Consider the following 61,389-nt stretch of genomic DNA (forward strand, 5'->3'; position numbering starts at 1 on the left):
TTTTCCTGTAACAGCTTGTACTGACACGAATCTACTTAATATGCGTTATCGGGTATTGTAGCCATGTACGTGTTACACAATCATTGCCTTTTTACAAATTACTAGACTCTTACGCTATAGATCCTTTAAACATTATGTTTCAATGTTGCTGTTTTTTGTTCTCCTGTATTCTTTAAACGTATGTACTTTTTTGATGCATTTATTTCTGCAGAAGTACGATGACAAATATAAACCCCGAGCCAGTAGGGCAATGGATTCAATTATCTTAGGACTTTAACGGATGTTCATGCACGGACGTAAATGCATTAGCGCTATTCTTTTCTTTATACGGCAAAGCCGTTTGTTTGGGTTTGTTAGGATTTTTTGTTGTTGTAAGGTCGTTACCCTTTCATAACTCACCAAACCTGTTCATTTAAAGCATTACATTACTATATTGAAATACTCGTAGTATATTAAAAGTGTTGTTTGTTTTCTAAATTATCTATGATCAGGTTGTTTCCACAGTTGATACTCTTCATACCGCATGCTTTAACGTTAGATTATAGTTGTACTTTTAAAGAAAATGTTTTGCTTCACTAGATCTATATTTGAATTTGATCCTCATTGAAAGGGAGACACGGGCAAAATTTTCATTTCTTCGTTTTGACTTTTTCATTCATTACTCTGTAAATGTCATGAAAAAAACACACTAGGCAGTCATAGAAACAAACTTTTCTCCTTATAAAGAATAAAATGGTGGTTTCCTAACTTGACCCACGTGGGTCAGGTTAGAGCGTTAAGATTTCACAATAGTTGCCACAGTGAACTCTGGACACGTTAAAGAACATGTGAAATGAATGACTTAGACTTGTTTCAATCATACAATATTCACGATATCTGTTATTGTAAATTCCAGGGTTTGTTCAAGTCACATGGCTTGTTTTAAAACTACTCGGTGATTTTGTCGGCGTCTAAATTTCGTTCAATATATCTAGATATATTTACGCTTCAAACCCAAAATATATAGAATTTATACAGAAATCCATGATGGGACTTTAAAAAATGTCATTTTAGCGTGATTTGAGTACATTAAATCATTTTAATATTTTTGTCATTTATTTGCCTGAGTAAATATCGATCTCTCCATGTAAATCATCCTATTTCTTGTATGGATAATATATTTAAAGTTTCTTCTTTTGCTAAATATTTCCAGCTTGTTCAAAAAATGACGGATTAGGGATACGGCGAAGCAATTCGGTCGAGAATTAGCGATACGGAAACATTCGACCCGTCGTATTACGATAGTGAGTTGTTTGGTGTGTCAGGAAGCGGTAGCATGGGCACGTCACATATTTCAGTCCTAGGTCCAAATGGCGATGCTGTGTCGATAACGAGTACAGTTAATCTGTTGTATGTGGTTTATGTGTTTAACTGTTAACATTTCCTTTGCTTTAAAAGAAAATATATCTATTAAAAATTTGTCTGCTATGCTAACATAATTAACATATTCTGCTTTGAATTTGGAAATACCATTGCTATTTCGAAGGGTTTCAATATCAAAGTACTGAAATGGAGCGGCGAAATGTATAGCGTTTGTTCATAGTTGCACAATTGTCTGTCCGTTTATCTGTGACTTACGTCCATGAACAGGCTCAATCAAACCGAGCTTGCAACATTTTCAATTTTGTCGCGTTGGGCTTTCTTTAGGGATTTTATTTCACTCTATTTATTTAACATTCAAACAGTTGGTCATCAAAACATTATATTTTTATCCGGCGATGTGATTATTTTTGTTTTACATGATAAAAGTTTGAATATTATAATATCTGCAATTGTTGAAGAATACAAAAGTAAGATTTTCTTATGTACCAATATATTAAAGGATTGGATTCTTTTACATCATTTTTGTTGTAAAGACTAGAAGACTAAAATACTAGAAGATTAATCATAAGATTTCAAAAATATATATATATTGCCGATGATAATAATAAAACTTAATTTTGAATGTCTGACCAGTTCAGTATTCACGCGCTATTTTTGTGTTCCTTTTAAAATGTCGATGATACGAAAGATATAAAAATAATTTTAACCAAATAAATTTATTTTTAAAAGATTTAGGTATTGATTAGGGTTGCTAATATATGGATTCACTTATCTTGGACTCATCTACAAAAACATGTCAAAGATACTTTAAGTTATTTCTTTTTGTCAAAGATACTTATTTCTTTTTATGTATAACCAGTTTTGGCTCGAAGGTAATTGGTTCCAGGACAGGTATCTTATATAACAACGAAATGGATGATTTTTCAACGCCAGGAACCGTCAATTTCTTCGGTGTTCCAGCATCGCCTGCGAATTTCATATTACCGGGAAAGCGCCCTCTGTCGTCCATGTGCCCGAGTATAGTAATAGATAGGTGGGGAGATGTAAAACTGGTTATTGGCGCTGCAGGTGGAACAAGGATTATAACATCTACCGCTCTGGTGTGTTCTAGATTTTAAATAGTTTTTAATTGAATTTTGTATTTTCATTTACAATATGGTTACTCTACTATTACTATACGATGAGGGTATTATGCATTGTTTAGTACAATGCCGAATTCCATTGGTCGGGTACACAGCTATCAAACCTTCTTCAAACCGTCTTAGTACGAGGCGCTAGCCGAATCTGATATAGGCATTGCAGCTGTGTACGAATCCAATAAAACCAGTATTGTACTCAACAATATGCAAAGACCTCTCTATTTTACACATGACAGGACAAGTCCAATAAGGAATTAAATGCATTTTTGGACCCTGAAAATAAAGACTTAGCTAGATGGAGTATGATATGTATTTGAGATAGATATTTTGAACTCTAAAATTATAAATAAGGCTTATGGGGCACAATATGAATTTGATGTCAGAAAAGGAAAACAAGGCCATATAGGGTGCAATATTCATTCGGTAAGGATTGTTTGGACTCAGAAAATAGTCATATTTTAAATAAAATCAACCGAAAGACGTCAATCAATGAGAATCGACTTAACAAAACTAAAGTATTATTATGCGACTAGCAAGTTCCCATTTTCGCGATTGTTCGAGAGATGGTCGCAAGACAGTCTAATAGAAAGTGACATTGGCTTCGATTGTAGGTTAACGTCATAATGCATGACGCTAGATTTAGAAACTAATCGTTAATTACTTAAAGGAACTCCGCTGAGGTTCAAACATCTAAAATCTAAAATCATTATTTTTTTTTACACAGATCAGCTGGTCACGTATATAATGCAGGAAGACATGCAAACAATAATTCAGAAATACACTCAAAAATTAACTGAAAAGCGTATTTTTGTGTTATTTTGATACGATTTGAGTTAAAAGCGTTTAAACGCTTTTCCATTTTGGGTCATTTTTCACAATTTTAATAATTATCCTGGATAAACCGCAAAAGAGAATTATCTAAAATTTTGCACACAAGTTACTGATCTAGACCTACATCAAACTGAGCATTAATCTCGAAAAATTATTTCCAGTTTCGTCATGTCAAAAAACCTCAGTGGAGTCCCTTTAAGATATAGGGTACTAGTGTACCAATAAAAAATAACGTTAAATAACCATTCTTTGTAAGTTACGGTAGCTTCCGACATCATTTCTGTCAACCCAAAACAATGATGAAAATACAAAGCGTTTTGTTTCGCATCTAATGAACATTTAAAAGAGGATACACATGGCGAAATCAGGAAAATCAACTGCAATTTCACAAATCTGCAATTTGCTGTGTTTTTCCGTTTGCTAGTTATGCCAGTCCCTTTTGCGCTGCAAATTGAAAATCGGACAACTTTACCCGATGAAGAATTTTATTTTAGACATGTAATAAAATAGTCATTATATGAAGATTTTGGTGTATTTTCAAGTAAAAGGACGTAGTTAACGTGATATTAAACTTGTTATCTAAACAATCATTGTATGTCATAATGGCAATTTAACAACTTGATGCATAGATATATTTAAAGAAAAAAAACGCCGCAGGACCGAGTGGCTAATTCAAACGCATTTCAGAGGTTAACAGATGTTGAATGACCTTAGTACACGGCGTAAAATTATATTATCTTGATTTAAATACAACGAAAAAGATAAATAAGGGAGACAACTGATTAGTGAACGATCATTTTCAAGCGGGATTAAGTTACTTCCGCTGGAAGTAAACATATCTGATTGAACTTTCCCGTTTTCTTTTAGATGTTCCCGCAAATCATAGAAGACATTGCATGAAAAGACTTCTTCTGCTTAATTTTGATTGAATTGCCAAGTACTTTTATTAATGGAGTTTTTAAACTTACATCCTGACAAGCTAAGTTGTGAAAGCAAATACTGACGAGTTTTGAAAAGAAACTAGTTTTAATCGACACTCGCAAACCAAAGAATGCTAAAATTATTTTCAGACATTATTACGATACGCTCAGTTGTCTATGTATTTAATATATGAGCCGCGCCATGACAAAACCAACTTATTGCGTTTGCTACCAGCATGGATCCAGACCAGCCTACGCATCCGCGCATTCTGATCAGGATCCATTCTGTTCGCTTATAAACCATATAACAAGTAGAGAAACTGATAGCGAACAGCATGGATCCTGATCAGACTGCGCGGATGGCCTGGATCCATTATAGTCGTAAACGCACTATATTGGTTTTGTCATGGCGCGGCTCAAATCATCAAAATTTATCTTCTTGTAGGTCACCATTGAAACTCTATTGTTTAACTGGGGTCTAAAGGAAGCTATAGATTATCCGCGACTACACCATCAACTTTTCCCACCAACACTTGGTGTCCAGAAAGAGTTTCCGCAGGTGAATATTATATAGTTTACTCTACATTATATTTAACTTTATTTTGTGTCCCATCTCGCTTTTGGTTAAAATGTTGTGACTTCTGATTATTTCATGTGAATAATTCAGCCAACGAGCTAACGGAAGGTTAGTGGTTATATTCAGGGGCCCGCATGGGCCACAAATAGTTTAAACACGAACGTCTTGAGTCTTCTTACCCAGTAAATACCGTGCACTTGTTACTGGTTTGAGACCCGACAAAGTAACTAAATGTTATCATTGTTTGCCTTAAAATATAAACTTCGCATTTTGTTGATGTATGTAATTACTGAAATGAAATGTTTTGAAAACTATGTAAAAGGCATTACTGGTGAAGGCAAAACTCCAAGATAAGTGCCAATTTGTTTAGTTTAAACGCAATAATGTAAGGCTGTTTTAATCATTTTTAGTCAACCTCCTTCCACTTGTCCGGTGCTGATGTCATATTAGGAAACAATATGGCGACGCGGGTAGGGTTCTAACTCACGATCCCTGCGTCGAGAGGGCAGACATCTTGCTGAACTTTGCTACAGCACCATATAGTTCAGGTTCAATAATTATGTCAATCTATAGCATAATAGTAATGTAATGGAGACAATCCAAAGGAGTCAAGATATATATTGCTTTAGTTTTGGGGCAGCCTTATTGAATTGGAAATTGTTCAACATTGCTCAGAAATGCTCCTTTTTAATTGTTTTTCTTCAGATTTTGAAAGATGGTTTGCAAAGTTTTGGTCACAATATAACTGTTGATACATCATTGTCGATTGTTCAAGCTGTTTTAGTTAGGAACCAGGTAATAGCGAATAGTGACTTCCGGAAAGGAGGGGAACCGGACGGATTTTAGTACACCAAAACGAGACTATGTAGAAAATTTGCCATTGAGTAGTCATGAGAACAAGGTCAAGGTGTATTTATAGAAAAACTTCGGGCCTTTGGAAACTATTTAAAATTAAGTGACTTGTGATGATTTACTACATTATTAATTTATGTTAAGTGAGTTGATGCACTATCTGTTCCTCTATGCTATGGGCTGTTTTAAAAGCTATAAAATGCAACAGATATCCCTTTGATTGTCTAATGTTTTTTTCATTGTTTCTTTGATTAATTATTTGACTGATTATTTTATTGATTATTTGATTAATTATTTGACTGATTATTGATTGTTGTTATTTTATGATTATATTAATGATTATGTAAGTATGAAATTCTGAAGTACTGTTTACTTGATCTGAAAGGAATTTGGGTTTCATCGTATTTGTCAAAGAATGATGTTTGATTAGATATTATTGTTAGTTAAAGGAAAAAATTAAATGTCCGTCACTGTGTTTTATATTTAAAGCCCATTATGCCTTAGAAATGCTATCGATCCAACTTTTTGTACCTTGTTACAGTTTCCAAAACTATACTAATTTTCCATAAACATGAACTGTCTTCTCCCAATTTTGCCCTGTCAACAATTTGTATAATTATAATGAATAAATATTTTGTATGGAAGTCAAAATACTACTTTTTTACATTTTTGTACCTGTAAGACACATAACTGCATGTTCGGCGCTATTTCCTTCAGTATTTAACATGTAACATACTTTAAATGTATTATTGAAACATTATTAAACACATGTATGTTTGACAATTTTCAAGAATCGAAACGCAGAAATAAGGTGTCTGTAAAGGTTTATATATTATATATTATTTATATAAATTTATAATAACAACACGTTCAGTTTTGTTTTGTTTGTTTTTTGTTGTTTTTTTTGCTTTTTTTTTTAACATAAAAATTGATACATGAAAATGCAACAGGCATGTGTAAAGATTTTGAAAAGTACTCCATCTTTGTTCAATGAGATGAAATTAAGATTTCAAAACTGCATAGCCTAACAGTGCCATAAAACAAGTCTTTATATTTGTTTAATCTTGTGATAATAAAATGAAAAAAAATAGCTTAAACATGTGTTACATCAGTTGTGTTCCTATGTGTCTAATTCTTTTATGCAAATAAAATACGAAAATTTATGTATTTACGAGGTTTGCTTGTTTGTTTTCTTAAAAGCCGGAAACCTTCGAAAAAAGCATGTCAATTGTAAACAAGTATTTAAACCTTTGTTTAAGCTAGATTAGTGTGTGTATGTACATGTTATTCTACATTTGTAGCGAATTTAATGATTTTCAGGACCCTTTTATTTCGAAATGTCCGTATTGAAAAGCTTTAAAAGCCCATTAAGTCACAAAAACATTAAAGCTATTAAATGCATTTATTTTTTCCAAACGTTTTTTTTTTTACTTTCGTTGCTTATTACAGTTTCAAAAACGTTACTAACTCATTGACCATATATGTGAGCCATCTTGGCTTCTTTTGCATATTAACAATTAGTACACTTAATAAGTAATTTATATTGAAGTCGAAATATCACTTTGTTTACAATTTAGAATTTGAATCGTAAATTATTTCACATTCAACGTTATTTCCTACAAATGTTAAGCATCTCACATGTTTTAAATATAATTATCATTGCCACATTATAAATTACATGTTTGCCCTTTCTACAGAAAAACAAAACTATGTATTTAACCTTTTCCCTTATATAGACCGTTTTGACGGTTTTTTGCCCCCCCCCCCCACCCCACTTTAACAGTGAAAAAACGCCCTATTTAGGCCCCAAACACTGTTTTTCATTTGAGAAATGTTGTTAAAAAAGTGACCACTTTTTCCGCGCTGCCCCCCCCCCCCCCCTATCAAAGTGGCACATGAGGGGTTGCCAGAAGGGGGATGTGCCCCCTTCTGTTTGGGGGGTTTGAAGGGGGCGGTAGTCCCCCTCATCGCCAAGAAAATTTTGGACATGTGACAGGCTAAAAATGGCCTCAGGTCGATCCTAGGGTAACTAGTAACTGACGCTGAAAAGCCTTTTACTCTATCTTAATTCATTGAGAAGTTGCAGCACTTTGAAATCAGTTTTGATGGAAAAAAAAAAACAATGCAAAATAGTGATTTTTCGCAATTTTGAGACGTCCCCCCGTTGCCATGGTAACAGAAAATTTACGATTGAGCATGCTGTTACAGAGGCTATGGTCCAGTCAACATTTGTGCCAAGTTTCATCAGTATTGAAGCATTTTTCATAGTTTCATAGCAGTTTGAACTTGTAACAGGAGGCTTTTCAATGAAAACGGCCATTTTTCACAATATGCTCATGGGGTAAAAGGTTTATGGGCATAAAGTGTCTTTTATATAGTTTCTTTTGTTCTTTTGGGACAACCTATTTTATATTTAATACACCCAAATTCTGAAGCGTCAGAAGATTCTATTGGTTTATCTATTCAGTCAGATATTCTATCTATATTTTTGTACCGGGGTCTCTTCCGCAAGTAAGTAACAACTTCTTCTTGTAGAAACTTTAACCCAGACTCGTTTTCGTCAATAAAATCGCCAGAGTAATTTATCTGCCTATCCCAGGACGTGCATTCGCGAATCAGAGGGTAAAGACTAGTTTTGAAACCCGTGGTGGTGTTGGTAGTTTTCACTCCGGATCAAGGCATTAAGCCACAATAAAATTAACCAGAGCACAGTTCAGCTAACGCATCGCTTCTGGACAGGCTGTCAAACTGTTTACCAGTACTAATTGCCTTCACTTTCGCAAGGACCTGATAACTTCTGTACATGCTAATGCAGAGGTACAATGCGAATGACAGTTGAAAGGATTTCATGATCAATCACAACGAACGTGAACCCGGATCGCCCAATTCACAGTCCAACGGTCTACCTATTGAGCTAACCGAACACCCGCCCCTTACTCTTCCCCTATTAAGCTGATGGGGTTGTAGCATGGTTCCAGAATATCAAATTATAAAAAAAGATGTAATTACAAGAATTATGCAGATTGCGCATGCGCGAGAAAATAGTACTTCCGGTAAATTTTACATAGGAATGGACAAGGTCGTAAAAAGGTCTAATAATCATGATAGATAATAATGAAGTTCGACTTTTATGATTTTATTCTGCAAACAAGGCTTTTCAAATACACATTTCCTACTTTTATACAACCCTTTTTAAAACATCAAGAAATTTGTGCAAGGGAAATAAACTGCCTTGTGAAACGTACTATTCCGTGTATTTCCTGTTCAGGCGTATCTGTGGGCGCGTCGCTTTTATTTTAAATTAAAATTGTGGTATCACCTTTATTTGCAATTATGATAAGGTTTGATTGTCGTTATCTTAAACTGGCAAATTATCGTACGAACGCCTAGCATTTTATATCACGGATTTATATTACAATGTAATATAAACCCGTGTTTATATTAATACCCGACTTGCACGTTACTTTCTTGTTTATAAATGATATGATTTAAAATCAAATATTTATTTACAACCAAGATTTACCTCTAAAAATTAATTATGTCGGACTCACTTTCATATTTTTGGAATACTACGGGTATTGCTCGAAATGGCTGTTCGTTAGTGCAGTTATTTAAAAATAGGTTAATAGTAACAATGCTCTGTACAATACAATAATGTAAATAAAATGTATGGACACGTATCCGAATGAATACGATTTAAATAACGTATACTCTAAGCCTATTTTTGTCGGGTACATGTATTTATATAAATCATTAAACACTGTTTCTTTAATATCAATTCATCATAATAGTCTGGACGTAATATTTTTTTATTTTTTTTCAAATTTCAAATTCTTTATTTCTCTCAGTGCATCATACATGATACAAACATAAGGTATATAACAATTAACATTTGTAAAAACGGCAATACATACATGGCAAGTCATTCATTGTTGCATGTAGAGATTTTTCTTAATTGGGTTTCATGTCGCACCAAAACTATATAGGTCATATGGCGCCTTTCCAGCTTTACTAGCAGAGGAAACCCAGGGTGCCCCTCTGTACATTATTTCAAGCACAAATGGGCACCTGAGTAGAACCTCCGACGTTCCGGTAGAGAGTGTCCAATCAAGTTTGGTTTCCTTGTTAATGTGTTACTTTCGTACTTTATCTTAAGGCTGAATTGTACATTAATATTCGACGTCCATATGCACGTGCGTGCACGTATTGAAATATAGTCATACGAAGGCATTTTGTACAGAAGCATTTTGATTGGTTAAATATTATAATAAAAAGGTATTATATTTTATATTGAGATTTCGCTAAAATAGAAAAAAATACATAACAAAAGTTATGAAGATCTACTTCTTCATCTAAAAGTCGAAGCTCAGTATGATGTGTTGATTCTGAGGAGGAAAATAATGAAGAATTGTTATTTATATTTCAAAAACAACAATAACGAAAGAACAACAATCCGTTATCGTTTTACTATAATTACGTCTGCCTCTAAGATGACGTCACTGAGCGTTCCCCGTGGTTTCATTTATTTCCTGCTTTTTCCTGTTCCTTTGTAACTGTTGATGACTTCGGTGGTTCAACTTTCCTGGTATGTTGTCCTCATTTCAAGCCACTATTATTATATACGCACAATAATAGTTTATTTATAAATCCACATTTTTCATAAATCACGATTTTTTTTTCTCAGTACATACCAGTATATAATTTGACAAATTTCATTAACCTTTCACCGAAGAAGTTACTATAAAAACGTATGTATTAACTGTTCTGTACAGTGTACTTCATGTTGTGGAGATAGTGTAACGTGGGTGAGAAAACCTTTTGGTTTTTAATTAAACTATATAATACTAAAGTTGATCGACCATCATTCATTCCTTTATCGCACATTGATTTAAACGCTTTACCGAAATGACAATTTCTTTAAATAGTGTAACCGATGACTACGGATTTTGAAACAAATTGGCAAGAAAGTAAGTATAAGATTTTTAGTATTATTATTATTAATGAGCATCATCATTCATGGACTGAGAGGTTCAGATTAAGTATTATATTGTAATTTTATTATTTATGAGTCAGGTTAAGCATATTAGATGGACTAAGAAGTATAAAAAATACACATTATAATTATTTGATATAATTCAATTCATTACATATAACATACCGAAGTCAATGCATCAGTGTCAGTCGAAGAATATATGAAATGTATTGCTAACATTTTGCTAACTTAAGAATTTTCACATTATTATTTTTCAAACTTAATTAAATTTTAATCGTTCATCTAGTTAGATAAACAGTTTTTTAAAAAAAAATGTTTTTTAGCATGATAGTTAGCATTTTGCAAATCAAAAGGAGGCAATTATATATATCCTGGGGAATATTATGGATATACAACTAAACAAAACTATGCTATTTTTCATTAAAAGTGTATTGTGCACTTGCCTTCTTTTTACATCCCTAGATAGAGATAGCCGTTGATCGACTTTAATATGTTTACTCTTTGACATAACGCACATCCATTAAATAATCTTATTTCATTCATTTAAAAAGTTATAAGATTCTCATTGCTGAACCATCATTTAACATTTTTTCTCGATAGTTTTAAAAAAGAAGAACGTTTGCAGTCATTAATTGGGACAGAATTAAAAAAATTGTCTTGCAAAGTTGAAGGAAAGAAAGGGATCATGGGAAAAGGACGGTAAGTGTGTTTTACTTTCTTGTAGATTGATTTTTATGATACGCCTTGTCATTGTTTTACAACCTTGCACAAGTTTTACAAATTTTTGTGTTGTTATAATTTTATTGCTATTATCACTAATCATCGAAAATCTTGACAGGAAGGCCTTCTTTTTTACGTTTTTTTACACATGTACTTAAAGTAAAAATACTCCTTATCTCGGAAAGTATGATTTGAAAGTGTCCGTTATGCATTATTACGAACAATTTATATCACGAACTCGTCTTATTACGAACTCGTTATTTATGAATATATCTTTTTAACGATTTTCGAGACGTCGACATAGAGAGAAAATGTAATAATTTTTGTTGTGAATGCGTGGTACATTTTTTTTGTCATATAAGATGAATAAAAAAAGATTGTGTCACATTTTTTTAAAATTAAACATCATCAAAAAGGATTTTTATACTACATTTAAACCCTTTTATAAATATGTTTACTTTTTACTTCTCCTGGGTGTCTTAATAATAATAATAATGCGTGTCTATGATGCTAGATAATAAAAAAGACATATTTCAGACGTGTTTTAACACTTTCTTTTAAGAAAAATGGTATACATAAATTTGGACACATCTTTGACCTGGTCAAATAATAAAAGTGTTTATATATACTTGTAGGTTGCGGTAGATAATAAAAGAGACACTTTAGACGTGTTTTAACACTTTCTATTAAGAAATGGTCTACATAAGTTTGCAATTTGGACACATCTTTGACCTGGTCAAATAGCACTTGCCTTTTATGTATACGCATTAAATTATAGGTCGATCTGGACGCTTAAGGGATCTTTTTTTTCCTGAGGCTTAAAGAAAATCAGCATGGTTGAAACTGATAAGACTGGAGAAGTGTTTTCGCTTTTGTATAGCACATCTTCGGGCAGGGTTTTAGACGTAAATAATGCCTTTTATTTTTTATCGTTAAAGGGACTCCACTGAAGTTTGTTTATGACGTACGGGACTTGAAATATTGTTTTGATATTATTTTGTTTACTATTTTGTAAAGGTCTGGATCAATTAAAAGTAATGAAATAAGGCACGGAAAGGCATCTGAGATCTTCCTCCACCTGTAAAGCTGGAAAGTCAACATATGACCTGTTCGGTGCTACGTAAAACCAAACCAAAAAATCTCTTTAATGGATAATCGTGTATGCTTAAAGAAACTTTAATCAAAGCTTATATTATTTGTTATTTAAAATGGAAAATAATTCAGGTTTTAACACTTTATATTCATGTATAGAAGGCAACAAGGTTTTATGCAAATACATTTTGTACTAAGTACTACCACGGATTTATATTACATAAATCCGTGGTACTACTATTTGCAATCTTTTATAAATCTGTTTACTTAAAACCCCTTTTTGTTAATATAACCCAACTAAATGGCCAGGCCATCATTTAAAGTAATAAAAATCGCTGACCAAGAAACTGTATGCTGCTGACCTGTTTAAAATCATGTGTGTGAATAAATAGCAATTTCACGGGTATCTAGTTTGCTTTAATGATTTAACATATTCTACTGTCATAATTTGCCCACAGGTTATCTTGTCATGTCAACGCTATATGCTGTTCTTAACAGGTGGGAAAACATGAATTTAAATCGTTGATCAACATATTGAATACAGCACAAGTAGTTATATTGACAAAAACAAAGTTTATAATAGGGAACATGCTGGTCCCAGCTTAAGTGAAAATTTTCTCTTGAAAGAAGTATATGTACACTAGAAGTACACTAGAAGTACGCTAGATGTACCACAGGTTTAATATCCCCCAATAATATAGATAGTATTCCTATTGAAGCGTTAAAAAGCGGTGTGTCTTTTCGTTTCTTCGTGTGTTGTTTAATATTTGGTTTAATTAAGGTGTTGGTCTTTTAATAATGGTCTAAATGTATATCAAAATCGTATATAAATAAATATAAATAGAAGCCGTTTATAAAAGAGCAGAACGATTTTTCCTTAGTGTTGGTATGTATACACAAAATGTTGAGCTTGTTTGGTCTATTTGGCTGAAAACCTCTGATCGTACGTGTATGAAAATACACTGATAAATTTATGGTTAAGGTTAGGAAAAATGAAAGAAGCAAGATATACAAAGCGTACTTCAGTTTGAGCATACAATAAGGCAAATGTGCATGTAAAAGCTGGTTTTGTCATATGATTGAAATCATTTTAGGTAAGGAATAATTTGAATGTGTACTTATCTTCGCTAGAACGTTTGTACAAGTTATTGAATATGTGCCCTTGTGTACTTGTATTGATAAAATTGCAAATAACCTTGCGCAACAACACTGGACCGTCTAGACTGCCACCTGGTCATCGGTCATCTATAAGGGGTTACGCCAAATTGGATCATAACCGACTGTTATTAGGGCTTGAGCGTAAAAGATAGAATATGTCCCTTTTGTGATTAAAATTCGGCTGAGGATGAATTGCATTTATTGTTAAATTGAAGTTTGAAGTGTTTATTATGATTTAAGAGTAGCATTGTACTCATGAAAAACTTGTTCTCTGTCATGCAAGATACTGATAAGTGTGTGTACATGTTTTCCCATATAGATATAAACTTGATCAAATATTGATGCTAAATCTGTAAGAATAATTAAGATAGATGCCGTTTTATTCTTTGTATATAAAATGTTGCAATATAATATATATATGTCAAATAATTAATCAATCCTTTCATAATCTTATAGATTTATCCATTTACATTATGTCAACAAATTTCTTATTAATATAATGATAAATACTTTTCACCCGATGCTGTTAATCAAGCCTTTTTATTATAATTTAGATATTCGTATTTCTAGAAATAAACTTTGTTTTATGTCTTTCCTGTACGACATTTTAACATCAGTTTAATTTATGTAAACATTTCGATTTTAATGAAATTTTCATGACCGTCATGTTTAATTCCATATGTATTGCATCTATTTCTTATATATAAAAAGTTTTTTTAACAATTGTAATATTGCATTTATGTTTATGTAATGCTTAGATGTCATAATGATGGCGACTGTCCACCTTGGTGGTTGAAGACTTCAGATGTCATTCCATGAGTTAGTTCAGGCACGAACGGGCACCTGAGTAGAGTAGTTCCACCGACGCTGCGTAAGCTAGCTGCGAATAGTGTCCTTATATAAAATGAGCCAATGAGTCCATGAGTCTATGGCAGGATTCGAACCCATGCAATGGGAACCAAGTGGTTGGACATCAACGACCGTAACCACTCGGCTACGGACGCCCCTATTATAAAAAATATTTTGTATAAAGATACTAAATATTGTATTTCTAGCGCATCAAAGGGGAGAACGTGGGCAATTGTGACAATTGTGACTGTTGCTTTGATTGTGGCGGTTGGACTTGGTCTAGGTCTTGGTCTGAGAAGAAAAGATGATGACAAATCTAAATCAGACACTGTGTCAGCGACTACAATTAACCCTCCACCAACGACCACACACTCGCCTTTATACAACCCTCCGTCGGAGTCGAAGGAAGGGAAATACAGGTTCGCCGCTGTGGCAGCTGACTCGGAAGAATGCTCCAAAATTGGAAAGTAAGTACATAATGAGAATACTGGAATAGTCAAGAAAAAAATGTATATTTTCATAGTGGAAAAGCCTTAGATGCGTTTATATTAGAAAAATCTCATGATGTGTCCCTATGTTTGTTTACCTGCAAGCGATTGTATGGTCAGTTGAACGTCGCTAAGTCATATAATTTTTAGCTCGAAAATATTTTCTTTCAAATTACCAACTTGACAAATATTTACCTATTTACATCACAATATGAACATGTATATGGATCGGAAAACAAGCATATCACTTCTTTTAAATTTTTTTTTTTAATTATTATTATTAATATTATCATTAATATTATCAGTAGTAGTAGTAGTAGTAGTAGTAGTAGCAGTAGCAGTAGCAGTAGCAGTAGCAGTAGCAGTAGCAGTAGCAGTAGCAGTAGCAGCAGCAGCAGCAGCAGCAGCAGCAGCAGCAGCAGCAGTATAAATGAATGAAAATAACCTCAAAACAAAGACCGCTTGTCTATAAACACCATTTTTGTCTCTCAAATCAAACGAAATCTTATTTAACTTTCTCTGTTTAAATTGCTTCCAAGGGATCAGCCCTTTTCGATATTTTTTACAGCATCTACGGCATTCAAAAGTTGCCTTAGTTATAAATTGAACATAGTACGGGAATATTTAGTAATACCATCTACTTTCCATTCGTACAGATTATAGACTAATTTTTCTCACCCTTAAACGCATGCAAATCTTTTTATGTTTCAAAAAAAATAGTATCGCTTTTATTGCTTTTCTTTTTTAAAGACATAAAATTAGGTCAAAAGGCCTGAAAACATAAAATATAAGACCCTTGCATTGATCAAAAGATGAACTTAAAATGAAAAAAAAATCTGCTTAAGATAATGCAGAAATATACTCAGAGTTAAATTATTTATTGAAAAGCGATTTTTTGCACGATTTTCAGCCCGTATTGAGTAAAAAATGTCTGGTTTGAGTGAAAAGCGTTTGCAACATTTTTTTTCATTTGTTCGATCATTTTGCAAACTAAAAAAAATATAATGTGGAAAAAGAAGTAAGGGAATAGACATGAAATGTTGCACGTCCAGACCTACATTCAATGTTTTACAAGTGTTGTAAAAGCTTTCCAGTTAAAGTTCATGTAAAAGCGCTTTATTGGGTTCACTTCAAAAGATAACAACCGTTTAAACGTTTAAGGAATTTACAAACTTTTACTACAAGAAGTGTGTGTAATAAAATGAGAATAATTTAAGTACCAAGATGCATGTAGGAAAAATATTTATACACACGGAAACTTCCCTTTGATACGATGTAAAAATAAATGTATAAACTTATAATGCGTATAACATTTGCAGTACATATTTAGCATATGCTTGTATGTTTGGAAATTGTTTTAGAAGAATAATTATGTACATATATATAATTTCAATAAAATGTTGTTAAATCCTTTATTACAACATACAAGATCTATAAAACATAAATAACATAGGCCAGAGTGAACAAATATTAATTTATATCAATAAATTAATTTTTTAATCATTTTTATAATCATAAACCATTGTAAAACGTTTTCCGGTAAAACATCTCTAAGTACATCCCTATATACATGTAGTCACTAAGTAGTGTTTCATCTGTACTTTTAATTAATAAGGGCATTAAAAGTTAGCAGTGAGTAAAGTTCCAAGTGTCTTCGGTAATATTAGATGGTCACAGTGACGTTCCTAGTGACGTGAGCAGTAGGCAATGGATTACTTTCCTATAACGGCATTAGCAGTATGTAATGCTCCAAGAGCACACAATAGTATGTAGTGTGTAATGGTGAATGTTCTTAGTGGCGTGAGTATTATGCAGTGGTGATTGTTTTAGCGGCGGGAGTAGAATGCAATGCATGGTAAATGTCCCAAGTGGCGTGAGTAGTATGCAGTGTTGATGTTCCTTGTGGCGTGAGTAGTATGCAATGCATGGTAAATGTTCCTAGTGGCGAGAGTAGTATGTAGTGGTGAATGTTTCTAGTGGTGTGAGTCATTCCATGGTATATGTTTCTAGTGGCGTGAGTAGTATGCACTGGTAAATGTTTCTAGTGGTGTGAGTAGTATGCACTACCTAGTGGCGTGAGTAGTGAATGTTTTTAGTGGCGTATGTTTCTAGTGGCGTGAGTAGTATGCAGTGGTAGATGTTCCTAGTGGTGTGAGTAGTATGCAGTGGTAGATGTTCCTAGTGGTGTGAGTAGTATGTAGTGGTGAATGTTTCTAGTGGTGTAAGTCATTGCATGGTAAATGTTCCTAGTGGCGTGAGTAGTATGCACTGGTAAATGTTCCTAGTGATGTTTCTAGTGGCGTGAGTAGTATGCACTGGTAAATGTACCTAGTGGCGTGAATAGTATGAAGTGGTGAATGTCTCTAGTGGCGTGAGTAGTATGCACTGGTAAATGTTTCTAGTGGTATGAGTAGTATGCACTGGTAAGTGTACCTAGTGGTGTGAATAGTATGAAGTGGTAGATGTTTCTAGTGGCGTGAGAAGTATGCAGTAGTAAATGTGCCCAGTGGTGTAAGTAGTATGTAGTGATTAATGTTTCTAGTGGCGTGAGTAGTATATGCAGTGGTAAATGTTCCTAGTTGTTTGAGTAGTATGCAGTGGTGAATGTTTCTAGTGGCGTGAGTAGTATGCAGTGGTGAATGTTTATAGTGGCGTGAGTAGTTTGCAGTGGTTATTGTTTCTAGTCAGGTGAGTAGTAAATAGGAAAAATATTTAATCGTATTTAATGATTTTAGTGTAATTTTCTGACCGTGCGACCACATACACGCATCAGGGACATAGAAAGTAAGTGATCGTGCGACCATATACACGCCTCACTAGTAACCCTTTTGCGCTAAAAAGGGGTCAAAGTGTGCAATCGTTATAACCCCTTGAACGAAGGGGCATAGACGAAGACATAGTCAACCTGTAACTCTCCTGTACAGCATTTCAGCTATAAGGATAACCATAGTCGACAAATTGTTAGTGACAGATTCCAAAGGCTTTATAAACCATTCATTTATGACAACCGGATGGGAAAGGCAACATATTTGTTTTATAATTTTAACAGGTTCATAAGTCATTCCACTCCAAATACCTTCTCCCTCTTAGTATTGATTTTAAATTATCTATTCTATATTTAATTTAGACGGTTTTAATATTATTTGACATTTTTTGCAACGTTTTTATAACGTATTCTGTGAAGTAACGTTTTTTAACGCGTGACTTAAGTCTTTGCCCGAGGATACGGACTTATCCATGCAAAGCTAATACAATGACACCACAATCGGATCGCGGGGGACTTAATTAAATATGATTTAGCTCTAATCCGACGAAAAAATCGAGGACGTGCATCTGGCGTGCATCTGGCGTAGATAAATTATTTGAAAAGCTGTGCTCAATCATGTTCATTGCTATGATCATTTTGATGACCTACAATGTAGATTGGTGATGTACAAAACCTTCCATTATTCTTTAAAATATTGTCGATTTAATAAATGTTCAGTAACTAGCAGCAACATGATTATCCCAGGAAACAAAATGTCTTGTCAGGGAATGGATGTGAAATTGTAAGGAAATAACAAACTCATTCTCAGTAAACCACGACATTTCATACATTCTAGTTTCAAAAAGTAGATATTCTGTTGGCAAAATTTGAGAAAATCACTGTTTTATAATTTTGTCTGGTCATTTACGGGACACATCAATTTCATTACTTAATACTTTTATCTGATAATTGAACTGCAAAACTCTGTACAGCATGTTTGTTTAAACAGACAAAATATTTAGAAAAAAAATAAAATATATAATATGCAAATGCATAAATAATTATATCCCATTTAACTAAAAATTCTATAAAAAGTTGTAAAGTTTTCAGAATTTATTCATTTAAGTACAAGTACTAGCTACTTTTCCCCATTCGGCTTCAAAGAACCTGCCATCTTACAAAATAATATTATACAATATACTCCAAATTATTGCCTTTTCGCTGAAAGGCGTGGAATCAAACTTAATATTTGCCTTTTACTCGAATGAATATTCCACATTTAATTTTACAATTTATGGGACAGTAAAGCCATATATGGGACAAACCTGTTTTCATGTTTACTTCATTTTTGTGGTTTCATGAAAGTTAACATCCATTGAACGAACTCTATTTTAAAAGTCAAAAAGGTCTAAATATCAATTACAATATCAAAATTATGAATTTTTAGAAACTTTATATAAACATATTTCAAATACATTTTTAAGAACATGGACAGAAAAAGCGGAATAAATCACAAGAAAAGATGAATAGTCCCGTAAAAGATATGCTCGTAAATGTTGTAAATTTATTTTTCAAATTGACAAAGAAATTATATGAGAGTGTTAAATGGTTTAAATAAATTAAATATAAATATAAGCAAGACAAATATCAACACGAAAGATATCAAGTATATAATAACATTGATATTATTGAAAACATATTGTCAAACGCATGGTTTTTAAGAGCCTCGTAAATGATTTTGTTAGTATTACGCTTGTAAATTGCAAATTAACGTGAAACACAAATACCCTTTATCCTTATATTTTATGTTAACTATAAAGTCTATAGGCTTAATATTACTGTTAAATAAACCATTAATTAATACGTAACCATATATGATAAACATTGTTTGGCAATTCGGGGCTCGTAAATAATACTGACTTTCAAGACAAGCAATCAAATTTGAGTTTTGAAAAACTTATGTTTGTAACATTAAAAACAGAATATTGAAGACATGAAATGTCATAGAATGTTAAATACATGGAATGTCGTACTTAAGTGAGAAAGAATGAACTAGGGTTTCATGTTATCACTAAAAAAATGAGTGTTTTACGAAATCCCCGATCCGGCCAGTGATGCCGCGAATTTCTCCGAATCTGCTGGTAAGACACTTCCTCTGTAACCATGTCTTTCTACCAATGCATGAAGGTCACACTGAGTCACATACAACGGCATAATCATTATTTTTCGTCGGGCATTAATTTCCGTGGTTTTCGTTTGTTAGGTCATTCCACGAATTTGAAAATCAACGAAATCTTATTTTGTCTGCTCTGCAATTATTTTTATAATCTTATTTACATTTTACCTTTAATGCACAAAGAAAAAATCCACGAATTAAAGAGTACACAAAAACGTCTTTTCGACAAAAATTACCCATGCATTTAAATGAATTCACAGTCTTTATATCATACACATCGAGAATCACGTGACCCAAATGCATATAAGAAAATAATTTTATTATTTATTATACGATATAGACAGAAACATGTATATCATGGAAATATGACAAATAAACCACTGCACAAGCCTACATATTTTACTATTTTTGTTGTTGTTGTTTATTTTCAGTCACGTGATGGCGGTGCAAGGCGGAAGTGCTGTCGACGCAGCAATCGCCGCAATTTTGTGCGTCGGCGTTATGAATGCCCATAGTTGTGGTATTGGCGGAGGACATTTTCTGACATATTACAACAGGTTGGACTGAATACGCAAAGCTTCGTTTCAGTATTGCACAAGCAATTTTTAATTTTAAAGAACTCATTTACTATCTGTTTGAAAATATGAAAACGAGTGCTGAAGCAATATTGATAATAGTTTTATGTCTTAAAATACAAACACAAATTATTATTATTATTATTATTATTATTATTATTATTATTATTATTATTATTATTATTATTATTATTACTGGTTTTTTTTAATCTATTTTATTAGTCCTATTAAATTAAATGATGTTCATTTCATTTTTGTTTTCATTTTTTTAAATTATTAAAGGGAAAGACAAGGTTAGAATAAAAACTTGATTTCAGAAAAAGAATACTATAAATAATAAGTCTGCAAATTTTCTGCCGCCAAATAATAATATTAAACGAATGATAACAAAATTTAAATCGCTAAATCACCGATTTCTACAAATCAGTAAGCGCGGCCATGTTTGTGTATTGGTCGTATAAAAACAGGTGCGCGTGATGTCATTTCCCCACATCTTTAGATTCATGATAAATCTAGTTGAATCGTAAGGAAATATTGATATAATAAAGTATTGACCAGACAATTTAATTTTCACAGGAGGTGTAGAGGAGATTTTTTATGGTTCAAAATACGTAACAATATCAAAAATAAAAAATAAAGAAACGTACGCTAGCCAAAAGTTCTAGCCGTACGTGAGTCACGAACGACTAGCCAGGACGCACTATACGTATTGTCTAGCCGTACGGCACTTTTCAAAATTATATGGAAGTCGAACGTTATAAAATTGTTGATTTTCATGCTTATCATGTGTTGTTTTATTTGTATGAATTATTAAATCATTTTTGTTAATTTTAAGCACATGAATCGAATAAAAAATGATCGGAGTGGAATAAATAAATAAAAAGAACATTGATGAAAAAAAAAACAAAAAAAAAACGGTGAAATGCAAAAACAATTATATAATTTTCATAACAGTAGATAAATATCGAACATAAAAGCACAGTCAATCAATTAATTGGCCTTAATTAAAACCTATCCAGGGACTGACAATAGAATATTAGAATGCCTTTCACGGAACATGCAAACTTTCCTTGATGGACAATTAAACTTCTATACAGTACCGTCGGTAATTGTCGCAATTATCAAGAGCCTAACAACAATCATTTTCAGTGTTTGTTGTTGTTTTTTTTTCATATAAAAGGTGTCGAAAATTAAACTTAATGAAACAAAAAAGGATTATTATCAAATTTTTGTAAACTATTTCAATTGGTGTTAATGCAAGCAAAGGCTATTTTTCTCGACATCTTGCGATGACAAAGATCGATATATATAGCGATCAAGGCGATTAATCTCTACAAAGTTAACGTCCAAAGACAATTAATGCTGTTTCTTGGTTAAAATCCTCGCTTAAAGTCATAAAATAACATATGCATTTTCGACTTCCATAAAATTTTGAAAAGTGCCGTACGGCTAGCCAATACAGCGTGTCCTTGCTAGTCGTACTTGACTCACGTACGGCTAAAACTTTTGGCTAGCCGAACGGGCTCGTACGCTAGCCACTTCCATTTAAAACGTGTTCTTAATAGTACATATAATTAAATTTTTGCAGTTTGATTCTGACTTTCAAATTTATAGGTGTGAACATATGTTATAATTGATTCAACATTTCAAAAATATAAGCAACTCTTTTGAAAAGTAAATTGTTAACATGTCTGTCAACGTATGATGCTGTGCATCGTAATCGTAGCCTTATATTAACTGCAGGCAAATCATTTTTATTGGCTGCTCAAAAATCTAATTTGCATAATTTATTCACACAATTGCTGGTTCTTACGACTTATGTCTAATACTGCGCATTGTCCATTTTAATTGTTCCTAATTTGCACCAAATGCTCCTGTCACACTGTGTGCTGACGATTTTTATTGCTCCTTGTATGCCTCTGTGCCGCCAGACCTTTTGATCATGCACAATGTTGCCCTGATTGGTTAATCACCCTTGTCTCAAATATTCTAATGACGAAATAGACATCTTTTTTTTTACGCTTCATCAGTGAACTGAATGACCTTAGGGGGAATTAGGTTCCACACCTGTCAAATTGTATCATAGTTTGGGGACCTTTCTGTTAAAAAAGTGTCAGAGTTAAATCGTATACATATACATGCACAGTGCGGTAACTGGAGTGCAGGTATCAGTTACCCGCACTCCAGATAATGCCAGTTGATTGGTTCATTTTTGCTGGGGTTTACATATTGTGACGGCAGAGAAAGAGAAAGGGGCAGGAATGTCATATTCAAATGCTCGTTCATTGGTTCATTTTTTCTGGGGTTTCGTATTTTGAAAACAAGGAACGTGCTGTCATGTTTGACTATGATACAAAAGAGAAAGAACACCAAAACACTCGGCAATCTGATTTATACTCGGGGGCTACGCCCCCTCGTACAAATCAGATAGCCTCGTGTTTCGGTGCTCTTTCTATTACTTATACTATAGTAAATTACAGCACGTCATAAAATAGCAACACATTTTTTTCAGTTATCAATAATCATTTTAAATATTTAGTAGATTAATGATTTTTTATTTTATTGGATTAAATTTACGGTAGTAGAAATGTGTATCTGTTAGGGAAAAGAATTTGGTAAGTAGATAACGTGGAATAAAAGCTTTAGGGAACTGGATTAACCCGAGAATATGCGTAATTATAGGGGAATGGGCAACCTGTTGCTGTTGGTACCAGTTTTGACTGGGTGCCTAAATAACCTAACGGACAGTTTTGTTTTCATACGATATTAGTCTGGCTGCCGATTTTCCTGCGCCGTTCTCATTTTTAGCGTCAATGGCGGAAGATCGCGTCCTCAGCATATTGGATTTAGTTGATATTTTACCTGAAAAAAAAAGATACCTGACCGGCGATGTACCCTATTTGGACAGCTTGTCTAGCGAAAATTATGTACAAAATAAAAGGATATATCGTCAATTTGAAGAAGTTTCTCATAGTACCCAAATTAAATTTATGGTTTATCTTTGAAAATTAAGCAGTCATTGCTTAAATCATGTGGTGGGATCATCAGCAAGCTTGAATATTTTCAATTTGACATAATATCATAGTTAGGTTTTAAAATAGCGTTTTTAAAGCAAAATAACATTTCATCCAAATCGGCTAGTTTAAAACAATGCTGCAGCATACTAAGCTTTTTTATTCTGTAACTTTATGTGCTTTCATATCCGACTTCAGTGGTGAGTTAAAATATTATTAATATAGAAAGAGACAATAGGTTTTTTCATCTTTTATTGCATAAAATATTGTACAATTTCGTTATAACTTACCCTGCTGGAAACAAAAGTCCAACAAATTTGAGTCAGGTTAGCATATAAATCTGTGTATTCTTATTTGGCTCCATACAACTGTCGGACTTATTTTTCTTATCTAGATATCCCCCAAAACGATCGTGGACATTCTTTGCCATTTCATTAAAGAAATTAATCGGGTTTAAGTTTAAACTTTAAGTTTTAATAATTTCAGACAGGAGAGAAAGTCATATACAGTTATTGCACGTGAACAGGCGCCCTCGAATGCCTCGGAGGATATGTTTACCGAGGGCAAAAACACCTCGTCTGAAAGTGGTAAATTTTCAGTTTATGTACAAAAACAACTTATATATATATCGATCCATCGATTAGGGATTAAACGATGATCGAGTATAATCGAAAATTGATCGTTTATAGAACCGATCAGCGATGATCGATTACAAAGTTTAATAATCGATTATCGGTAATTTATTTTCTTGCTGTTACTTAAGTGACTCACTGTATTATAACAACACTAAATTAAAGCCAGTTTTGGTTGAAACAATAATTTTTATTCAATTGAATATGAAAGTACATGTATACTGGTGACCATGGAGTTAATAGTTGACTGTGAGGCATGCTAGTTTAAAGGTATACTATATGCTCAAATTTGACATTACAGAATATTGAAATTTGCTACACAGTCTATTTGTAAATATAAAAATGTTTTGACTTCACACAAAGAAGGAATGTTATGTTATAAATTATTCTACACCACTAAAGGTGGTTGCAAATATCAAGTATAGTGTCATTATAAAAAAAAATGGCAGTTTTTTGTTAAAAGAAAGGAACAAACTTAACTTGTTCCCATACATTATTTGTTCATTGCTTTTGGAAGTGAGACATAATAAATTTCAAATAGATTTTAGCGAATTTATTTGATAAAAATATTTTACTTCAAGGATGAGCATAGTATATTCTTTAAATTAATAAACTAATTTATTTCATGTTGATAAAGTGGGTGGTTACATGAAAAATGGAATTCTTATAAATATTAAAGCATGATATGAACATTGTACATATTTACTTTGTTATAGTAAATGTTTCGATTATATAATCGATGATTGATCGAAAAGGGTGGTTCGATTATTTTCGATGATCGATTATGAGTTTTGTCCAATTATGAAACCCTACCATCGATCCATCCATCCATCCATCTATACATCCATCATGGAAATGTATAGGAAATGTTTATTTAGAAGAATTGATATGTTTTATAAATAGAATTATGAAAATCTAAATTTAATACTGTTATTTTTTCTTTTATTTTAACTGATATATTGTTGTATCTAAAAGTGGATAATACTAGGGCATAATTATTACTTTGTTAAATTTCAAAAATCATATCAAAATGAATTCCATACCATCACGGACTTTAATTGACAATGACAGTTAATCATATATAAATGCTTAAATATCTTGTCGCGCAACCGATATAAGTACATCGATCAACAATTTGCAGGCGCCAACCGTACAAATGCCCGTTCAAAACGGATTCCTATTATTTTTACAACTTTTGTATGGCTTTAACATAGTTATTATCCGATTTTTGGAAATCTAATTAAAGTCCGTGATACCACCAAAAAACCGGAAACACTAAAAATATACTTCTTAAAATTTCTGTTCACAGGCGGCGTGGCTATTGGTATACCGGGTGAGATTCGAGGTCTTTACGAAATCTGGAAAATTGGTGGTCGGTTGCCATGGAAACAGTTATTTCAACCAACAATCAAGCTGTGTAGACATGGAATAACCGTCGGGCCTGCTCTATTTGATGGGGTCTCTAACAAAGAAAAATTCTTCGCTGAATACCCGTCATTCAGGTAAATGAAATGCCAGAAATGTAGTTTTATTCCTCAAGAATTTAATGTTCAATGTTTCAGAATAAGATAATAGTAACACGTGATTAAGGGTCATGAACAGTTTCTTCCCGAAGAATAACTAATTGGGCGCGAAGTCTCAAAATAAGTTCAGTTATGTTTTATTTTTTATATACATGCATATTTATGTACATTTTATTTCTATTTCAATAAAGTTTGATCTTTCAACATAAATGCATTGATGTGACTAAACATTCCATCTTGTTAAAAGAAATAGAGGAAATTGAATGAGTGTAAGTTTAATACTGAATTTATTCAACGAGTTCAATAGATTCAGTAATGAACTTACACGAATTTAATGTTCTATTTATCACATACCTAAAATAAAGACCGTTTTACGTGAAAAAGGGCCATTCTTCTTTGACGCACCCGTAGAATAACGCTTACATTTAGCGAGTCTTAACGCTATGTGTGAATTACGCAAATGACGTCGCGTCAAAATATATGCACGGCATTTTTACGGCACGGGTATATGAAAAATGTAAAAATGTTCTAGAAGTTACAACGCGTATTGAAATATTATAATTATACATGTATAATAACATTTGCAGTTGTATTACAGTCCTCAGTTAAAACATCGATTTATATGACATAAATTCAAAGCAGCAATGAATCCCAATTGTTATAAAGTCTGATACTAGGCTAATCGTTTCTTTACAGAGACTTTATAACCAATCCTAGAACAGGAAAGTTATATCAGATCGGTGACGTCATGTACCGTCCCAAACTGGCCAAAACCCTGGAGATAATCGCCGACGATCCATTCTCCTTCTATAATGGAAGTCTGGCTGAAAATATAACGCAAGATATACAAGATGCTGGTAAGGAATAAAGTGTCTGATTCTATATACGTATGTGATTGTTGTAAAAAAAAGATACTGCAACAAAAAAAAATGAAAATTATGAAAGAAAAATGTGTGCATTTGTTTTTAAGAGCGAATGGCTTATGCACACGGTTAAAACCCTGTTTAACATAGCAGCATAATATTATTGCGTTACGAAACATTTCTGTTAAAGGGTAATATCCATTAATAGTAAATAGCAGAGACATTTTATATTACAACTTATTTTAGAACCGACCATATGATAATGGAAAAACTATAATTTAATACTTGTAAATGTTATTGAAAATATCATCAGATATTGCTTTATATCTTTTAATTTTGTCTATATTTTGTTCGGATATTCACTGTGGAAATTCAGTTAAAGTTAATTATAGTACATATGTATATGAGTCATTTTTATAATTAACATGTCAACTCTTTGAAATTTCGTTTACAAGAACTTCAGTGAGGTCCAAAAGCTTTAAAACATAAAATTGTAATTTCTGATATCTATCAACATGAGTATATGCAAAGGATAATTAAAATATACTTTTTAATTTGAATTTAAAATTGTATATTGATTCTATTTTAGCCAGATACGAGTTAAAAGCATTTCAACGCTTTTTAGTTGACAATTAGAATTATTGTTCAAAAACAAAAATGAACAGATGATCCAAACTTTTCCAAAGGATAGTTTATACAGAACCCTCGGAGGGACGTTAATTAAATCTTTTAAATCCACCCAGGGTTTCCATAATGCCCGATATGAACAAGTTTGATATCTATTTCAGGAGGAATTATAACACGGGAGGATCTGGCCAATTACACCGCGCCTGTCAAAGCACCTCTTGTAATAAAACTGCATGAAAATATGACTGTATACTCCCCACCACCGCCATCTAGCGGAGCCGTTTACCAGTTCATACTGAACATACTTACAGGTAAATAGATTAAATTTTGCTGACGAAATATCATTATGACATTAAATAATAGTTACAGTTTAGCAATGCTTAGCATTCTGGCGGCAACTGAGTGTAAAAATGTGAACAGTGCAGGCCTAGATCAGCCGACACATCTTTGCCGATAGATCATAGTCTGCACTCTTTGCCATTCAATATATTTTCAGAATTTCTGTCACTGTTCAGAACTGTTCACTATTTAGGAGAAATGATGTGTAAGCGGTCGGATAACTCCGTCGGTATATCCGGTGTACGGTATTCCGAGAGTCTCGGGTTTGAGTCCTGGTCAGGCTGCACATTTTTCTCACCCTGTGACATTTTCCTTAAATGATAAATTATAAATGGTTTTGTCCAGACTGAAAGAAAACAAACGAAGAAATGAAAATATTTTTATGTAATTGTTTTTAATTACAGGTTTCGAACTTGATCAATCTAGTGTATCAACTGTAGATAAAGCTCTGGTGACCTGGCACAGGATTGTTGAAGCGTACAAACACGCTTATTCTCTGAGAACTGTGCTGGGAGATGGTGATGTCGGCTCAGATTCATTTAAAGCATTTATCAAAGAGGTTAGAAATTACAGGACTGACACTCCCATTCCCCCTATTTCCAGGCAATGTTTTCGTAGTTTGAACCATTATCCTGTATAAGTAATGTATGGATTTGCCCAGCTTCCAATTTAGATTAAATTTTGGAAATTTCCATCATAATCGAACGTTTTTGAATATAAAGATGAAATATTTTAAATGCCCAATATGCTTCTGATTTTAATTTCTTAATCGACTTTTAATTTTGGTGTCCTGTTATATATAGTTTCTAAAAGGTTACTTATTGGTCATAAACCTGAACCAACATTTGCTCACGTTACCTTTTGATTAAAATGTATGATTCTATTTAAAATTAAGAAAATTAGCACCTTATTATAAAAACAAAGATATTATATAATTTTTAAAATAAGTCTATGGAGTATGTAATGAAAATTATAATTCGTCCCTTGATTTGGTCTGAACATTAGCCCCCAAGTGAAAGTAAATAAAAGAAGTCCAAGATATCCAGCGCAAATAAAGATGAACTTTTTGTCATTGTTAACTATTTTTATAAATATTGTTTAAATGCTTGTATCAGGCAACTGTTTATTTAATAATATGTTTCCTGAAGGCCCATTTTTCATTCTCATTTGAACGTTTATTTTTGTCCTGAATATTTGACTTGACGAAAAGAGTATCTCTGGAGAGAAAAAAACACACATAAAATTTTGACCATTGCAGACTGATTGAGGGACAAATAAAATACTCTTCTCTTTTTGCAGTTGGTTGAGAACATGACGGATACAAGTTTTGGGGAAATGAAACGAGCCCTCATCAATGACACAACTACATTCGGGACGGAATACTATAATCCAATGTTCAGTAATCCATGGGACCATGGTACAGCTCATCTCTCAGTCCTCGGACCAAACGGGGACGCTGTTTCTATAACAAGTACCATAAATTTACAGTACGTTGAGCTATTTTAACCCTTACAAGGCTAAGTATCTTAGATGGTCTTTCAATCTTTCAATATGGACAGAGACATTTGTCAATTTGAGGTGAAAATTATATATACTCACTGAATAGCAAATAGTGTTGTCTATAAGCATGTGCAGGCCGATATTGGTCTGCACTTGTCGCATGGACAGAATCTTTGGTCACTAGCAGACTAAACTTTAATATGTATTCATTAAGAGACATTAACCAAATATAGGGTAGAACATCGCCCTTTATCTGTATATACCAGCAAGAATTCTTCCAATGACCTTGAGGTTTGAATTTATATTCATTTAACTATCCATGCAATTGCAAACAAAATGCGTTTAATATTTATGTACTCCACTAGCCTACCTGGTTGTAGAAAAGAAGATCTTAATTTTTTCTACAATATCATTATTACAAACTATGGTATAATTTCAATACAAGCCAGAACATTTTTTTTTCAAATTCAGTACAATTAATCGGAATTTTTTTCTGCAGTTTCGGGTCAAAGGTTATTGGAAGTCGAACTGGAATAATTTTTAACGATGAAATGGACGACTTTTCTACACCTGGGCTTACGAACTTTTTCGGCGTTCCTCCGTCTGCTGCTAACTTCATATCACCATGGAAACGACCTTTATCATCCATGACCCCAAGTATAGTTGTCGATGGTAACGAAGATGTGAAACTAGTTGTTGGTGCTTCAGGAGGAACTCGCATTACAACTTCAACGGCTCAGGTATTAATACACTGTGTAGACCATAATAGGCTGGCACTTCTTTTCGTTCATTTATGATATTCATGCGCGAAAAACATAGTTCCACTATGCACTTTTTATACTTCAAACGATAATCATTGAGGTCAAAAAGGTGGGAAACGTGAAATTTGAATTTCTTATAGAGATTAACTGCGACACAGATATATGCAAAAGATAATGTTGTTTTTTTTTTGTAGAAATAAATGTCGATGCCATTCGTAAACGTATTCGACTTAAAAGCGTTGAAACGCTTTTTCACAATTATGATAGTTTTCTTTGAAAAACGTAGAGCGAATGATCTGAAATTTTGCGCTCAAGTTATTAATCCAGACCTGCATCAAATAGTACATAAATCTTGAATATTAGTTTTTCCAGTCCCTCGCATCAAAATTTAAAACTTTAAAAAATTTAAAAATATTAATTGAATATGTCGTTTTTATTTTAACATCTTTTTTATTCATACATGTAACCCACGTGAACATTTGATCTAATTACAAAATGGCAAATATAGAAGACAGAGTGAGAAATTGCGAGGGCGCGGAGCGAGAATTAAGAAATAAAACGTATGGGGCGCGGGGCGAAGTTTAATAAAATAAATCTTCGCCCCGCGTCCCCGCTAATTAGCGTGTTTTAAGAAAGAAAGAAAGAAAGAAAGAAAGCAATAATAATAAAACAACAAGAAAAAACTACAAAAAACAACGAAGCAGACAAAAATAAAAACAGATATGCACATGAATAACATATAGTAACATGTATGTTAGTAAGAATTGTATGAAATATCTAAATATTTACTCGTAGGTTACAATGGAATCTTTGTGGTTTAAGTGGGGTATAAAGGAAGCAATAGATTACCCACGTATACATCATCAACTATTTCCTCAAGAAATCAGATTTCAACAGGGATTTCCACAGGTAAGACCTTTTATTTTGTTATTTTTATTGCTGACCACAAATATTATGATACATGTATATTATTAGCAGTGTAATTCAGTAATCATATATAAACATACTTTATTTCAAGATCGGTTACAGTAACAAAGAAATTGTGTACATATATCTTGTCTGAGAGCTTTCGAGTCTGCATTCTGGAATATACAAGAACTGGACCAAAGGTTATAAAGAAATTTCCAAATCCCAGACTCAGGTCTTAGGAATTTGATTGGTCAGAAACAGGCATAGATAATATATATTAACCAATGAAATTCTTACGACTTAAAACTAAGATTAGAACCTCGAGGCCAGGCGTAATTTGTTGACCACACTAAGACGTAAACATGATCCCAGGGATCACATATATCTGAATTAGATGTTTAATTAAATTACTTAAAGTAGTTTTATTTCTTTATTTAAGGTATTGATTAATGGTTTACAAGGCATGGGTCATAACATCTCAATCCATGAAAGTGCTGGTGCCGTTGTTCAAGGAATATTGAAATCCGGGGACCAGATTACAGCCAATTGTGATTATAGAAAACATGGGGCACCAGACGGATATTAATAATCATTCATGAGCACGTTGATACATTAACATCAAATGTTTATTTACCGTTGCAAAATGTACTTCCGCGCATAGCAAATAATCCTTGGATAAAGTTATATAATTAAAAAGTTGTTATATAAAAACAAGATTTCTTTGTGTTACTTTGGCATGTACATTTTGCAACGGTAGGCAAATCTTACCATAGTTAAATATATTGTTTGCAGCTTTAAACTTTAGTTTTGTACTTTTATGAATTCATACATATCATTTTATATTTGGATTGTATATCATGTATATATATATTTTTTTTCTGTGAAATCCAGAATTAAATAAATTTATTTTCATACGCTTTATTCTCTTAGCGTTTTCATTGTTTAAAGTGACACGACGCTCTTTTTTTCATCATCAACTTTAGCTATCCTGATTTGATTGTATTGTTCAAAAGGTTGACAGTAATTGACCAAAAATTAATATTAGAAAATATTAAGGTCTTTCTATAATATAGAAGGACTGCCCCAGTCTTCTTATAAATTGAATGTTACATGTTAATTCTGACGGATAATTACAGAAATTTCCCTCGGTCATGTGAGTTATGTATGGTTCATACAAAGTAAATTATAAAATTGAATTATAGCAAATGTAAACTTATTTTGATATTCACGTGTCAACTTACTACATGTACTATATATACCCTTGGATTGGCATAATATCACTGTAACCACATATTCTTACAGTTACAGCAAAAATTTCTCAAACAATTTTACACTGTTCCTCCACATTAAGCCATTGAATGGCGGTGTTGATAGTTTTAACTCCAGATCACGGCAGTAAGCCACTTTGAATTTAGTAGAGCACATTTCAGCCAACGTGTCGTTCCTGTGGCAGGCTGTCAAACAGTTAACCAGTACTATAGTTGTCTTCACTTTCGAGTTTCCAAAGACAGTGCAGAGGTACGGTGCGAATGATCGTTGAAAGGAATTCATAATCAATTACAACGAAAGTGACATGCACCGTCCGGGAATCGAACCCGGGTCGCCTGATTCCAGTCCAACGCTCTACCTATTGTGCTAACCGGACGGTATCTAAAGCCATTTAGTTAAATCATTCTCAAAATTATGTGTTCCTTTCACGGATTTACATTAAATACATCAATTAAGATCAGTGGCTCTTATAAATAGATACTTATGAATGAAATTTTGAATATTTACTTAAATATCATTTCTTTAATACATACACATCTGTCTGTTATTCTGTTACGACGATTTTAACACACTATTGGTCATATCTTGTCGGTCGGTCCACGAACATGTTACCAGCTTTCCTGGATAACTAACCAGTACTTTTTTTAATTTCTCCTGAATGACCGACTAATAATCCTACATGTTTTATTATTATTATTATTATTATTATTAAATCAGAATGAGCGACAAAATCTATTAGACTCGATGTCAGAGATCACCTATCAGGGAAAATTTCTGCCTTGCCAAAGGATCAAACCAGGATAACTACTATGTGTACCCCCCCCCCCCCCCTATTGAGCTAATCGGGTGTTCTATATCCATAACTGCTAGATACCCCCCTTGTGTCTTTAAGCATTGGAGCTTCAGAAATGTAGCCACCGTCTATACCGGCGTGTTCGTAGCTCAACCAGGTGAGATGGCTTTTACCCTTGGTGTTGCTCAAAGTTTGTAATACCGAGGTTCAGGAAATCCATGTAAAATTATTAAAGGGAGGTAATACACGTATTTATAATTCCTCAAATTGAACATTATAGCCAGACAAGTCTAAAAGATAAGAACTTTAATTACTATATACAATTAACAATGATTCTTTTTACAATATTTTCAATAAGAAATGTGTAAATATTACTCACAATGGACATACGGCCATAAGTTTCAAAATTTATGAGTCAAGTTGCTAATAACTGACAGATTTTTTGCTGGTTAATTTTTCACTGCAGAAAACAACAAATTTGTCACACAATTCGTTAAATGACATTAACTTACAACATATTTTTGTATTACGTACACATTAATCTTAGTGTAAAGGGACAAAATATCCCCTTCGCAAAGTTTGATAGGTATATATTTGAATTCTATATATACACGTGTAGTCTATACTGCAATTGTGTTTTTTTAGTTTTTATATTACGTTTTCTTAACATTATTCAATGGAAATAATATACAGCTTTTCAGATTATTTCTCTTATAATAGCAAAGGTTTATATAGGAATACTTTTAAATGATTAAAAAACTTTATCAACTTCTATAATTAAGTCATAATGTCGCATTTTAGTAGTATTTATTACCTCCCTTTATTGGTAATATTGTCAAAATACATGTACATAATTCAATTTAGCACAAAGTTATGATTTCAATTCATTTCACAGTATATTTTATTTGATTATATCATGCATATCTATTTCTTTAAGTGCCCCAGCTTATATATAAGTATTCAAATTTAATGTTTTTAGGTTTTTGGACCACTGTGGAGTTACTTTAAATATACATACAGTATAATACTTAATCAAAAGCTCAACATGTGAACAAAATATTTCTACTCCACAATATCATATTCTAATATTACCCATATATTTGAAATAAATAACTTAACAATGTAATTTAATTATCAATATATATATTTCATTGTAAAATAATACATATTCAACATTTTAACAAACTATTAATACCTATAGTATATCATGGTAAATCAGTTCAATGAATTTAAATTTATACAAACAACAACAGTATTGCAATAGCAAGACAATATGCAATCAAAACAGACAGATTTAATGAACTTAAACAGTAAAAATAGTATATAAATATTTCAAAAGTATCAAAATATGTATGTCCAGGCACGAGGCTACTTGATGTATATGAGAAAGGTTACAAGAGAAAAAAAATGACCCAAAACATTTAAAATATTAACCAAATATGCAAAATATCTCAAATTAATATTAAATGAGTATCAAAGTGATCACAAACTGGAATGTAGAACATTTTAAAAAAAATTAAAAAAATAAATAATAATAATTATATCAACCTTAAAGCTGCATGCCTCCAAAATATTTGAATTTCATGAAAATTAAAATTAAGAAAAAAGTACTAAGATTTTAAGAAAAATTAAAATATTCACAATTCAAGAAGCAATTTACATGTTATATGCAATCAATGACTGATTTTGCAGTATTATTAAGCATATTTCTACCGCATTAATAATAAAGTAAGGGCTGTTATTGGACATTTGGACCTATTTTTGGTAATTTTCATAGATTTTAAGTGACGTTTTCAATGTTCACTTGACAATATTGAACTGTTCAATTTTTAAAAAAATCATGAAAATTAGCATGAATCTGGAGGCATGCTGCTTTAAACAAATGTGTTCATTTTATTTTATTTTTTTATGACAGGAACATGTGATTTTAGAAAAATATTCTCAATCACAAAAAAACACTTTCAGAAAATAAATTTATGTGTAAAAAGAAAATGATAATTCAAATACAGTTAATTTTTTTAAGAAAAACATCTTTCTTTCCAAAATTACCTTTTTTTTATCTTAAAAAAAAAGAAGAAAATTATGGTTATGAATGTTACATTCTGTTCTGTCCCTTCTCAAAATTTCTAGATGTGTAAGGGACATTCAGTTTTCTTACAGGTTGATTAACTTTCTATATTCAATCATGCAATCAATGCTTGGTGATGGTGGTGGTAGTTTTCACTCCAGATTAAACAGTGTGTGGGTTTAGTTTGTTTACCCTCGCCACCGGTAGTGTTTTTTGTTATGCTTTTATATTAACTATTCTTACACATACTCATTGGAAATAAGATATAAGCTTTTCAGATTATTTTTTGTTATAATAGCATAGACTTATATAGGATTACTTTTCAATGATTAAAAAAACTTTTATCAACTTCTATAATTAAGTCATAATGCCCAATTTGAGGAGTATTTTTTACCTCCCTTTATTAGTAATATCTTCATTTGAATTACATTGATACATGCAATTATACATAAACTAGTAATTTCTTACTTTCTGACATTTAAATACTAACATTACCATCTATCAAAATCACAGCACCATGTATTGAAACCACAGCACTGTTTTTTTTTAAACCACAGCACCGTTTATCAAAACAACATAAACCATATGTTCCATGTATTAAAACCACATTTATGATCTATCAAAACCACATATTACAGTATAACAACAGAAGTAAATTCAATCTAAATAAAACAAAAGTAACAATAATCATGATTGTCATGATTTATCAGTAAAGTAACATTGATAAAAATTGACAGATGAACAATTTGCATATCTAATCAACAGTCATTACAACCCCCTGAACAGAATTGATATCCTCGATCTACACAATTCAACATCTACACAGTAATGGCTATATCACAAATAATTCATAACCTGTGCTAACTATACAAGTCATATCATTCTGATGTCCTTATTTAATTCGATTTCTTTCCGTTGTCAACCTTAGCTTTCATTAGTTTTCTCGTCTCCTTGGTAACCTCGCCAATGTCATTGAGAAGGTTCCTATGCAGGATTGCCGATGCTGCGACTAGACCAGCGTGCAGGGCACCACTGAACCCAGCTGATATCAAGTCCTGACCTGAGGAAGAATTTATCAAATTTTTGTTTTTATATTAGTCATGTCAAGAGTGTTCAACAAAGGTAAAGGTCACATGACAGTGCTCACATGACATTATCAAGTCATAAAATGGTGTAAGTCTCACGACAGGATTTGTTGCATGACACTTATGGTGATTTTTTGTCTGTTTTACTAGTGGATGAAATTTAGATTTTTCAGATAGCAAATTAATAACCTTTCATCTTTGATCCACATATTTTTTAAAACTTCCTGAATCTACGATTTCATTGCCTTTATCAATAGTTACAATATCAAAGTCAAGAAAATAAATTTTACAGTTTTCAACCATGGTATCAATTAAGTCTGTTAGTTAACCAGTCAGCCATCCTGCACAGACTTGTAATCTAAAGATTGATGGCCATGGTGGTTCAAACCCTGTCAGTGTTTCTAAAAAGGTTATCTTCCAACACAATCTATAAATTTTAAGTTAAGGACTATTTCTAGGATAACTTGAAAATGAGAATAGCAACTATAATTTTGTCTGCTTAAAATGTTTCTGTTCTCATATTCTAACAACATGCCAAGTTTAAAGAAATTCTATTGAAAAGTTATAGTTTTGCCAATATGTCTATAATTCTATAAAAATTAAACCCTTTCATTAAAAAATGTTTGTACAATTTATCTCTTATCCTGTAATTTTTTAAAATCAAAAATACAATGCTTAAGTGATCAACTCACCAGTTAGGTAGAGGCCAGGAATACCTGAGTGAGCCCTCAGGTGCATAGATATATCTGGTTCATACCTCCGGATGTTATGCTCTAAACCGTACATCTCTCCCTCGGGTTGTCCCAGGTAGTGCTTGTTAGATACAGGTGTACCCACATCTATATAGTCTAACTATAAAATACATGAATACAAGTTATATAATAATTATATACAGAGCTTCTATTAGGTTCCCAAATATGAAAGTCAAAAACTGCAAAATGTTTAGACACTGAAAGTGACATTAAATAGATATAGAAGGAAAAGCATTATATTTTGGAAGTCACAAGCCAAAATCAGGAGTAAATAACTTCCAAAACTCCACTTATGGAAGCCCAGTGTATATACATAGATGCATTCTCAAGGCTAAAATCATGACCCTTCTATGAGTAAAAGTAGGAAAAGCTACAGTTCTTTTCTTAGTGACATAGCCTTCATTGAATATTTTGGTACATTTAAGCTGTGGTGACCTTGGCCTTTATCCCTACAACTGAATGATAGTCCATGAAAGGCACCGTAACTTCAATTGTCTCAGATCTTAGTCAATAAATGAAGGTGCTATGACAATAGTAAAATGCACAGACATACAGATTGTTTAATTTGGTTGTCTTTTAAGTAGCACAAACACTATAAGGTTCTACAGCCACTTTCCAACTTTACTGATGGAGGTTGACCTCAGGTGCCCCTCTGTGCATTACATGAGGCAAGAGTAGGCACCTGACTAGAATCATCAATGTTTCATAAGCTTTTACTCTTATTAACCCTTTCACTGCCATAGGGACGGATTATGTCGTCCCTGTTATTTTCAGCGTATTTGCCATATGGACAGCTTTAGCCGTTTCTATAATAATAGTAATAATAATAAATTAATAATAATAATAATAAAAATAATAATAAATATAAAGAAAATTATACCATCGACAATAATTATTATTATACTCACAGATTTGAAACATATATAATTATTATAATACTAATAACAAATAATAATAATTATATTGATTAATAATAAAGTAATTTCTTAGAAAACCCTCTGGCAAATAGGTGATCAATAAAACAATAACCCTCTGGCAGCGAAAGGGTTAAGAAAGCATAGAATGTTTTGTATCTGACAATATAGCAAAGACTAAAGATGAAATTCCTTTACCTGTATGTAGATATTGAAGGACAAAAGAAATGAGCTGAAATGAAGTTTTTAGCCCAAAAACTACTGGCATAGGTCTTTTAATATAACTACTATGTCCTATATAAAGAATTGGTAAATGCCATTACCTTTCCTTCAACACTTGGGTAAAGTTGTTCCACCTGTCTCCACAACTGTTGGCCAAATTTCATCTTGAGATTTTCATATTCATCGCCACGATGTTTCACACGACATTCCTCCCACTTCTGTGTCCACTCCCACGGCATCAGTGTGATTATTAACATGACAGACTTTCCTAAAATATAGGAATTTATTACATGCTTTTTGGTGGTTTATAGAAATATATCAGTGAAATAAAACTGATAATTTCACTCTTTTAAACAGTGAAATTATCAATTTGATAATTTTACTGTTTTGAATATTTGAGCCCGTTACTTTGATTCAGTGAAATACAAGCGTTCACAGTACTGGAAACCAACTTAATTACTTGTTTTATTATTTGGCGCCCTTTTCATTTTAGTACTAGGTAAATATGTCTTTTTAAATGTTTCTTTGCATATAATAAAAAGAAAATTTGTTTAGTTTAATGTAAGATCGAAATATATTTCACCTTGTGAACACTCCAAAAGTTCATATTACACTCGTGGCTGCGCCACTCGTGAAATATACCTTTTGGTGCTCACTCTGTGAAATATATTCTGATCTTACACTGAAATAAACAAATATCCTCTATACTATATCTATCAATTATCACAGACTTTCCTACAATAGAGCAATATCATATCTATAAATTTTGAGCATTTAGGGTGTTAGAAGCACTTACAGCTGCAAGTGTCACTTGAATGATCCAGAATCCATATAAACATGTTTAGTTAAAGCTCCATTATGCCCCGAAAATGCTTTTATTTTCATTTCTCAAAGCTTCTTATGTTTTGTATCTTGTTATATTATTACTCATTGGTAAATTCCTGAACCAATCTTTGCATCTGTTGCATTTTGGTAATAAGTAAAAATATAGTGGTTCAGCATTTTGAATGGATGTAATTTATTAATCAGCGGTGAGAGACCATTGAATATTGGACTCAACTGTCTCACAAAATTACTCCTCCACCACAAGTCAAACCAGTGACCCTTGTGTTAATAAATCATACATAAAATTGTTATTTTATAATAATAGTACCTGGATATCTCTCCTCAAATGAGGAATCTTTAGCCGAGGACGAGGATATAAACATAAGAGGACATTCTGTTTCTACAGCCTCCTCCAGACTCTTTGACTTGAATTCTTCCATATCTTTCTCATAGTCTATACTGAAATTACAATGAAAAACAAAACCTTAAAACCACTTGAAATAATGATGTAAACTAATGGAATAACAATGAAAACTAGATAACATCAAAGAAAATCACAACAAAAAAATTATAGCTTTTGATTTATAAGTTTTGTACAGAAAGGAAGTCACTTTTTATTTATTAGTTTTGTAAAGAAAGGAAGTCAGTGTTTGATATCAATATATTAGAATGAGGCTACCAATTACTTGTAAAATTGACTGATTCCAATGGCATATTAATAGTGTACATAGAGCATTTGTAGAGGATATTAAATGAGAGTTGAAGTTCAAAACTGATTATATTGAACAAGCCTCTGGTGAGCATATGTTTTTATTAAACTAGTTCAATAAATTCAGTAATAAACCTACGCGAATATAATATTCTATTTATTACACACCCAAAATATAGACTGTTTACAGTGAAAAAAAATCTTTTTCATACATTTTGTGCATTTTACACTATATTTGAATAAAGCAAATAACATTCCGTCAAAATATATGCACAGCTGTGCAATATTTTTACATAGTCGCAAAAGTAGAACAGATGAGTGATTAAAGTTGAATATGTCAGAATACAACATTTTATCTTGGAGAAATGCAGAAGAAATCAAGCTTGTCTAAACTAGTATAGTAAAGCCTCGGCAGAGCAAACCTTTACAGGACAAAAATCTCTTTACAACAACATTATTTCTTACCAAAGTAAAGACTATACTGTATATATTCACTAAATTTTAACTCTGTACAGCAACACCTCTAGGCAACAACCAAAATATATGTCTCCCAAAGGCAGTATCTATTCTAGGAGGGGGGATTGGGGGATTCACTCATATTTTTGAGAATTCCCCCCTAATTTTTCAGAGGAAAATTTTTACAAAAAAGATTAACAAATGTAATAAATTCTCACTTTTCGATAAAAAAATAACCCTCCTTTTTTGACTCCTAGAATAGACACTGAAAGGGTGTTGCTCTTTCTAAGGTTATACTATATTTTAATATATACTAACTTTAAAAATGCCCATGTGTTACTTTTCTTCAGTCCAAGCTCTTGAGAAGATCCATTCATTCCAATAAACACAGAAACATACGATATACTCGGTCCAACTTCCTGGATATATTTGTATAATGCTGAAAAAGATATATGGAGATAATTATCTCCTAATGAAGATAGCACTGAATGTTTAAGTATTTGATATATAAGTAGCAAGAAGATGTAAATATTTTGACTTGAATACAAAATACTACATCACTATAATGTACTATAATGTATTATTGCTAGAACAGAAGAAGACTCAAATTTTTGGAAAACTTTTTGGAAACTGTGCCAAGACCCCAAAAAATAAAAGTTCTTTTAAGAATACAAAAACTAGCATTTTTTTGGCTAAATGGGCCTTTAATGACAAAGTTGAGGTGAAACACAATGTTGGTTTTCAACTACACTTACGAGCTTTGACCGCTACTTCTTTTGGTAGTAAATGTTTGAATGTGTTTATTACACCAGCATCTGATATGATCTTTTTAGCAAACAAGTCGACGCTGGTGCCGTTCTTGGAAACACGCACACCTAGATATAACAAAATGAAAATACACATACATTAAAAAATTCAGAAACATTGAAGATATTATTATTATGTGACAATAAATTTGTTATGTTTTTTTCTTCAGACACTTTGTTTTCAATTGATCATTAAACAAGGCTTAATGATTCAAACATTTTTTGATAAAAAAGGTTAATCAGAAGTAAACATGTTTAAATAAACATCATTAGCAGCCTTCACTTGCATTTCATCACCATTATATCATATACTTTGGACCTGCTAAAAAGGTATATAAATCAAGGAAACTCTAAAAAAAATTTATATATATCAAGGAATCTCTAAAAATAATATATAAATATATATATATATTAAGGACACTCTTAAACTTATTTAATTCTTATGTGAATTATTTATTCTTATGTACCATGATCTATGGTAGGTAATTCAATCAATATCCAGCTTTTAATGTGAAGAGAAAAATGTTACATTCACTTAATTTTCATTTATACATTTTTGTACTTTTAAACCTCGAAACTGTTACACAGCACTAGAAAACTTGTGCAGAACACAAATGCACCTCCATTATTAAAAATAATTATTTGTTTAACAGAAGGAAATGACAATAGAAGAAAAAGTTATTATCGTAAGACTTTAAACCTGGTAAAACCTGCCTAGTCAAATAACAACAAATCTTATGATTTTAATGTTCATACTAGACAATTCTAAAATCAGTCATTTAAAGAAAGCTATATACGTACCATGAGCACGGCCTTTATCATTAATGAGAATATCTGTGACAGGGGCGTCTGTAATTACACGTCCACCGTATCTCTCAATGATGGGTATAATCTGAAAGGCAATCTCACCCGGTCCACCATATGGATAGAAAGCTCCCGGTATATAATGGTTGATAAGAGATGCATAGTTCACCATACTTAATCCGCTTGGCACAACTCCTTTAAATAAAGCATTGCAATTATTAACTCTATCTCTGATAGTTTATACAGAACTTTTTATTTCAGTTTGATTGTGTTGGAAGATATAAGCTTCTCTCGAATCAGTTCCTGGAACCACTAAGAAACAAGTGTTAATAAAGTTTTTTACTCATGGAAAAAAAGGTGTGCTCCTGAAGGGTATGAACACATGAGGTCAGCAATCTTTAGATTACAAGTCTGACATGTTAACCATGCTGCCATTTTAATTAAACTTTCAATTTTTATAAGGCTGCATGCCTCAACATGAGCCAAAATATATCAAGAAAAATTAAAGTTAACATGAGAAAAATGTACTAAGATTTTTCTAAAATGTGTGCAGCTAAGTTATACACTTACCAAGATCACCAAATATGTAAGCTAACACGGCCTTGAACTCTGCATTATCTGTAAGCTCGTCCAGGACATTTTTTACTGATTTCCGACATAATGTCAAATATTTCCTCATCACCAGGTCATATATTCCTGTCTTTATAACTATCTGGGCTAGCCAGCGGGGGATCATCTTGGGAATCATCACACCTAGGTAGGCAGCATCTGAATCCTAAAATACCATTAAATCATCACCAATAAATTCTGACTGAACTAATCTAAATTTCTAAAATTGATTTTCAATATGAGTTAAAATATTCCATTATCATCTGTCACATACTTTTTGGGTTCATTTATGTAAGAATTTTATTTTTATTTATTATGATGATTAATTTATTTGATGATTTTTGGATCTAAGCATTGTATTGATAATATGTATATGATGATAATAATAATAATATGTAAGTAAAACTATTCTTTACAAAAAGTTGAACAAAAACAAGAGGGCCATGATGGCCCTGAGGTCGCTCACCTGTATATAGGCCCCCGGAGCGGTTTCCCCTTCAAGTGATATATAATTCATGTTTTTTTTATCAAAAACTCTCACGAAAATAACTGTAGAGCACAAATTTTTTGGACAACCCTCGTAGCTATATTTTGAAGCTTTACATCTGGGAGAAGACCTTATATCCTTCTTTGTATATTATTTCAAGCACAAACAGGTACCTGAGTATAACCATCAACATTGCATAAGCTGGCTGGATAGCTTTCTCACATTTAGGATGTGACGATGCTTGCACAGCCCGAACCTTTAGCGGTGAGAGACACATGGGTTAAAGTCAAAGACTGTAACCACTCTGCCATGGACGTCCCTAACTACAATAAATTCTGCCTTTAAATACATCTAGTATTGTCTTACCTTTAACAGTTGCATGAATTTAGCTATGGCCTCTTTTTCTGTAGGGAACTGTTTCTCCAGATGTGAAGCAAATATTTCCTTGGAACCAGATGCCATTGTATACCACTTAGCTTTCTCTGGGCTACCAATGGCAACCTACAACAATGTACAATATCAGATGATCAACTATTTAATAAACCCTTTCTACAGGCAATATTAAGGCTCTAGTTTGTTTGCTTTAGGTAACTAGAACTCCGCGAGTCGGATGTGTCGCCTTGTGAACAATGTAGTTTAGGAGAAATGGCCAGGACAAAAATGAAATATGAAAAATAACAAAGGGCAATAACTAAAAAAATAATAAGTGCAGAGCAGCATATCTGTGCACTGCATTTCTTATCAATAAGATCTATCATTCTATGATGTTTCAAGTCCATAGCTTTCATACTTGAGGAGAAATGACCAGGACAAAAATAAAGTAAGAAAATCAACAAAGGGCAATAACTCAAAAAATAAGAAATGCAGAGTATCAGTTCTTATGCACTGCACTTTTTTTTAATGAGATCTATCATCCTATGAAGTTTCAAGTCCATAACTTTTATACTTTCCGAGAAATGGCCTGGACAAAAATTAAGTATGAAAATCAACAAAGGGCCATAACTCAAAAATTAAGAAATGCAGAGTACCGATTCTTGTGCACTGCACTTCTTCTTAATGAGATCTATCATCCTATGAAGTTTCAAGTCCATGGCTTTTATACATTAGGAGAAATGGCCCGGACAAAAATAAAGTATGAAAATTAACAAAGGGCAATAACTCAAAAATTAGGAAGTGCAGAGTACCGGTTCTTGTGCACTGCACTTCTTCTTAATGAGATCTATCATCCTATGAAGTTTCAAGTCCATAGCTTTTTTAGTTTTAGAGAAATGGCCCGGACAAAATTAAAGTATGAAAATTAACAAAGGGCAATAACTCAAAAAATAAGAACTGCAGAGCACCAGTCCTTGTGCACTGCACTTCGGGTTATTGAAAGAAGCATGCATACCAAGTTTGAAGTCAATCAGACTTATAGTGGCTGAGTTATGCTCCGGACAAGCTTTAGGGGACGCCGACGACGACGCCGACAACGACGCCGACACAGACGCCGCCGACGCCGCCGACAAAAGTAACCCCTATATGTCACCTTTTCAAGGCGACACAAAAACAGTGTATACCACTTACCTTTCTGTTGGTTACCAATGGCAATCTGCTATGTAATAAAAAAAATACTACAGGCTATATTTAGACTATAGCATTTTGTTTGTTTTAGGCTCAAGCCAGTCTTCAGCATATTTCAGCAATAAGGCAGTTTTTTTATTGTGTCAGAAAATATTTTAGTAGATTCATGTACAATCAGCAGTAAATAGGGAATGACATTTAGAATTCAGAAAGTGTTACTTTAACTAGACCTGTTTTGCATTTCACTTCTTAATTAGATGAATTACTTTGTGAATAATAATGATATTTGCTGGTATTTATACAAAATATTGATTATTTTCAATGTGAAAAATTGATCACTTAGTAATAGTTAAGCTATACATATATGAACACTGTACAAAAGTGTACAAACAACAAAAAGGTTTCGTATATTCTAAGAAATTGGACTGCCGACTTAAATAGATTCGCATAGTCAAATTTGTTGTGGGCAGTGTGTTCAAGAATGGCTTCAACTACTTCTTCTTTGAAAGACTTTGCATTTTGACCAATGTAAAAAATAGCTTCAAATCTGTGGTTTATTTTTAAATACAAATGTATTTTCAACTAGGCTTCAACAAGACTTGATTTGCAAATACTGTATTGAAGGTTTGACAAATTTAGAATTAATGATACTAATTCTTGTGGAACTTATAATAGCATCATAATCATCTAAGATATTACATACTGCATCAAATTCCTGGTCCATGGGTTCCCAAACAACTTGTCCTTCTGTAATCTGATCTATCAATACACGTGTCTTATCACCTTCCATCATCTTTCCCACATAATGGATACCTCACAAAAACAAAACAGTACTCAATTTAAACAATAAAGTCACTCTACTTCATCCTTAAACTCATTTCTGTTAGAGAATCTTTATAAGAAAATCAGGAAAATATGTCCTTGTAAATCTTGAAATATTTAACAAACTTTATAAAGAAATCAATCTTCCAGTAACATTAATTTATAATGACTAATACATAGAAATTCCATTCATTACAATGTTTGTCTGATTCATTCATCATCTTGAAATATTATCTTTTACTGTCGGTATTGAGAACAAGTTCATTTCATTTACACTTTGTCATAGCAAGTGAGACTTTATAAGTGATCTAATCTGTTTATGAAAATTGAAAAAAACTTCAAAAAAGCTTAATGCAATACCTGTGTCAAACTCAAATCCTTTATCTTTAAATGTGTGACAACAGCCCCCAGCACGGTCATGTTGCTCTAACACTAGAACCTTGTAGCCGGCACGCCCAAGAAGCACAGCTGTAGACAACCCTCCTATACCACTTCCTATCACAATAGTGTCTATATTCTCTGGAATGGTTTGAGACTTGAATTCTGGAATAAATTCAAGACATTTAGATACAATACTCGTTCTAAGCCCTAACAGCCATTCAATTCAAAGTAGAATACTATTAAAGCCAGGCTCTGAGCCTGCTCATCTGTGCTGTATGACCTGAGGCTCTATACAGTTGGCTACCAACTTCAAATTTCCATTATATGTTTTTTACAAAGTTGATAATGTGCAGTTCCAAAAACGGAAGATAATTCAAAAACAAAAAGAAGGTAAAATAATGGATTTTGAGTTAAAGCTCCAACAGCCCAGCCACAAATGAAGCACATGCTTCAGGTAAGTCCCCCAGCTTTAAGTATACCTGAAATGTACTTCAGATATACTTACAGATAATAAGACCTGCTTCACCTGAAGTCCCACAGACTTCAATGATACTTAACAACCATACTTCAAATGAAGCCCCTGGGACTTCAAGTATACTCTTCCTAACACATACCTGCTTCAGTAAAAGCCCAAGGAACTTCTGCTGGAAGTGCCAGGGACTTTGTTGATACTTTGTAAACATTAATAAATAGATAAGAACAGTAATGGGGCTTCAATGATGCTTTAAACACTTATTAGAAAATATAAAGCATATTTCTAGGGACTTCATATGTACTTTTGAGTCTTGAGTAAAATTTAACTCACAAACACAAGTGATTGTAACATAATATAAACCATGTGTAATTGGTCAGTGAGGGGTCAAGAGTTTCTCCTTGCTGTTTTCATAATAGCCTGTGTTAAACTCGCCTATCATATATAAAAGAAAGTGTTAGATAAGTGGGGTTTACAACATGTAATCTAATATCCTGAACAAATCTGGCTCTCAGAAAATTCAAATATTTCTCAGGAAGTTTCTTTGGACCTCAGTGCTTATAATTTATAAAGATGCTTAGGACTAAAGTTAAACATGTGCCTAAAGTGTCATTTAGATGAAACAACTTTATAATGTGAACTTTAATGAAATTATAATGGGGCATTAAATGAGTTCTTCAATCAGATGGATTAATGGAAATTTACTATTGTTCAATGGAATAATGGTAAGCTATTTAGACTTAAATTAACACTTATAATTTTAGTTTTTGTTTCTCTTCATAAATTTTACAGATGTCCTAATTTAAATCTTTTTCACTGAGTGTTATTAAAGGGGAAGTTTTAAATCTGCATTTTTCTTTACATTATGTACAAGTAAATTACATGCCTGTGCAGGTCATGATTTGTCATAACATTTACATTCTGAGGGCAAGGGGACCCTTCTGTTTCAGTAAATTAAGGGTTATTTTAACAGTACAATCAATCACATAAAAAATGGAAACAATATTATTTTACGGTTGATAGAGTTTATTAAAATATTTCATTAGATATAGATTTATACCCTTTAACCATTTAAAACTTTATATATGTAATTTATGATGCTTTAAATGTACTTCTTCAATGATGCTTTCAATGTGCTTCTTCAGTGACGCTTTAAATGAACTTCAACTTGATGCTTAAATTGTACTTCTTAAGATATATAGTGTTTGATGCTTTAAATATACTTCAATAAATGATCATGCTTTAAATGTACTTCTTTATGTTGTGCTTCAAATGTACTTCATTATTAATTTCAAGCTGATGTTTAAAAGGGCTCCAAGTGATGCTTCTATTGTACTTCTGGTAAAGCTTTAAAGGTACTTCCTAAATTGATACTTAAAATGTACTTCCCTGAGCCTACCATGCTGAGCTTGTAGGTACTACCTGAGTGATGCTTTATATATGCTTTCTTAAAAGAAGTATCTTTGAAGCATAATTTAAATATTTTAGACGGAGCTTTAAGTGTACTTCCCCCAGTTCGAGTGAATGTTAAATTTTGCTCCATAAAATAAAGTACACTAGAAGCAGGTACTTAAGTGATGCCATATTGATACTACATTGTGGGGCTTTATAGGTACTTCTATTGTACCTAAAATGTACTGTATTTGTGGCTGGGAGTGCTTTTCCTTCATTAGATACTTTTAAGGAAGGTTTACATGTTATTCTCCAAATATGAGTTTATCCGGATTTGAGAACTGAGAATCTACATCTAATTTAGAACTTTTAGCAGAGCCAACACCAATTACAAAGCAATTATATAACTGTGATTGTAGACCTGACATGCATGTACATTTCTTTGTGTTAATTAATGAAACTTATATTGTACATATAAATGCAAAATTAAATATGTAATATATATTTTAATTATATATTAAATAAAATGAATTATTTTTCATATCAAATTGTGTAAATAAAAATTTCTTAAACTATTAGTATCATTCTATGAGAAAACAAGCAATTATCATAGTATTGTAAGCAATCCATAAGTCCCCAGTACCGGATGGAACCCCATCAACATTCTGAAGGGCCATTGGCCATTCACTAATTAATGTTTTTACAGTAAATTTGTTGGAAAATTTCTTTAAAAGTGATCACAGGAAACAGTTTTGTTAAAAAGACAGACGGACTGAAGGACACTCTAAATTTAATATTTGAAACATCCGTTACCAAAATATAACAATTTAAAAAGCAAAATTCTTAAAGAGGAGATAACTCTGGAATTAAAGATGCAATTTCATAAAAATTTTCAGCTCTTTTTGACTCATCACGAATATTGTTATATTTGCCATGTTTTAAGCCTATTTGTTGCCAAGGCAACCAATATTTTTTCAAAATAAGAAGAACAGATAAGACATGCATAATCACAAGACTGCCATCTACCCATATGTCAAGTTTCATAAAAATATTTCCAGTACTTTTTAAGTTATCACTGGATTCAGTTTATGTGTAAAATTTGCCATATTTTCAGTCTATGTGTTGCCATAGCAACCAGAATTTACAAAGAAAAAGATGTGCATAATCTCCAGACTGCCATCTACACATATTACAAGTTTCATAAAAATACTTCTATTACTTTTTGCGTTAACACTGGATCCAGTTTATGTGTAAAAATTGCAATATTTTCAGTCTATTTGTTGCCATAGCAACCAGAATTTTCAATATAGGAAGAAAAGAAAAAGACGTGCATAATCTCCAGACTACCATCTACCCATATTTTAAGTTTCATAAAAATATTTCCAGTACTTTTTGCGTTGTCACTGGATCCAGTTTATGTGTAAAATTTGCCATATTTTCAGCCTATTTGTTGCCATAGCAACCAAAATTTTCAACATAGGAAGAAAAGAAAAAGACGTGCATAATCTCCATACTGCCATCTATCCATATATCAAGTTTCATAAAAATATTTTCAGTACTTTTCAAGTTATCGCGGGATCCAGTTTTGTGGACGGACGGACTGACGGACGTACTTAGCAGATGTGTTTGTGGGGTTATTCCTTTGATCTCTTAACCCCACAAGAGCAAATTTTTTTAACCCCATAAGAGCATTTTTAACCACATAATACATGTCTCTACGGAATGAACCCCATACAGAGTGCCTGTACATAAACCTAAACCTCATAATGTAGCTTTCGTCTGCTCGGACTGACAGACAGACGGACGGACAGACGGACGGACAGACGGACGGAGGGTAAACCTAAAGTCCCCTCCGGTAAACCGGTAGGGGACTAATAACTTTAAGTCAGATACAAAATTAAATAGTCAGCAGTTCAATGAGGTAAACAAGTGTTGATTGACATATATAAACTGTACTTTACCAATGTTATATTAAAGTTTATCAGATTTCTGATTAAATTATCACATATAATAGAAAAGTCACATGTATGTTTAAAATTAGATTTAGTAGAGCCTGAGTTATTAAGTACACTTTATTATTTGATTATTTTGTAACTTATTTTTAATGTTTTACTTTAATCATTATCACTTACTTGATATGCAGACTTTTTACTGTGAATCATGTACTCATGTATCATAGTTTGGGGACCTTTCTGTTGAAAATGTGTCAGACTTAAATCGTATAAATATACATGCACAGTGCGTTAACTGGAGTTCAGATATTAGTTACCCACACTCCAGAGAATGCCCATTGATTGGCTCAGTTTTGCTGGGGTTTACTTATTGTGAGAGAAAGGGAAAGCGAAAGAAATATCATATTCAGATGCTCGTTGATTGGTTACTTTTTTCTGGGGTTTCATATTGTAACATCAGGGAACGTGTCGTTATGTTTGACTATGATACAAAAGAGAAAAAACATCAAAACACTCGACAATCTGATATATACTCGAGGGCTATGTCCCCTCGTACAAATCAGATAGCCTTGTGTTTTGATGCTCTTTCAATTATTTATGTTATAGAGAAGACAGAAACTTTAGCTTTTTTTGTTTATCTGTAATATATTTCTATTTCCTGTTGCTTACAATTGAATGACATGTACATGTGCATAATTTTTACGATGAAGGCAGTAAAGGAAATCAGGATACTCTGGTTTAACATACAACTTACATGCAAATTTATGACAAATTATTCCAATTGTAAGAGTTAAAGACAGATATTCCATGATGTTCCAGCTTGTCCAAAAGGTTCCAACAGTTATCCATTTTACCCAGTCATTAACAAAATCCTATCTGAGCATCAGAACGAAATATTATTTCGGTCAAGCTATATAAGTCAAATTGTTTTAATACGGGGAAGTCAAAGTCCGGGCCCGCAGGGCTTTGGCTTCCCAGGCCATAGACTACAGGTGTATAGTTAAAAGAAAATCAATAAAAAACAAGAGGGCCATGATGGCCCTGAGGTCGCTCACCTGTATATAGGGCCCCCCCCCAACCCCCCCCCCAACCCCAACGTTGCAGAGCCAATTTAACGTAAGGCTTTATTTGCACAAACTCGATAGACACCCATAAGAAGATGTTTCATGCTAAACATTTAAGCTCTAGTTCATTGGGCTTTTTAAAAGATTTTTTTAAAGTTTTTACTATACACATATAGTTAAAAACAATGACACCCTGGGGCCGGCCAGTTTTGACGCCAGGGCTTTTTATTGAACAAACTTTGTAGACACTTACTAGAAGATGTTTCATGCTTAATATCTAAACTCTAGCTATTTGGGTTTTTTCAAAGAAGATTTAAAGTTTTTGCTAAACACATATAAAGAAAATCAATGACCCCCGGGGCGGGGCCAATTTTGACCCCTGGGCTTGTATCTGAACAAACTTGGTAGACACCTATTAGAACATGTTTGATGCTCAATATCTTAGCCATAGCTCTTTGAGTTCTTTAAAAGAAGATTTTTTAAGTTTTTACTATATGCATATAGGGAAAATCAATGACCCCCAGGGCGGGCCAATTTTCACCCCAGGGCTTTTATTTGAACAAACTTGGTAGACACCCATTAGAACATGTTTCATGCTAAATATCTTAGCTCTAGCTCTTTGGGTTCTTTATAAGAGATTTTTTAAGTTTTTACTATATGCATATAGGGAAAATCAAATGACCCCCAGGGCGGGCCAATTTTCACCCCAGGGCTTTTATTTGAACAAACTTGGTAGACACCCATTAGAACATGTTTCATGCTAAATATCTTAGCTCTAGCTCTTTGGGTTCTTTAAAAGAAGATTTTTTAAGTTTTTACTATATGCATATAGGGAAAATCAATGACCCCCCGGGGCCGGGCCAATTTTGACCCCAGGGCTTTTATTTGAACAAACTTGGTAGACGCTCATTAGAAGATGTTTCATGCCAAATATCTAAGCTCTAGCTCTTTGAGTTCTTTAAAAGAAGATTTTTTAAGTTTTTACTATATGCATATAGGGAAATCAATGACCCCCGGGCGGGGCCAATTTTCACCCCAGGGCTTTTATTTGAACAAACTTGGTAGACACCCATTAGAACATGTTTCATGCTAAATATCTTAGCTCTAGCTCTTTGGGTTCTTTAAAAGAAGATTTTTTAAGTTTTTACTATATGCATATAGGGAAAATCAATGACCCCCCGGGGCGGGGCCAATTTTGACCCCAGGGCTTTTATTTGAACAAACTTGGTAGACACTCACTAGAAGATGTTTCATGCCAAATATCTAAGCTCTAGCTCTTATGGTTTTTTAAAAGAAGATATTTAAAGTTTTTTCTTTCGGTTGCCATGGCAACCAGAGTTTTGCATGGAATTAAATTCTTTGAACAATTTTTAAAGGTGACCACCAAAGGAACATTCCTGTGAAGTTTGGATGAAATTGGCTTAGTGGTTTATGAGGAGATGTCATTTAAAGTAAAAGTTTACGGACGGACGGACGACGGACGGACGAACGATGGACGGACGGACGCCGGACGAAAAGCGATCACAAAAGCTCACCCTGTCACTTTGTGACAGGTGAGCTAAAAAACAATTAAAAAATATAAAGAATTCTATAAATATCAATGAAATTTTCAGTGTCAGTTCTAGTTAGGCGCCACCATTTACAATGTAACTCAATGATAAAAGGCGGTGTATTCCGATAACGGAATAAATCTCAATTTTTCGGATTAATAATAATCGTTCAGTGTTCCGAGTGAAAACGGAAGCGGGTACATATAATACCGAAAGAAACCTTTAATGGAAAAATGAAAGGATTTTTTACCGACTTCCCCGTTCATAGGCTTTGCCTAATTTCATATTAGCTCAGGCCATAAATTATTAGGCCTAAATATTTCAACTGCTTTAGATTTACTAAGTTTACGACCTGATATTACATAGATGTCAGTCTTTGGGAAGGGCAACAGTCATATATTTAATAAAAAGCCCTGGCACACAATTTGTTGGGCAAGCCCTCAAACTAATGTAAAACTTAAAAGGCAAGCAGTATATGCAATACTCCCAATAGTTCTGGTTAAATCCTATAGGTTAGACCCTATGTATTTTTCAGGAGTAAAACTTGTATATAGTATCAGATATAAACCTCTTAAAACATTCAAAAGGTCTTTTAGTGTAAATGTAAATTTAATTTTATAAACATTCTTCACATATGTACACTTTGATCATAATATTTGACATTCCTGTAAATTTTGGCTGAAATTCAACAAATAAAACAGCTCTTTTTTCATCTTGGAAACGCACAACCCTCCTTTATAAAACTGACATGTCCTTAAAATAAAGAACCTTATATATCTCAAACCTCTCCAAGTATCTCTAAATTCTACTTTTAGTTTAGCCAATGACGTGATTGTCATATATAATTTACACTAAACAAAACCACAGGGGATTCTGTCATTTTTTTTCCTTTCCCACTAAATAAAATAATGACAGATTTTCCTGTGAACAAAATGGAATGAACAGAACCTTATATCCTTTCGACGGCCAATACGAGCGTAATAAAACGTACCGAAAAATCGACTTCTCAAAAGCCGGGCGCTATAGTCATAAGAAGGCTATAACGTAATAACCCGGTATAAAATTTTGGCTTCCTGAAAGCCACTACTGTTTGTCGTAGGAAGGCCACCAAAATTTAGTTTCAAATGACTAAATTCTTGAAGTTTACCTTTCATTTATTTCATTCTTTTAAATGTTGTTCAAATAAAAACACCAAATATGTTAATTGTATAGTGCCCTTTATTGACAGATATACTCACTCACTGTAAATGTTTAGATGTACAGTACACTTTTTAATTAATGTGGTAATCAAATCAATATCCAAATTAATTGAAGAAAATCTTCTAAATGGTATAGTATTTTAAAATGCATTTATTGATACATCAAACAGAGTTTCTGTAAGCAGTTCTCTTATTTGAAACAAAAATGAGTTGAACTTACAATATTCACGTTGAAAAGCATTATAGTATCAACCACCCTTCCTGAGAAAAATTGATTTTCATTGATTTTCAATAATTACGTTTTAAAACGTTGTGGACGTTTTACTCAACAGGGTATTCTAATGGGCTATATCGGTAAATAACGTAAAATTTACCGTTTTAAAACGTTCAGGACTTGTTTTACAAAAACAAGGATTGTGAGTCTGTTTATTGCAGTTGAACGTAATATAAACAGTGTTATACGGTATGGCTTTGTTGTTTATCGTATGCACTTGAACAGCCATAGCGTAATATTTTGATTTTTCATAAACACATTAAAAAACCAGAATGTACGAAAACGAGGTTTTTTAACCCATTGCTTCATGAGCATTTTGTGAAAAATGGCTGTTTTCATTGAAAAGTCTCCCGTTACAAGTTCAAATTGCTATAATACTATAAAAACTGCTTCAACACTAATCAAACTTGGCACAAATGTTGACTGGACCATTGCCCTTGCAACAACATGCTCAGGCTTAAATTTTCTGTTACCATGGCAACGAGGGGACATCTCAAAATTGCCAAAAATCACTATTTTGCGTTGATTTTTTCCATCAAAATTGATTTCAAAGTGCTGCAACTTCTCAATGGATTGAGATAGAGTCAAATGCTTTTCAGCGTTGGTTACACGTTACCTTATGATCAATCTGGGGTCATTTACAGCCTCTCACAAGTCCAAAATTTTCTTGGCGATGAGGGGGACTCCGCCCCCCTTCAAACCCCCCAAACAGAAGGGGCACATCCCCCTTCTGGCAACCCCTGATGTATCTTTTGCTTGGGGGGCCGCGCCGAAAAAGAGGTCACTTTTTTTAACAACATTTCTCAAACAAAAACAAGTGTTTGGGGCCTAAGTAAGGCATTTTTCATCATTTGAGACAACAAAAAGGGGGGGGGGGGTGAAAAAGGCGTTAAAAGGCGTGTATATGAATAATGGGTTAACAGAAAATGATGAAAATACTTGAAATTACCCTAAATCGCGTTTTTTTCATGTTCAAACATGGCCTGTCATATAAATTTGAAGAAAATTTGTTGTTTTGTAGATTTTTTTATTTTTTTCATTAACCCATTGCTTCATGAGCAATTTGTGAAAAATGGCTGTTTTCATTGAAAAGTCTCCCGTTACAAGTTCAAATTGCTATAAAACTATGAAAACGGCTTCAATACTAATCAAACTTGGCACAAATGTTGACTGAACCATGCCTTTGCAAGAACACGCTCAGGCTTAAATTTTCTGTGACCATGGCAACGAGGGGTATACTCAAAATTGCCAAACATCACTATTTTGCGTTGATTCTTTTCCATAAAATTAATTTCAAAGTGCTGCAACTTCTCAATGGATTGAGATAGAGTCAAATGCTTTTCAGCGTTGTTACACGTTACCTTATGATCGTTCTGGGGTCATTTAGCCTCTCACAAGTCCAAAATTTTCTTGGCGATGAGGGGGACCACCGCCCCCTTGAAACCCCCCAAACAGAAGGGGGCACATCCCCCTTCTGGCAACCCCCTGATGTATCTTTTGCTTGGGGGGCCGCGCCGAAAAAGAGGTCACTTTTTTTAACAACATTTCTCAAACAAAAACAAGTGTTTGGGGCCTAAGTAAGGCATTTTTTCATCATTTGAGACAACAAAAAGGGGGGGGGGGGTGAAAAAGGCGTTAAAAGGCGTGTATATGAAGTAATGGGTTAAGGGTTTGCATGACACAAAATTCAAGTTTTACGCTGATTTACGCTACGGTTTCTAGAAAGGTATATTTTTGATACGTTTAACTACGCTATGGACGTCTGTCGTAAAATAAGACTGGCTTTCAGAAATGTAAAAATTCGATACGTTTTCTTACACTTTGGCCGTCCTACGGGTAAAGCGGATGGCTGTCGAAAGGTAACCTAATTAATTCGGCGTGAACGGTTTGACCCATTTTACAGAGTTTTTTTTCTTACTGTCACAAAGTTGGAAAAAAGACAGCGCCCGTCCAAAATTATCTCGGTGTCTCTTTGACAAGTCTAATTAGATTCTAGTTGGACTAGTCGAAAGGATATATACTCCTGGTTTAATAATCCAAGAGATTGCCATTTAACAATTTTTTTCATTCAATATTTTATACAACATTAAAGAAAAGCAGATCTACTTACTTTGTTTCAGTACCTTTTTCCTCAATTTATGATCTGTGACCAGTGGTTTTGGTGGTCTGACATGGGCAACCGAGAATGGATTTCTCCCGGGTTTTGGACCCGAAAATAAAACTGACAACGCATAAATGAAGCAATACAAAAGAAGAAGGACAATAATAATCCACGGATTTGAAATAAAATAGTTTGATATGCTTGATAATACTCCCATTTTTTATTAGATTTTTTTCCTCAAAAGCATTTAAGTTGCTGTCTGCATTCGACCTTTGGTCAGTATGGTTCACAATCGTTTATCTTACACAATCATCGTTTGAAAGGAAAGACGTAGGCACAGTCAAACTTCGTCCCATCCTCGTAAGTAGGCGCTTATAAGAAAAAGAGAACTTGCAAGCGCTTGTTGTATACAGATTTTCACTTTAATCAAAATAAATAAACATGGTTAAAACGTTAAATTTTAGACGTTTTCTGCATGATTTCAGCCAACTTAAAACATGAGCACTGATGAACAATTAGATACATTTAGAAGACAATGGGAAAAAGAATTAAAACATAAAGATATTCCTACACAAAACGATGGGAATGGGTCTGTCAGGCCCAGTGTCCATAACACAGCCTTCCATGATAAGAAAAGTCAAAACTTAGAAACAGAATCATGCAAAAAATTGATCAAGAATGATTTGCATGGAGCAGGGACAAGCAGTCTATATTATCCTTTTCAAATTGCTGGAAAACTATTACATAGTAATAATGGCAAGCTGTTTGAACATGACAAATCAGTAGAGAATAATTCAACACAGAATATCAACAGTGAAAATAAAAGACAGAACAACAAAAGGCAAAAGTTGACCAAACTAGAAGATATATTTGTAGAAAAAACAAATAGAGAAGTTCCTACCGAAAGACTTCTTGACAAGCTGATATCAGATATTGTAAGACTTCTGTACTCTGGGACTAAAAATATCATATTTATATGTCACAGGGTGAGAAAAATGTGCAGCCTGACTGGGACTCGAACCCGGGACCCTCAGAACACCGTATCCTCCCTCTAGGGAGGCTCTACAGACTGAGCGTTCAGGCTGTTTACACATCTTCTCCCCTAAATAGAGAACAGTTCTGAACCGTGACATATATAATATATATGAAATTAGGCAAAGTCTATAAAAGGGGAAGTTGTAAACAAATTCCTTTCATTTTTCCGTTTGTAAGGTGTCATTCAGTAATTCATGCACCGCTTCCATTTTCACTCGGAACACTCGACTTTAAATAATCCGAAAAGTTTAGATTTGTTCCGTTATCGGAATACCCCTACTAGAACTGACACTGAAAATTTCATTGATAGGTATAGAATTCTATGTATTTTTTTATTTTTTTTTTATTTATTTTCTTTTAAATAAACATGGGTAGTCTATAGCCGGGCAAGCCATAGCCCGAGCCCGCTTCTTGGACCTGGTCTTTGACTTCACTATATTATAAGTCCCAGTTGTACTATATGACCACATATTGTGACACAGGGTGGGAAACATCCTTTCGCAGCCCTTATTAATCTTTTGAGCTAGTACTGTTTGCCTTCACAAAAAACCCTTATTAGTGAACAGTTCTCTAAGGTTTACAAAATCTGCCACTTTAATTAAATTAATCCTCAAATGTTTACTTGGTACTGTGAGGCCATCCTTAAAAAATTGTTTGTTTGTAGTGCTCCGACCCTATGTTCAAGAGGTGGGTAGGTAGGTAGGGGATTTTTTTTTTTTTTTTTTTTTTTTTTTGGAAATTGTTACAAAATTGGAGCATACTGAGTATAGCAATACACAGTATATATAGCAATACACAGTATATAGCCTCCCATGTTATACTGTGCATTGTATTTAGACAAATTAAAATATGTAGGCAAATGTATTTCTGTTGATATTTTCTTTGCTTTGTTTAATATTTCAAATGATAACAGACATTCAATGTAACACTTTTGTTGTTGTTTATTTTGCATCTGTTTCATCTTTAAACAAAATAATTGAACTTGTTCCTTATTTACTGACATTAACAATGTCTGGAAAAAGGTGACAATACCTTTAATAAAACAAGTGGTATGAGAAAAATATATACAATATGATTACTTGATTTGAGAAAATAGAACAGAATTAGTCTCAATACCAGTATTTCAGTGTTATTTGAAAATGCAATTTACACTGCAAGTATAGGTGTTTTATTTGTAAAATCAATGATTACCACCTTTTTTGATGACCACCTAAGATTTCATTTACTGGTTCTGACTTGTCAGATACTAAATGCACAAAGAAGGGAGGGGTGTAGCAAATCCATTTTTCTCATTACTATTGAATGAAAGGAATTATCCTGCAAATAATATTAATCTGGTTAGAATATAATTATTTGAAATTAAATGACCCTAATAGCAGAATTCTTTAGCTTTTATTTTGTTATTGTTTGTTTGTTTGTTTGTTTTTCTTTTCTTTTTTGTTTGTTTGTTTTTTGTTAAATAGGGGTACACTTGAACATTTAGATTACCTTGCCACTTAACCAACAAACCATACTGTATTAACCCAGTTAATTAACTCCATTCACTAGCCAGCATAATAACAGATCATTATGTATGTTACACCTGTCACACAGTCGTGTGTACTTACCATATATGGCAGTGTAGTATGTAGAAAAATCTACGTCACCTGCTGTATACATGTATAGTGTGTAATCAACAGGTCCTGGAGCCTGGAGTTTGTTTTGAAAGTTGGATTAAAGAGAGCAACAATTAATAAACCCATTTGGGTGTTTAAAAGGGAATATAGTACGGACAATTACAAAGGAGAAAAAAGGAACAAAAACAAAAGAAAAAATAAACAGTGCATGATTGCATCAAAGATTAAAAAATATGGCTATTAAATTACAATTTAGGAAAAGGTAAAATTAATGAATAATTATCATTCTTATAAAGAAAACACAGGTATAACTTATTTAAAAGTATCGGGAAAAGACCCATTAATTTCCAGCGATTTTCCCGCGAAAATTTTATCAATTAACTTGTTTTTTCAACAAGTTTTAGTGTAACCTCATTTTCTGACAGTCATGAATGGCAAAATGATTTAAATTAATTTATGTCAACAATAAAGTTTTTCTGGTATTATTTTGTGTAAAAATGTATGTATACAGTGGTGGCCTATGGTTACGGAGGGTAATCTATTTTAACTTTCATTGATGTATGTATTTTATCTTTGAAGCAAGGTTGCAATCTTTTTTTTTTTCATTTTTATACCAAAAAAAAAATCAAATTGTATTCAAGTTAGATAAGTCAACTCACGTAAAATCATGTAAAAAAATTCATGAGGGTACCATTTCTGTCCATTTTCACATAACAAAGTGGCAATCTTTTTTTCACTTTCACACCGTATTACCGGCGGCAGTGATGGCAGATCACTGCAGTGATGGCAGATATCTGAAAATAGGGCCCGTAAGTCTCGTTTACTTTCATTTTCGATTTTCCACTTCCGGGTACATCGGCAGACTTATTTACCGTTACGCATATAGGTTACCCGAAGAACTCGAGGGATATAGAAGTTAAATTTGTTTTGGTCCGCTTCAGATTTGAAGGAATGGATAGCACGGGTCAAAAAATGCAGGTAGGTCAATTATCTGACGGAAAAGCGAGTGATTTATAGAGTTTAATAAAACTAGTTTATTTTCGGATAGTGACAATTGTTTCGGATGTTTTGTCAAGGTAGTGAATTCTAGTTGTTTAGCTTTAAGTATTGTTTTAAAACTACTGATGTGAGAAATTAATTCAAACCATTTTAACTTATTGAAATAAACAATGGAGAAACACTTTAATTCTAGTGTATATTAAAGTTATACAAAATTCGGACATTGCACAGTAATTCGGATATTTTTTAACCTTCCATATTATTCTTGTTCCTTTTTCAATTATATATACATGTTAATATGGTACCTATCAAATTATGATTGAATTAAAAATATAATATTTGATTAAACCATTTCAGATGTAGAGACAAGGAGGTATATGACAAGTATAGAATATACAGTTGTTCAATATGGACCATTAATCAACTGTTTGCACTGCCTATGATCCTGAAATATATATATCAAAGGTAAATACATGTAAAATAATTGATTAATTTTTAGTTGAGATCGGAAAGATAAACAATTATCAAAATATATTAATAACTTTTGGATTTCATTGCATGATAATTGATAAGTAAATAAAACATTAAAAATAGTCATGTTTCACATTCAAGAAGATCAATATTTTTTACTGTTATATATTATGTGTTGTTGTTTATCTTTAATGTTTAGTTACTTCAAATATGAAATTTTTCTGTCAATCATGACCAGCTTATTAAATGTAATGTCAATATCATTTCTAGTGTCTTACACTTGTAACAAAATATTTATTGATTTTCATTCTGCAGATAAAAAGGGAAAAGATGAAGGAGGATTTGTCCATGAAGACCTTTATTGCAACTACCATCTTCCAGTTCCTTAATTTGAGAATGATATCAGAGAACACAAAGTTACAGTGAAATATTAGTTTAATATAAGCCACTGAGAATAGTCAAATGTACTTTGCTGAAGAAGATGAATGACATCCAGCACAAAAATGATAATGTATAAAGAGTATGATTTTATGGTGTTTGACACTATGATCTTGTTAACATGTTAATGTCACAATGATAGAAACAGAGTAAAATATCCACATTTCATTGCAGTTTTAAGTATTAAAACTAGATACTCTATTTATACCAAAGCTGATAACACACCAGAGATAAGGTTTTTCATGGAATCACAGTATCACGGGGGAGGAAGTGTTACACGAAGGATGGAGTTCTTATGATAACTTGTTTGGAGTTCTTATGATAACTGTCACGGACTTCCTGGAAAACGTTACGGATTTCTGTGGAAAACTTTTCTATATACTTGGAGAAATCGCGTAAAAAATGGTTATTTTTAACTTTAAATGGAGAGTTTGAGGTGCTAAATTTAACTTTGATAATTAAGCTTGCCCTACATATTGTATTTTGTTTCAGAAAAAATCTTTTAGTCCATATTTTGTGGCTTTTTTTTAAAAAAATCTGGTAGTTTTGAGAAAAATTACCAAAGTACTTGCTAATTCGTACATATTGACCTTTTCATTTGTGATCTTCTTCGTTGCTATACTAAATTACCTAATTATTATGGAGAGTTGCAAACATAAATCCCGGGCTAATAAATTTATACCCGATTTTTCAAATGTTACGGAGTTCTTGCGATAACTCAAAATATGTCCTGGAGTTCTTATGATAACTTTTGTTACTGCCAGTGTGTTTTTGTGCTTAATCACGGCACGTTTAAGCGTATTTTTTTAGTCAATGAGTGTGTAAATCATTATGAAGCATAGTACGCTTATCATTTGCACAAACATTTGGTTATATAACGAAGGTTTTGATCGTGTTTTTCAGTTCAAGAGATATTTTCTTGCCTCCGTTTCTTGTGTTTTTTGTGTTTGTTTTGATCTTTTTGTGAGTGTGTGTTTTTTTATTTTATTGGAATGACTATAAACATACTTGATGTAGAGCATTTACTTACAGGATAAAAATACGCTTTTAGATTTAATACTCAAGCATGATTTCGTCATATATACATTATTCCTGGCAGTTTTAGAGAACATTAAGTAACTTTGCTATCGGTATGCATGTAAATGGTTTTCAGCAAAATAAGAGGTTCTAAATTTAATGAGGTGGGTGCGTCTTTATGTATTCAACGGGTATTTCAATTTCTAAAAGGTATCAGTTTTTGTCATAGAAACGTATAAAGTTCTATGACAATGATATGACGATAGAAAGTAAGTCTTCAATAAGATATGTGAGTCACCGTAAGGTTCATGCCGTTTATCGACCTTGTTCCTTTCTCTATTAAATCCAATGTAGCATCATGTGACGTACAGCAATTTCCATATTTCGGAAAATTACTGCATACATTTTCTTTACAAAGTTGGAGTCCTAGTGTATAATGGAGTCCTACAACTTTTGCTGTAATTGATTACAAAAATATATTGTCGAACTTCTCTCGCTCGAACCCGTAGGGCACGTGCAAATCTGTCGAAGAGATCGGTAGTAATCGGTTGATTTTTTATGCATAAAAAGATCATACATTTCGGGTGCATTGGTGTGAAAG

At 32.9% G+C, this 61,389-nt stretch overlaps 3 protein-coding genes and 1 long non-coding RNA gene across 4 annotated transcripts in view; 3 read left to right on the forward strand and 1 right to left on the reverse strand.

Moving 5' to 3' along the window:
* The window catches only part of LOC132727959 (glutathione hydrolase 1 proenzyme-like), a 16,882-nt gene extending 10,376 nt beyond the window's left edge, over window positions 1–6,506 (forward strand). The window contains exons 8-11 of the mRNA XM_060713562.1: window positions 1,217–1,389; window positions 2,222–2,462; window positions 4,698–4,811; window positions 5,535–6,506. Coding sequence (XP_060569545.1) covers window positions 1,217–1,389; window positions 2,222–2,462; window positions 4,698–4,811; window positions 5,535–5,675 — 669 coding nt within the window. The 3' untranslated portion in view covers window positions 5,676–6,506. The remainder of the gene's footprint in view (window positions 1–1,216; window positions 1,390–2,221; window positions 2,463–4,697; window positions 4,812–5,534) is intronic.
* Window positions 6,507–10,497: 3,991 nt separating this feature from the next.
* LOC132727957 (glutathione hydrolase 1 proenzyme-like) lies at window positions 10,498–31,565 on the forward strand. The gene is made up of 13 exons (XM_060713561.1): window positions 10,498–10,648; window positions 11,275–11,373; window positions 14,700–14,960; window positions 20,335–20,460; window positions 23,979–24,079; window positions 25,434–25,626; window positions 26,344–26,504; window positions 27,299–27,448; window positions 27,881–28,035; window positions 28,776–28,963; window positions 29,476–29,716; window positions 30,533–30,646; window positions 31,086–31,565. The coding sequence occupies exons 2-13, from the start codon at window positions 11,360–11,362 to the stop codon at window positions 31,230–31,232; spliced, it is 1,851 nt and encodes a 616-aa protein (XP_060569544.1). The 5' UTR covers window positions 10,498–10,648; window positions 11,275–11,359; the 3' UTR covers window positions 31,233–31,565.
* A 2,702-nt stretch (window positions 31,566–34,267) lies between these two features.
* On the reverse strand, window positions 34,268–55,476 carry LOC132727956 (all-trans-retinol 13,14-reductase-like). The gene is made up of 12 exons (XM_060713560.1): window positions 55,222–55,476; window positions 45,188–45,370; window positions 44,709–44,818; window positions 42,812–42,946; window positions 41,920–42,124; window positions 41,347–41,544; window positions 40,495–40,614; window positions 40,058–40,178; window positions 38,903–39,033; window positions 37,851–38,017; window positions 36,554–36,713; window positions 34,268–35,836 (listed from the first exon to the last, which is right to left on the reverse strand). Exons 1-12 carry the CDS (start codon window positions 55,427–55,429, stop codon window positions 35,673–35,675), a joined length of 1,902 nt encoding a protein of 633 aa, XP_060569543.1. The 5' UTR covers window positions 55,430–55,476; the 3' UTR covers window positions 34,268–35,672.
* A 3,192-nt stretch (window positions 55,477–58,668) lies between these two features.
* Window positions 58,669–60,022, forward strand: LOC132727960 (uncharacterized). Its single transcript, XR_009625417.1, has 3 exons — window positions 58,669–58,841; window positions 59,220–59,327; window positions 59,649–60,022. It is a non-coding gene; the product is annotated as an uncharacterized LOC132727960 (long non-coding RNA).
* Window positions 60,023–61,389: the final 1,367 nt, after the last annotated feature.

Source organism: Ruditapes philippinarum, unplaced genomic scaffold (assembly GCF_026571515.1).
Source record: "Ruditapes philippinarum isolate M1 unplaced genomic scaffold, ASM2657151v2 ctg6367_1_1_1_1, whole genome shotgun sequence".
In the NCBI taxonomy this organism is placed as follows: Eukaryota; Metazoa; Mollusca; class Bivalvia; order Venerida; family Veneridae; genus Ruditapes; species Ruditapes philippinarum.

What these genes read in the sequence shown, in the direction of transcription:
- LOC132727957 (XM_060713561.1), top strand. An exon ending in GCTGAATACCCGTCATTCAG is followed by an intron (nt 25,627 to 26,343) that starts GTAAATGAAATG and finishes GTTTCTTTACAG; the next exon opens with AGACTTTATAACCAATCCTA. An exon ending in TTAAAGCATTTATCAAAGAG is followed by an intron (nt 28,036 to 28,775) that starts GTTAGAAATTAC and finishes CTCTTTTTGCAG; the next exon opens with TTGGTTGAGAACATGACGGA.
- LOC132727956 (XM_060713560.1), bottom strand. Translation starts at nt 55,429, where the DNA reads ATGGGAGTATTATCAAGCATATCAAACTATTTTATTTCAAATCCGTGG. An exon ending in TGGACCAGGAATTTGATGCA is followed by an intron (nt 42,947 to 44,708) that starts GTATGTAATATC and finishes ACATTGTTGTAG; the next exon opens with GTTGCCATTGGTAGCCCAGA. An exon ending in TGATAAAGGCCGTGCTCATG is followed by an intron (nt 40,615 to 41,346) that starts GTACGTATATAG and finishes TGTTATATCTAG; the next exon opens with GTGTGCGTGTTTCCAAGAAC.